Raw genomic sequence first — 72,089 nt, 5'->3', positions numbered from 1 at the left:
CTAGGGATATGTATTGCAGATGTTTTCTCCCAGTCTGTATGTGGCTTGCTTTCTCCTTCACAACATGAGTCATTGGGTAAATGAAAGTGACAGTCATCATGAGATTCCACCACACTTGAGGATGGCTAAAAGTAAAAAGACTGACTATAGCAAGTGTTGAAGATGTCAAGTCACTGAAACTCTCATCGAGTGCTGGTGAAAAATAGCTTGGATGCGTCTTTAATAATTACATAAGTCTACCCAGCCATTCCTGCCCTAGGAATCCATCCAAGGGAAATAAACCCGTAGGTCTATACACAGACTTGTACACACATGTTGATACCAACCTATTTATAGTATACAAAAACAGAAAACAACCCAAATGTCCATCTACTGGTGAACGGATACACAAAGTGTGGTATTTCCCCACAGTGGAATACTATATAACCATAAAAAAGGATGAATTATTATTTTTTTCTTTTTTAATTATTTTATTGAAATTATAAAGGGTTTTAACATTGTGTAATTTCGGGTGTTCATTATTATTTGTGAATTTCTGTATAGACTGCATCGTGCTCACTAACAGTAGTCTAACTTTTATCCATCACCATGCATATGTGCCCCTTTACTCACTCAACCCCCAGCCACCATCCCCTCTGGTAACCACTAATCTGTTCTCTTTATCCCTCTGTCAACCCCCAGCCACCATCCCCTCTGGTAACCACTAATCTGTTCTCTTTATCCCTGTGTATGTTTATCTTCTACATATGAGTGAAATAATGCATATTTGTCTTTGTCTGGCTTATTTCATTTAACATCTTACCCTCCAGGTCCATCCAGGTTGTTGCAAACAGGACGATCTTGTCTTTTGTTTCTGGCTGAGTTGTATTCCATTGTATATAATACATACCACATCTTCTTTATCCATTCATCTGTAGCAGGGCACTTGGGTTGCTTCCATGTCTTGGCTATTGTGAATAATGCCTCAGTGAACACAGGGGTGCATAAATCTCTTTGAATTGTTGATTTCAATTTCTTTCGATGAATACCCAGTAGTGGGATAGCTCAAAAGTATGGTATTTCTATTTTTAATTTTTTGAGAAATCTCCCATACTGTTTTCCCTGGTGGCTGCACCAGTTTGCATTCCCACCAGCAGTGTGTGAGGGTGCCCTTTTCTCCTTATCCTCTCCAACATTTGTTATTTTTTGTCTTGGGAATTATAGCCATTCTGATAGGTGTAAGGTGATCTCTCATTGTAGTTTTGATTTGAATATCCCTAATAATTAGTGATGTTATACATCTTTTCATGTGTCTGTTGGCCTTATCTATATCTTCTTTGGAAAAATGTCTGTTCATATCCTCTGCCCATTTTTAGATTGGATTGTCTATTTGTTTGTTGTTGGGTTGTATGAGTTGTTTATATATTTTGGAAATCAATCCCTTGTCAGATATGTGATTTGCAAATATTTTCTCCCAGTTGGTGGGTTTTCTTTTCATTTTTTTTTTTGTGAGGAAGATCAGCCCTGTGCTAACATCCGTGCTAATCCTCCTCTTTTTTTCTGAGGAAGATCGGCTCTGAGCTAACATCTATTGCCAATCCTCCTCCTTTTTTTTTCCCCCAAAGTCCTAGTTGATGGTTGTATGTCATAATTGCAGATCCTTCTAGTTGCTGTATGTGGGACGCAGCCTCAGCATGGCCGGACAAGGGGTGCATCTATGCGCGTCCAGGATCCGAACCTGGGCCGCCAGTAGCGGAGCGCACGCAATTAACCACTAAGCCATAGGGCTGGCCCTGTCTTTTCGTTTTGTTCATCGTTTCCTTTGCCTTGCAGAAGCCTTTTAGTCTCATGTAGTCCCATTTGTATATTTTTTCTTTTCTTGCCCTTGCCTGAGTAGACATGGTATTGGGAAGGGTGCTGCTAAGACCGATGTCAAAGACTGTACTGCGTATATTTTCTTCTAGGAGTTTTATGGTTTCAAGTGTTAGATTCAAGTCTTTTATCCATTTCGAGTTAATTTTTGTGTATGGTGGAAGATAATGATCTACTTTCATTCTTTTGCATGTGGCTGTCCAGTTTTCCCAACAGCATTTATTGAAGAGACTTTCCTTTCTCCATTGTATGATCTTGGCTCCTTTGTCAGAGATTAACTGACCACAGATGTGTGGTTTTCTTTCTGGGCTTTCAGTTCTGCTCCATTGATCTATGAGTCTGCTTTTGTGCCAGTACTATGCCATTTTGATTACTATAGCTATGTAATATATTTTCAAGTTAGGATTGTGATGCCTCCAGCTTTGTTCTTTCTTCTCAGGATTGCTTTGGCTGTTCGAGGTCTTTTGTTATTCCATGTATATTTTAGGATTCTGTGTTCTATTTCTATGAAGAAGGTCCTTGGGATTCTGATTGGGATTGCATTGAATCTGTAGATTACTTTAGGTAATATGGACATTTTAACTGTGTTTATTCTTCCAATCCATGTGCATGGAATATCTTCCCATTACTTCAGGTCATCATTGATTTCTTTCAATAATGTCTTCTAGTTTTCATTGTATAGGTCTTTAACCTCTTTGGTTAAATTTATCCCTAGACACTTTTTTCTTTTTGTTGCAATTGTAAATGGGATTGTATTCTTGAGTTCTCTTTCTGTTAGTTCATTATTAGAGTATAGAATTGCAACTGATTTGGTAAGTTGATTTTGTATGCTGCAACTTTGCTGTAGTTGTTGATTATTTCTCATAGTTTTCTGATGGATTCTTTAGGGTTTTCTGTAATTACAATCATGTCATCTGCAAACAGCAAGAGTTTCATTTCTTCCTTTCCAATTTGGATTCCTTTTATTTCTTTTTCCGGCCTAATTGCTCTGGCCAAAACCTCCAGTACTATGTTGAATGGGAGTGGCGATAATGGGCACCTTTGTCTTCTTCCTGTTCTCAGAGGAATGGCTTTAAGTTTTTCACCATTAAGTATGATGTTGGCTGTGGGTTTGTGATATATGGCCTTTATTGTGTTGAGGTACTTTCCTTCTATACCCATTTTATTGAGAGTTATTATCATAAATGTATGTTGGATCTTGTCAAATCCTTTCTCTGCATCTGTGGAGAGGATCATGTGACTTTTATTCCTCATTTTGTTAATGTGGTGTATCACATTGATTGATTTGCGGATGTTGAACCATCCCTGCATCCTTGGTATAATTTCCACTTGATCGTGGTATATGATCCTTTCAATACATTGCTGTGTTCGATTTGCTGATATTTAGTTGAGGATTTTTGCATCTGTGTTCGTCAGTGATATTGGCCTGTAATATTCCTTCTTTGTGCTATCCTTATCTGCTTTTGCTGTCAGGGTGATGTTGGCCTCATAGAATGAATTAGGAAGTGTTCCATCTTCTTCAACTGTTTGGAATAGTTTGAGAAGCAGGGGTATTAAATCTTGTTTGAATATTTGGTAGAATTCTCCAGAGAAGCCATCTGGTCCTCGACTTTTGTTTTTTGGGAGGTTTTTGATGAGCATTTTGATCTCTTTACTTGTGATTGGTCTGTTCATTTACTCTATTTCTTCTTGATTCAGTTTTGGGAGGTTGTAGGAATCTAAGAATTTATCTATTTCTTTTAGGTTATCCTATTTGGTGGCATGTAAGTTGTTCAGTGTATTCTCTTACTGTCCTTTGGATTTCTGTGGTATCTGTTGTAATTTCTCCTCTTTCATTTCTAATTTTATGTCTTTGAGCCTTCTCTCTTTTTTTCTTAGTAAGTCTGGCTAAGGGTCTGTCAATTTTGTTTCAGTCTTCTCAAATAACCAACTCTTTGTTTCATTGATCCTTTCTACTGTTTTTTTAGTCTTTATTTCATTTATTTCTGCTCTAATTTTTATTATTTCCCTCATTCTGCTGACTTTGGGCTTCATTTGTTCTTCATTTTCTGGTTCTATTAGGTGTAGTTTAAGGTTACTTATTTGGTATTTTTCTTGTTTGTTGAGGTGTGCTTGTATTGCTATGAATTTCCTTCTTAGAACTGCTTTTGCTGCATCCTGTAAGAGTTGTTTTGTTGTCTTTTGATTTTCATTTGTCTTCAGGTATTTTTGATTTCTCCTTTGATTTGTTCATTGATCCAATGGTTCTTCAGTCACGTGTTCTTTAGTCTCCACATATTTGTGACTTCCCCATCTTTTTTCTTGTAGTTGATTTCTAGTGTCATAGCATTGTGGTCAGAAAAGAAGCTTGATATGATTTCAATCTTAAATTTATTCAGGCTTGCCTTGTTTCACAACATATGGTCTATCTTTGAGAATGTTCCATGTGCACTTAAGAAGAACGTGTATTCTGCTGTTTTGGGAGGGTATGCCCTATATATATCAATTAAGTTCATCTAATCATATGTTTCATTTAATTCCACTATTTACTTGTTGTCTTTCTCTGCATGATCTATCCATGGATGTAAGTGGGTTGTTCAGGTCCCCTTTTATTATTGTGTTGCTGTTAATTTCTCCCTTTAGGTCTATTAATAGTTGCTTTATATTCTTTTGTGCTGCTGTGTTAGGTGCATATATCTTTATAAGTGTTATGTCCTCTGGGTGGAAAGTCCCCTTTATCATTGTATACTGCCCCTCTTTGTCTCTCATAGTCTTTTTTATCTTGAAGTCTTCTTTGTCTGGTATAAGTATGGCAACACCTAGTTTCTTTTATTTGCCATTTGCTTGGAGTATTGTCTCCCATCCCTTCATTCTGAGCCTGTTTGTTTTTAGAGCTGAGATGTGTTTCCTGGAGGCAGCATATTGTTGGGTCTTGTTTTCTAATCCACCCCAGCACTCTGTGTCTGTTGATTGGAGAATGCAATCAATTTACATTTAGAGTGATTATTGATACATGAGGGCTTAATCCCACCTAATCTATATTTCCATTGTTTCTCTTCCTTTGTGTTTCTGACTACCATTTCATTTTGGGGGTTTTCTGTGGAGGTTTCTCTCTCTTTTTTTTTTAATTGATGTTTTAATGGTTTCTAACATTGTGAAATATTGGGTTGTACATTTTTGTTTGTCCATCACCATATATATGACTCCCTTCACCCCTTGTGCCCACCCCCCACCCCCACTGCCCCTGGTAACCACAGTCCAGTTTTCTCTGTCCATGTGTTGGTTTATATTCCACATATGAGTGAGATCATACAGTGTTTGTCTTTCTCTTTCTGGCTTATTTCACTTAACATATTACGCTCCAGGCCCATCCATGTTGTTGCAAATGGGACGATTTTGTCTTTTTTTGTGGCTGAGTAGTATTCCATTGTATATATATACCACATTTTCTTAATCCAGTCGTCAGTCGAGGGACACTTAGGTTGCTTCCACTTCTTGGCTATGGTGAATAATGCTGCAGTGAACATAGGGGTGCATAAGCCTCTTTGGATTGTTGATTTCAGGTTCGTTGGATAGATTCCCAGTAGTGGGATGGCTGGATCATAGGGCATCTCTATTTTTAATTCTTTGAGGAATCTCCATACCATTTTCCATAGAGGCTGCACCAATTTGTATTCCCACCAGCTGTGTATGAGGGTTCCTGTTTCTCCACATCCTCTCCAACATTTGTTGTTTTTTGTCTTGGTGATTATAGCCATTCTAACAGGCGTGAGGTGGTATCTTAGTGTTGTTTTGATTTGCATTTCCCTGATGATTAGTGATGTTGAGCATCTTTTCATGTGCCTATTGGCCATCTGTATATCTTCCTTGGAGAAGTGTCTCTTCATTTCCTCTGCCCATTTTTTGATCGGGTTGTTTGTTTTTTTGTTGTTCAGTTGTGTGACTTCTTTATATATTGTGGAGATCAACCCCTTGTCAGATGTATGTTTTGCAAATATTCTCTCCCAGCTGCTTGGTTGTCTGTTCATGTTGATTTTGGTTTCATTTATCTTATGAAAGCTCTTTAATCTGATAAAGTCCCACTTGTTTATTTTTTCTTTAGTTTCCCTAGTCTGGGTAGGCATGTCATCCGAAAAGATTCCTTTAAAACCAATGTCAAATAGGGTGTTGCCTATATTTTCTTCTATGAGTTTTATAGTTTCAGGTCTCACCTTCAGGTCTTTGATCCATTTTGAGTTAATTTTTGTGAATGGCGATAGCACATGGTCCACTTTCATTCTTTTGCATGTGGCTGTCCAGTTTTCCCAACACCATTTATTGAAGAGACTTTCCTTTCTCCATTGCATGTTCTTAGCACCTTTGTGGAAAATTAGCTGTCCGTATATGTGTGGTTTTATTTCTGGGCTTTCAATTCTGTTCCATTGATCTGTGTGTCTGTTTTTGTACCAGTACCGTGCTGTTTTGATTACTATTGCTTTGTAGTATGTTTTGAAGTGAGGGATTGTGATGCCTCCTGCTTTGTTCTTTTTTCTTAGGATTTCTTTAGCTATTCGGGGTCTTTTGTTACCCCATATAAATTTTAGTATTCTTTTTTCTATTTCTGTGAAGAATGTCATTGGGATTCTGATTGGGATTGCATTGAATCTGTAGATTGCTTTAGGTAATATAGACATTTTAACTATGTTTATTCTTCCAATCCACGTGCATGGGATATCTTTCCATTTCTTTATGTCATCATGGATTTCTTTCAATAATGTCTTGTAGTTCTCATTGTATAGGTCCTTTACCTCCTTGGTAAGATTTATTCCTAGGTATTTTATTCTTTTTGATGCAATTGTAAGTGGTATTGTCTTTTTGAGCACTCTTTCTGTTAGTTCATTATTAGCATACAGAAATGCAACTGATTTTTGTAGATTGATTTTGTACCCTGCAACTTTGCTGTAGTTGTTGATTGTTTCTAATAGTTTTCCAACAGATTCTTTAGGGTTTTCTATATATACAATCATGTCATCTGCAAATAGTGAGAGTTTCACTTCTTTGTTACCCATTTGATTTCCTTTTATTCCTTTTTCTTGCCTAATTGCTCTGGCCAAAACCTCCAGTACTATGTTGAACAGGAGTGGTGAGAGTGGGCAGCTCTGCCTCGTTCTTGTTCTCAGAGAAATGGCTTTCAGTCTTTCCCCGTTGAGTATGATGTTGGCTGTGGGTTTGTCATATATGCCCTTTATTATGTTGAGGTATTTTCCTTCTATTCCCATTTTATTGAGAGTTTTTATGATAAATGGATGTTGTATCTTGTCAAATGCATTCTCTGCGTCTATTGTGATGATCATGTGGTTTTTATTCTTTGTTTTGTTGATGTGATGTATCCCATTGATTGATTTGCAGATGTTGAACCATCCCTGCGTCACTGGTATAAATCCCACTTGATCATGGTGTATGATCTTTTTAATGTATTGTTGTATTCAGTTTGCCAATATTTTGTTGAGGATTTTTGCATCAATGTTCATCAGCGATATTGGCCTGTAATTTTCTTTCTTTGTATTGTCTTTGTCTGGTTTTGGTATCAGGGTGATGTTGGCCTCGTAGAATGATTTAGGAAGTGTTCCATCTTCCTCTACTTTTTGGAATAGTTTGAGAAGGATGGGTATTAAATCTTCTTTGAATGTTTGGTAAACTTCACCGGAGCCATCTGGTCCTGGACTTTTATTTTTTGGGAGGTTTTTGATTACTATTTCAATCTCTTTACTTGTTATTGGTCTATTCAGATTCTCCATTTCTTCTTGGTTCAATTTTGGGAGGTTGTATAAGTCTCAGAATTTATCCATTTCTTCTTGATTGTCCAATTTGTTGGCATATAATTTCTCATAGTATTCTCTTATAATCCTCTGTATTTCTGTGGTATCTGTTGTAATTTCTCCTCTTTCATTTTTAATTTTATTTACTTGAGCCTTTTCTCTTTTTTTCTTAGTAAGCCTGGCTAAGGGTTTGTGGATTTTGTTTATCTTCTTGAAGAACCAACTCTTTGTTTCATTAATCCTTTCTACTGTTTTTTTGGCCTCAATATCATTTATTTCTGCTCTGATTTTTATTATTTCTCTCCTTCTGCTGGCTTTGGGCTTTGTTTGTTCTTCTTTTTCTAGTTCTGTTAGGTGTAATTTAAGGTTGCCTATTTGGGCTTTTTCTTGTTTGTTAAGGTGGGCTTGTATCACTATGAGTTTCCCTCTCAGGACCGCTTTTGCTGATTCCCATATAGTTTGATATGGCATATTATCATTTTCGTTTGTTTCCAAATAGTTTTTGATTTCTCCTTTAATTTCATCAATGATCCATTGGTTGTTCAGTAGCATGTTGTTTAATCTCCACATTTTTGTCACTTTCCCAGTTTTTTTTTCATGGTTCATTTCCAGTTTCATAGCCTTATGGTCTGAAAAGATGCTTGTTATGATTTCAATCTTCTTAAATTTGTTGAGGCTTGCTTTGTTTCCCAACATATCCAACCTAGAGACACTCTCTAGGTCTATCCTAGAGAGTGTTCCGTGCACGCTTGAGAAGAATGTGTAGTCAGCTGTTTTTGGATGGAGTGCTCTGTATATGTCTACTAGGTCCATCTCGTCTAGTTTTTCATTTAAGTCTACGATTTCTTTATTGACTTTTTGTCTGGATGATCTATCCATTGTTGTAAGTGGGGTGTTAAGATCCCCTACTATTATTGTGTTGTTGTTGATATCTCCTTTTAGGTTTGTTAATAGTTGCTTTATGTACATTGGTGCTCCTATGTTGGGTGCATATATATTTATAAGTGATATGTCTTCTTGATGGAGTGTCCCTTTTATCATTATATATTTCCCTTGTCTTTCTTAACCTGTTTTATCTTGAAGTCTACTTTGTCTGATATGAGTATGGCAACACCTGCTTTCTTTTGTTTGCCATTAGCTTGGAGTATTGTCTTCCATCCTTTCACTCTGAGCCTGTGCTTGTCTTTAGTGCTAAGATGTGTTTCCTGAAGGCAGCATATTGATGGGTCTTGCTTTTTAATCCATCCTGCTACTCTGTATCTTTTGATTGGAGAGTTCAATCCATTGACATTTAGGGTAATTATTGATATATGAGGGCTTAATGTTGCTGTTTTGTCACTTATTTTCTGGTTCTTTAGCATTTCCTTTGTTCCTTGTCCCATTTGTTTCGGACTGCCAATTCAGTTTGGTTGTTGTCTTATGACTCTTCTAGTTTTCTCTTTGTTTATCATATGTGGTTTTGTTATGATTATTTGTTTAGTGGTTACCTTGAGGTTTGGGCAAAAAATCTTGCATACGATATAGTCCATTATCTGATGGCCTCCTATTTCCTTATACTAAGTCAAATCAATCACTTTCCTCTTCCCCTTCTAAGTTGTTCTTGTTATACCTTATTCTATCTTGTGTTGTGGCTGTGTGTTTACAGTGATGAGGTTAAATTTATTTTTGGTGAGTTTCTTCTTTTGCTCTTTGAATTTAGTATTTAAGTGGTTGCTAACCTATTCCGGTAAAGATCTACTAATTTCTGAGTTTGTCTACCTACTTTTCTCCTTGCTCCAATCATTGTGTTCCCTTTCTCTTCTTTTTTTCAGGCCTGAGGGCCTTCTTGAGTATTTCTTGTAGTGGGGGTCTCATGGCCATGAACTCCTTTAGCTTTTGTTTGTCTGGGAGTGTTACTATTTCTCCATCATATTTGAAGGATATATTTGCTGGATAGAGTATTCTTGGCTGAAAGTTTTTGTCTTTCAGTATTTTGAATATATCATTCCAGTCTCTTCTAGCCTGTAAAGTTTCTGTTGAGAAATCCGCTGAGAGCCTGATGGGAGTTCCTTTGTACGTTATTTTTTGTTTTTGTCTAGCTGCCCTTAATATTGTTTCTTTGTCATTGACCCTGCCTAGCCTTACCACTAGGTGTCGTGGTGAAGGCCTTTGTCTGTTAATATATATAGGTGTCCTGTTGGCTTCGCTTACTGGTATTTCCTGCTCCTTCCCCAGATTTGGGAAATTCTCAGCTATTATTTCCTTGAATAGGCTCTCTGTTCCTCTTTCCCTCTCTTCTCCTTCAGGAATACCTATAATTCTTATGTTACATTTTCTAATAGAGTCAGATATTTCTCGGAGTCTTTCTTCATTTCTTTTTAGTCTTAGTTCTCTCTCCTCTTCCATCTGGAGTATATCTGTATTCCTAGCCTCTAAAGTGCTAATTCTTTCCTCCATATTGTCAGCTCTGTTCTTTAAAGATTCCAGATTCTCCTTTATCTCCTCCATTGTGTTCTTCATCTCCATCAGCACTGATTGGTTTTTCTTTATGATTTCAATCTCTTTTGTGAAGAAACTCCTAATCTCATTGAATTGTTTATCTGTGTTGTCTCGTATTTCCTTGAGTGTTTTTATGATAGCTATTTTGAAATCTCTGTCATTTAGATTATGGATTTCTGTGTCTTCGGGGTTGATTTCTGGGTGCTTGTCATTTTGTTTCTGGTCTGGTGATTTCATATATTTTTGCATTGTGGTTCCTGTGTTGGTTTTGTTTTTCCTCATCCTGGAATTCTCTGGTTGCAATTTCCACCTGCCGCCACTGTCTGGTGGTAAAGGGCTGTGTAGTCTAAGCCCCCTGCGCTCTGCCCCAGTTTTTCTGCTGCGATCCGCAGTTTTGTTTTTTGTTTTTTTTTTTTTTCCCGAAGCGATCCACGAGTCCGGTCATTTGATCAGGTCTGCTGCAGGTTGCTTGGTCTGGTCTGTCGTGGATCTCTTGGTCCGGTCTGCCGCGTATCACTAGGTCTGGTCTGGTCGGTTGAGCTGCAGGGTCTGGTTTGTGGGGAGGGGGGGCTCTCTCTTTTGCCCTCTGGGTCCCTGACGTGGGAGGCTTCTCGTTTGCCCCTCTTTATCCGCTCTCTGGGGTGCTCAGATGTTGATGGTAGCCCTGTGGCTCTCTGAGTCCTCTGTGCGGGAGTTTCCCACTGGCTGAGAGAGTCCGAAGAGCTACGGTTTCCCCGCCGAGGGCCGCCCCTCCCCCCTCTCTGGGAGCCGCGCAGACCGGGATCGCTGATCTGATGGGGAGGGAGAAGAGTTCTCCTTACCTCTCCCCACTTCCTCCGGGGGCCCAGCACGTTCCGCTCTCAGATGTGCAGTAGTGTGGATCTTTCTGCTCTAGCTTTTCACTGTCTGGGATTCCGTTGTTGGTCTGTGACTGTTCCTTTTGTTGTATCTTGTCGGGGAAGAGTTCACGGGAAAGCTCACTCTGCCATGATGCTGAAGGTGGTTTCTCTTTTTTTGTGATCTATGGCTCTGCTCTGATTTTTTTTTTGCTGGTTACTGTGAGGTTTGTATGAAGATCTCATAGATGATATAGTCCATCTTCTGATAGCCTCTTATCTCCATTAGCCTAAGCAGGTTCCATCCCTTTCCCCTTTCCTTCTGAGTTATTGTTGTCACAATAACTCATTTTAACTCAACACAATAATTCATTTTTGTGTTGTGCGTTTGTGACTAAGGTCAAGTGTTTATAGTTACTTTTGATGCTTTCCTTCCCTTCTTCTTTGAAGTTATAATTAAGTATTTGCTACCCTGTTGTGAAACAGAGCTGTAGCTTTCTGATTTTGTCTGTCTATTTATCTCTTTGCTCAAAGCTTTGTAGACATTTGCCTTCTTTTTGTTTCAGGTATGAGGGTGTTCTTGATCATTGCTTGTATTGGAGATCTAGTGGCGATGAACTCCCTCAGCCTTTGTTTATCTGGGAAAACTTTTATTTCTCCATTGTATCATAAGGATCATTTCACTGGATAGAGTATTCTTGGCTGAAAGTTTCTGTCTTTCAGTATTTTTAATATATCATTCCATTCATTCCTTGCCTGTAAAGTTTCTGCCAAGAAATATGCTGAAAGCCTGATAGGGGTTCCTTTCTAGGTTATTTTCTTCTGTCTTGCTTCCCTTGATATTTTTTCTTTGTCATTGGCTTTTGCCAATTTTAATGTTATATGCTTTGGAGAAGGTCTTTTAGCATTGATGTAATTAGGCGTTCTGTTGGCTTCATGTATTTGTAAGTCCGGTTGTTCCCCAGGTTTGGGAGGTTCTCAGCTGTTATTTCTTTGAACAAGCTCTCTGCTCCTTTCTCCCTCTGGAATATGTATAATTCTTTTATTGCTTTTATAATTGAGTCACATATTTCTCCAAGAATTCCTTCATTTTTTAAAAATCTGAATTCTCTCTCCTCGTCCACCTGAAGCATTTCTATATTTCTATCTTCTAAATCACGAATTCTTTCAGTCATAATATCAGCTCTATTTTTTAAGGATTCTAGATTCTTTTTTATCTCATTAATTATGTTCTTCATATTCAGAATTTCTGCCTTTTTTTTTAATAGTTTCAGTCTCTTTGATGAAGTATTCCTTTTCCTCATTAATTTTATTCCTGAGTTCATCGAACTGTCTGAACATCCTTGTAACTTTGTGAGTTTCTTTATGACAGTTTTTTGAATTCTCTGTCATTTAGATTGTAAATTTCTGTGATCAAGGTTGGTTTCTGGAGATTTGTCATTTCCTTCTGCTCTGAATTGTTACTGTAGTTTCTTATGGTGTTTGATGAACTAATTGTTTGCCTGCGTATTTGTGGTAGTACCAGGTCGCAGATTCCACCTGCTACCACTGTGGGGGAAGCATGAGCTGTCTTTCTGATCCCCCCCATATGCTGGAATTTGTGTTGGTACAGTGGGTGTTCTCACCCGCTGAGAAATCATTTACACTGGGCTCAGAGCTCCCGCTACATGGAGGCAAGTACCCAGTTGTGAGACCGCAGCACTACTATGGGTGTGTGTGCATCTGGGAGAGCATTTGCATGTGCGCGTGTATCTGCTGCTGCCTTTTCTCATGCTCATGGCAGCCTCTGTGCTTGGTGGGTGGGGCTTCTTCACGGGTCTGAGCATTGGCCGATCATTGGGACTGCCGTGGCACAGTGGGCTTTCCAACCATCCAGGAAAGCATTCATGTGCGGGTCCAGGGCTGCCGCCAACCCCTCCCAGAGTTGCACCAAGGTGCATTCCCACTTTTGGGGATGCAGCAGTACTATTGGCTCTCACGCCAACCTGGGAAGTGCTTGGGCGTGTGCACAGTGCTGCCAGGGAAGGGTTGGGGATAGGAATGAATTCATAGTACGTGCAATGACAAGCATAAATCTCAAAATAATAATGCTGAGTGAAAGAAGACAGTAAAAAATGAGTAGTATATGATCCCATTTATAAAAATTCATGGAAAATACAGGAAAATCTATAGGGACATATACCAGAACACTGGTTGCCTGGGAATCAGAATGTGTTTGCAAACGGCAGGGAAGGAGGAATTAAAATGAGCATGAGGAAATTTGGGGAGGATGGGCATTTCTTTTCTTGATTGTGGTGATGGTTCAATAAGTTATAATCAAAATATATCAAATTGTTCACTTTAAATGTATGTAGTTTACTGTATGTTGTTAATGCCTCAATTAAGCTAGAACATGTAGGGGAAAGAGAGGGAGAGAGAGCCGAAAGAGGGAAAAGGGAAGGAAAAGAAGGACTGAGGGTGAAAATTAAGTGGACAAAAGGAAGAGGGAGACACAGGAGGCATCGGGTCTCTGTGGCTTTGGCATCTTCTTCCCCTGGAGTCTCCCATACTGGGCAGCTGACTGGACCATTCTGATGCGCTCTCCTCACCTCACAAGTCACTTCTCTGCCGGCGGAAGAAGGAGGGCAACTATGAGGTGCAGTGTCAATGCCTGGGCTATTACCTGCCTCCTGGCGACCTACGGAAGCTGCGATGACTAGATCTGACTAGATCTGAGGTCCCTTTTTCATAGCTGGGGTCCAGAGAAGCTTGGCTGGAACAGAACGAAACCACATTGGACAGACACAGGCTCCAAGCCTTTCTAGACTTGGGCCCTGACTGGCTCACAGGGGACTAAGCTGAAAGGTTTCAACTTCCTTAAGTCCTGAAAGTGACTGTAACTTCTGTCCTGTGGTGTCACACCAGTTCATCCCTCAGGGACACCAGAATTGGTGAAACCAGCACAGACATTGCCATCATGTAAAATCGAATCCCCACTTCATTGCAAGGTTTTCCTTCTTAGGAAACTTTGGAACATCCCTCCCCTTGACTCTGTGCAGCCATCACACCCCTCTCGGTTCCTCCATATTCCTCCCCCACTGAAGCACTGGCAGTCTCACGTTCCCCTTTTCTGCTTCATTCTCTGAAGCTCAGATTCACCAGGACTTCCAGATAATCTCCCTCGATGTCTCCTCTCCCCATTCATGGGTCCTCCATGACGGGAAACAGGCCAAGATGAGAGGAGTGGGTGAGACATGACTCTGCAGTCACCTTGGGCCTTGGGAGCTGAGATGACTAGGTGTCTGGAGACCCTGAATCCCAGAGTAACACCAAGGCTCTGGGAATAGAGTATCTGCTCTGGATGTAAAAGTGAATAAAACTCGGGGCGGGGGGAATCTGAGGGAAAAGAAAGAGTCTTTTTTCATCTTTCTCTGTACAGAGTCCAACTAGCCTCACAGCAGAGGCTCCCCAACAAGCAGCCCAGAGCATCCCAGGCATGAGGCAGGCTGTGCTGTTCTGCAGTGGGTCTGTGGGAACAGATTACATTATCTGTACACACTGTGCAGACGACCACAGCTGAAGACACCCAAGGGCTGAGAATTAAAGTCACAGTCATGACACTCTCTCAGACTTCTTGTGTGTGAGCTTCACATTCTCAATCTTAAGCTGTGATTCTCTGAGAATGCACACTCTGAAGATGCTAATGATTAATAATATTAATATATTATTATTATACATTGCATACATCATACATTATACACTGTACATTATAATGATAAATTAATGTATAATTATTATTATACATTAATATATTATGATATATTACATTATTATAATAATATGATAATGATTAATAATAGTTATCATTATTGACTTTAATTTCTGCTAAGCAACATGACTGGCAAGCTCTGCGTGTATTATCTCAGTTACAGTCACCATTTTTAGGGTTTTATTCCCATTTTAAGCTAAAGATATGGAGGCTCAGAAATATTAAGTAACTTGACAAAGAAGGAAAAAAATTACTCCAAAGCTAAATTAAACACCTATTCAAACTATGTGTCAAAGAAAGAAAGACGTTATCAGACCTACAAACAGACTCAAAGTTGACCTCCCACAGGCCTGCAGTGAAAGAACCAGTAAAGAATGTGCATCAGGAAGAAGAAATGTGAACCCAGGAAAACAAAACAGGAGTCATGAGGAAAGGAAAAAACAATCTGTCTAATTTAGTATTAGTTTTAAAACAAGACATTAAAAACACATTCGAACCAAAATTCCAGATGATTACCACATGGAAGAATAGAGGAGAGAAGATTTAGCTAAAAAATAACTCATTTTTTAGGGAAGATATAAATACTTAGATACTCTATTATTGTTTAACACATTGCTCTCAGAAACTGATAAATCTGTGGGACAAAAGTAAGTAATGATAAAGAGGATTTGAAGAGTGCAACATACTCAACCAGGCAAATAGACAAATCCCAACACACTGGCTGATTTTGAGACTTGTGATGCTGAAAACGGTCATTCTCCTGACAGCATGATACGGCAATGAGACATCAATTTTCATGAATCAAATTTCCAACGCATACAAATCTAAAAGAAGGGAAAATCCAGTATTTCATTATATGCAACTGTGATTCAACATGCAACAAATACCAGAAAAATAGAGACCCAGAAGTAGGTGTCTTTTTTGAGAAGACAGATATAACAACTCTTTAGTGAAATATTATGTTGGAATCTATTGGAATATTACACAAAAAGGACAATCCATTTGGACTAGGTAGGTTTTCTCTGTGACTGTGAGGGCAGAACTCTAAAGAATCCCCTGACTGTGATACCGCTCTGTTGATCTTAAAATACAAATGCATAACACTCAGGAAAGGAAAATGAGAGAACAAAATGAGAAGGAAAGATCTCCTTTCTCTCCTCACCTGAAACCCAATCTCTCACCTCAGAAAGATCACTGTCTGTATCTTCTCTGTCATGCAAAGGAATCAAAGAAAAGAAAACTATTGGTATATATTAAAGTTTCAAGAGCTCAAAGGAAGAAGACATCAGGACCCCTGCAGAGGCATTAATGTAGTGTGAGCTCCATGTCATCTGCCCCGTCTTGTCTTTTCTTCATCGTGTTTGTCGGCCTTCTTGGCCCCTCACTCTCCCTGCCTCGCTAGCGAGCCTGTCTGCATCAGTGCTACTGCCAGTCTCTCTCTTGCCGTCTTCACTTTCCCTTCCTGTTTCCTGATATCCTCCTCAGTCACCAGAAGTTGTTTGCAAAGGAGCTGTGGGATGTACAGACCAGCTCCTGGGATCGTCTCTGCTGAATCTGAAGACAAGGCAGGGATGGGCATGGGACTGGAGTTCAGACCACCTGCGAGCACACCTGGCAGGGATGCACCTGTGCAACTAGGTGCAAGATTCAGCAGGGCTTTGGCAAGGTCCAAAGGGCTTAACAGGTTTCCTTTACTCTGCTGGCCTGGAGACCTTGCAGTCTCTTCTGCCAGCAGAGTTGTTGGGGCTGCTCCAAGGTTTCCTTCCATTGATGGCATCTGATGTCATTGCCAGGATAGGATGTGATTCTAGTAACTGGCCTCTTGAATATGTAACTGGACGTCCTCAAAGGGATGGAGATGCTCAAACCAGGCTTTGGGTTGGATTGGTTTCCACAATCATGTTGCTTCCTCTGTGATGATTTGACCATCATACTTCTTTTCCTCTTACCCTATAAAAATAAATTGTGAATGTGAATCAGAGTGATAAAATGAAGCCTGCCTTCCCAGGACAATTATGTCAGATGCCTTGTGCTTCTACCCTCCCACCCTCCCTGTGGGGATTAATCTGACCTGTGTCCTGTGACATCATCAAAGAGATTTGGGTCAAGAACAGAGAGCTCGAGGTCAAAACTCAGGACTACGGCAGGTCATTTCTTCTCCCCCGTGTTCTTAGACACTTATGAGTATGACTTTATTCTCTTTTTGTCCTTGTCACTCTCAACAACAAAATCCCTGGTGCTCCCTGTCAGGACACACGGTCCCCAGTCTTTTTCTAAATCCCAAATCGTACCATTCTTCTGTACTATATGATTATTCATTTGATTAACCCATTGACCAGTTGGTGTTCATAGCTCCATTAGAGCTTAAATCAGTAGTGAAATTATCATCCACCCCACTCCTAGTGACTCTTATTTCACAACTGTGAACATTAAATCTCAGTACAGAGAATGTAGGTCTAAAAAAACTCAACTTATAAATGGAGATTGTACTGTAAGTGGGAAATACACACTGGATTTATGAAACACAGGAAAAAAATGTAAACTTTCTCATTATTAAGTTTTGTATAGACTGCACCCACATTGATGATCTCTTGGTTATACTGGGTTAAATATACTATTAAAATTAGTTTCACCTGTTTGCTTTCATTTTTTAAAATGTGGCTACTAGAAAAAAATTAAATTCTATAATATAGAATGCTTAATGTTACTATTGGACAGTGCTGAGGAAGCCATCAGTGAAAATAAAGTCCAGAGAAAGTGGTTAGGGAAATTTTTTCCCTAGAAAAGGAGTCTACACTGGCCCACACTGCAAGATGCAATAAAAACTGTCACACACACACACACACACACACACACACACACTGACAGAATGAAACAAACCTCTTCCTAGCGTTCCACCACTTCTCACATGGCATGAGGTTGCACTCCTACTTAGTCCTAAGTGGACTAATCTCAAGAAAGAAGGCAAAAGTCAAAGTAATTTACCAGTTAGGAAGATCTAAAACCAGAGATTAAAGCTCAAGATATGTGGTGAATTTCCTGTCGTGGCTTCTGTTATTAATCCAATATGTTAGGGAGACTTTTCCAAGGAGGGTTGTTTTAAAACTCACTTTTTCTTTACTATGTAAAAATAGACAGGCTATGTAAAGAATAATTACTCTAGCCAATCAATGAAAAGGAGATGATAGAACACGAATACCCTTATTATAAGTCACTACTGGATTAGAGAGACAGGGAACAGCTGACATTGGGTTAATTTGGCCTAAATTAGGCTGATTCTGATTTCATGACCGTCATATTGATTGTATTATGCTAGAACCTATGAAACTTCCCAGCCCCCCTACTATTTAACCACCAAGGCCCACCACCCTGACCAGTCCTTGCTGACACATCCCCTGCCTCCATCCCTTCTGACAACACCTGGAGGTTTTTCCCCGAATCCCACTATGTCCCTGCGCTCTTCTACCTGCCTCAGGGCCAGGGAATCATTTTCTCCAAGCCTCAGGCTCTGCGTGTGCCCAGCTCTGGGGATGTCACTTCTCCCTCGAGTGAAGACAAGGATCAGAGCGCAGACCCTGTGAGCTGAAGCACTTCGACAAAGACTGGGGTTGCTGACAGAAAAGAACCTTTAGTGGGCATGGTTACCAGGGTCCAAGAAGCCCCAGTGATTCCTCCAGGGAATGTGATGCAGGACAGAGCAGGAAGGTCTGTGGGTGGTTCGGCTGGGGAATGCCTGTAGGGTGACATAGGTGACATTGGTAATGCATTCGCCAATGTTGTTCACTCATTTATTCATCGTATGTCATGGAGTGCTTTCTACATACATCCAGGCAACAGTCTCACCCTCTGGGGCTCACAGGCAGTGTCAGAAGAATTTCTAAATTTTATTTCTAATATATAGGTACAGCACTGGCAATACACTAGGTGTTCCAAGCATTTTTCAAACATGAACTCCTTTAATACTCTCCATAAACCTACAAAGTAGGTATGCTGATCATTATTGCCAACTGAGTGATGAAGAAACTGAGGGACCAATCAGGTAAATAACTCGGTCAGTACAAATATCTAGGAAGGGATTGAGCTGGAATTTGGATGTGAGGAGTTAGCTCCATAGTCTGTGCTCTTAACCATGACATTTACTCTCTAAAGACTTCACATCATGAAAAAATTTGATCAGTTACCCATTTTCTTGGTGTATTGAGTAGCCACACTATTTTATCTGTGTCTAAAAAATAGAATACCTGCGTAGAAACTACTGCACATACACACTCAAATTACATCTACCAATGTCCCCAGTCCCTGAAAATTAATACAGAGAACATTTCAGAATGTTTCTTGCCCAAGTTGGGAGGACTCTGAGGAAATCTTAGTGTTACTGTAAGAAGCTGAGGACAGGCTGGGAGTGGGTCTCAGTGGAAAGGTGTCCTCAGGAATCACCATTGAATGACAACATTGATGGGAGAGTCTCAGCAGTGACTGAATTCAGGATCTGGTGGTATTTTAACCTGGTGCTTATGTTCTGGCTGTGGGTTTATGGTGATGCAGCACAGGGAGAGGGGATGGTTCACTGTGTTCTTGGGGAAACCAGACCCATGAAAGAGAGGGAATGTTGGTTTCCTTAAACAATGGACTCGTGGTGGGAAAAATTCGGCCTGGAAGAGACAGTCGTGTTCCTGGTATAAACAGAAGGAGTTGCCTCTGCTTCAGCCAGAGCAGACAGCCCTTCCTCATGCACTCATTTTATCTCAATGGGAGGAAGGAAGAGGAAAAAAATTCAATGGGGTGTGGCTGCCTCTCAAATTTTAACAAGTTTATAACAATTCACTTTGGGTAACTGGGAAAGAATCTGCTCTCCATCCCTCTCTACCCTGCTCTGTGCACTGGTAGGTTGTCCTGTATGGATTGTATTATCAGCCCACTCTTGTGCTCTTTCTTCCAAATGAGTTTGAAAATGGTAGCTGTGGAAGGAGAGAAGAGGGCTAGAGAAGAGAGAGATGAAGAAACTCCCCCTTCCCTGCAGAGACTGCACATTTGGGCAGTGGTTCAATTCTTCTGTCACAGGCTAAGCCCCTTTCCAGGTTCCTGTAACTGCTCCATCCCCTTGGATCAAAGGGTATCTCCTTTAATCCAAGGAATGATAAGCGATCCCTCATATTGCTACTCCCAGGGTGTCCCACCATCCTCTGTTGGTTTCTCTTAGCCCTGCTGTGATGTTGTGATTTATAATAAAAAATATATATTTGGTCTTCATCCTGTTTCTGGCACAAAGATCCTAAGACCCTTGGAATTTCCTGAGCAATAGGAGCCATGGGAGCATCTTTTGTTGTATTTGGTCTCTCCTCCTCAGTTCCTGAGCCATAAAGGTGAAAAGGGTGACCTGCTATTCATAACAAGCCCCATTCCAGCATAAGTGGGTTTATGCTAATGAGGTGACTTTTGGAGAGCACCTAAGGGGGCTGGTTGCCAGTGGAGCCAGCCAAGAGATTAGAGATTTGGAATTTTCAGTCCCACCCCCTGATATCCAGGGAGGGGAGAGGGGATGGAGATTGAGTTCAATCACCAATGGCAAATAATTTAATCAATCCAATCAATCAATGCTTATGCAAGGAAGCCTCTAGAAAAATACAAAAAGGTGGGTTCGGAGAGCTTCCAGGTTGGTGAAGACCTGGAAATTTGGGAAGTGGCACACCTGGAGAGGGCATGGAAGCTCCAAGCCCCATCTCCATACCTTGCCCTATGCATCTCTTCCATCTGGCTATTCCTGAGTTACATCCTTTCATAATAAACCAGTAATCTAGTAAGTAAAATGTTTCTCTGAGTTCCATGAGCCACCCTAGCAAATCAATGGGACTTGAGGAGGGGGTCATGGGAACCTCCAATCTATAGCCGGTCAGTCAGAAGCACAAGTGACAATCTAGGCTTTCGACTGGTTTCTGAAGTAGGAAGGGAGGCAGTCTTGTGGGACTGAGCCATTAACCTATGGGATCTGACGCTGTCTCTGGGTAGATAGTGTCACAATTGAGATGCATTGTAGAACACACAGATGGTGTCAGAGAATTGCTTGAATGTGTGGGGAAACCCCCCCACCTCATGCTGTGGCATTGGATTCAGAACTTGTTCTACCTGCTCACACTTATATAAATAGTATCTTCATTAAACCCTCTTCGTTTAATCCGTTTGACTGGGCAGCCGCTTCTCGACAAGTTGCCAACTAACATACACCCTGGCACTATATGGGCTCTACACATTCTAACCAGAAGCCAAATCTTTCTTATTCACTGTCACAGAAGAGGAAGCCACATCTCAAGAAAAGAAGGAAACGTCACCCTTTGCCAATATAGGAGCTTGAAGCACAAAACACAAAAGCCACTTCCTCCTTTGCCTATCGTTTGAACACAATTATTTCTCAGCAAACTTCCCACGCCTTGAAGCAGTGATATTTGGTTAGAAGGATTGGCTGGAAATAAGGTGAAGGTGTTCTGCCCTGCAAAGAACAGGACACAAGTATCAAGTAGAGCCCAGTATTTCTGCCCCATCAGAACGGCAGCCTAGACTTGATGCCAAAGTGGTCCTGGTTAGTTGCTCATACAAACGTTCTTTCTCACCCGGCTCGCTGGAAATCAACTGAATCTTGCCCTTAGAATATACTGTCACTTTTGTTTCAAACAAACCTCTCATGCCAAGTGTGCTTGGTACCTGAGATGCCTTAAAACATGGCCCCACAGGGTGATGGTTGCACAACATTTTGTGTGTTCTAAAAGCCACTGGATATTAATTTAAAATGGCTAAAATGGTGAATTTTATGTTATGTGACTTTTATTAAAAAATAAATAAATTACTGGTCCCATACGGGTTTAAACAGGGAACCTAGTTAATCAGTTTGGGTTTTGGCAAAATCATATCCGTTACCCAGGGATTTTGATGAACATTATTTTTCATAAAATCCAGACAACATTGGCTTTTTTTTTTTTTTATCTCTGTGGTGATCATGCAAAATGCTGGTGGGGAGAGCACGACATGATGTAATTCATACAAAAAGTATGGATGTTAATTGTGCAAATGTCCTAACTGAAGCTTTCTAAATTTTCTTTTTATTCTATGTGGAAATAAAATCACAGGATAGGCTGAAGATGTTTAGGAACTGCATGTAATGCTATTGAGAAAATATCAGAATGGACAAGGATAAGAAATTGTAATTGATAAGATTTGGTGAACCACATCTTGGAGCTGTGGTCTTCATTCAAGGGACAGACAGCTCATGGTGACTCACAGGGAAGGAGCTAAGAGAATAAATACTCTGACCTCTCTCTCCTCCATTTTTCTGATATCCTGTTGGTGTTTCCCACTGGCCAAAACCAACTGAAAGGCAGAGGTCAAGAAAGTCCATTGTCATACTCCAAAGGTGTCAGCATTCCAGCATCCAACTGGATGGATTTGGAGGGGTCAGTGGAAGACATCCAGCTCACTTTCATATCTATTTACTTGTTTATTGGGTCTCCCCCCCACCATTAGAATGTAAGTTCCATGAAAGGAAAGACGATGTATGTCTTGTTTAGTATCACAGCCGCAGTTTCTAGACAATAGATACTTCATAAATATTCACAGGATGAATAAATGACATCGGGACGATTCCTTAACATCTCCAAGCCTCCTGGGTTTCTCCTCTGTTTGTCACAGGGTGTTTGGGCTGGACAAGAGGTAGAATTTAGATGCTTCTGGCAAACGATTGAGATACACCCTTATAACGCCTCCAAAACACCTACCTGCATGAGTCGATATGCATGGAGGTTTTGAGAAGATTCCACTGGAAGGAAAAGAGAGAGAAGACAGAAGGGTGGAGAATGTCCATGTGTCCAGCAGACCTAAGTGGCTATTTGGTGGCCCCTTAAGTGAAGGGATAGAATGAGAGATGGTGCCATGGTGTTTATGAGTCAGAAGTGATTCCATGCCCAAGGGCAGCTGCTTTCAAGCTCGGGAGACAATGGCAGCCCCAAGCTGGGGAGAGAACCTGCTTCTTCTGGCACAGGTCAGGATGACTTTCGGCACTCTGTGGGCTTGACCTGGCCACAAGCAAATATCGCTGTGCTGAGCTGGGCAGAAACTTGGGGAAGGCATATGAGGGACTTTGACAAGGATGTCAGAGAAGAGGAAGATGGGGAGCAGAGACCAGATGCTACTTCAGCAAAACCCACAAACTCCCAAAGAGGGATTTTTATGAGAAATAGGGAAGAGGAAGGAAGACAGTCTGAGATCCCATGGTCAAAAGCTAGCCAGGCAAATTGAGCCAGCCCATATCTGTAGCACTGGCAGACGCAGCTTGAGAGTTTCAAAATGCACATAAAGTGGATACTTTTATTAAAGCTGGGAATTACCCATGAAGTAGGGTCACAGAAGTGGGACGTAACAAAGATTAAATATCGATAATAAAGCGATGTAATGTTCAGGGAGTAATGGCAAGTACTATTGGGTGTTGTACATTATAGGATTTCAAATAGAAGGTATGCCCCCTCCCAAGATAAGAATTAGAAATGTCACTTTCTGACACTTTTCATATTTTTTAAAGATGGAAGTACTTTATTAGAGGTATATTTGGAAATATAAAAACCATTGCATTCTAGACTCAATAAAGCCAAATAGTAACAGTAAATAATCTTTAAGATCTTTAGTAAGAGGAAGGTTTTACTGGAAGGCCTAAGATGTTTGCAGCATCACTTGAAACAAGTTGTTTTAATGCAGTTCGAAATCTCGTTACAATGAGCTTCAAGCAAGTATCTGAATTATTGATACAACTGACTTTTTCATATTTGGTGGTCACAAGGATGGGGCGAAATAGTCAATATTGTTGGTGGCTCTCCCTAGTCCCCTTTTTGGGCCAGCTGTCCCCTTCTCCAGAAAATTGGCCTCAGCCAAAGGGGAGTTGTTATACATCTTCCCACCACCATGGGGGCAGCACGCAGCCAATAATTAACTGACACAGGGACAAAACAGGCTGCTCCCTGTGCCTCAAAATGGGACCAACGCTGAGGTACAATTCATGCTCCAGAGCTCACAGTGAGGTCAGGCTGCAAGTAGGTTCCAGCTGAGACCACAGCCTTGCTCCGCTCCTTCTTCTTCCCGTACTTTCTCTCTTCTCAGAGCACTCCCTCAATAAATCATGGGCACCAAAATCCCTGTCTCAGGCTCTGCTTTTAGGGAAGCTGACCTAAGTTGGTTATTGTCGTTTTAGAAATAGCAGTGTTCATAATGGAATTAGCACAGACTTATTGTTATTGGAAACTTAAACAAAAGGGTCTTGGGCCGGCCCTGTGGCTTAGTGGTTAAGTGCTCGTGCTCCGCTGCTGGCGGCCAGGGTTCGGATCCCAGGCGCGCACCACTTTCTCCAGCCATACTGAGGCCACGCCCCACATACAGCAACTAGAAGGATGTGCAGCTATGACATACAACTATCTATTGGTGCTGTGGGGGAAAAATAAATAAATAGATAAAATTAAGGTATATTAAGAAAAAAGGGTCTTTGGGTGACTCTGCAAGAGCATGACATTATCTGTAAAATCAAGGGGTGTCCTTCAGGGGGCAGAATAGAGAACAGTGTCCTGTTGCTGTGTGGTAGATTGACACACTCTTTCCTTGATGCATTCATTAAGTAAACATTATTGATCCGTGAACCTAATCTTCTGTTGGGTCATAAGCGTGTAGAGATAAATGACAAGGAACTCATAGGATAGCGGGGCACAAAAACACATGAGCATCTGATTATAATCCAACATGCTGAGTATCACAAATAAAAGATTGATAACTTTAGGCACAACAGAACAGAAATGTTAAGGCAGGGAGGCAACCAGATGACTTAGAACTGAGGATGGAAAGATTTTCTATGAGTAGAGCTTAAGTAAACTTCAAATTACTATATTTCTAATGATTTACTTTTGGACAGTTTGTGAAAGTTTGATAGATTTGTGCAGTTACTAATGTTTTTCTTCAACCAGACATTAAGGAAGACATATAAGCTTCCTCTCATTGATAACCTACCACTAATTTTAAAAGCATTTAACTAGAAGAGTGCTTAAAATTTAGCTCAAAGATGTTCATTACGGTATAGTTTATAGTACTAAAAAGTTGAAAATGATGCAAAAACAGGCTAAATACATTATGACACATGTATACCGTGCAGCTCTCGAGAAAAAACTGAAGTTCTAAGAGGTTCGATGAGTTGAAAAGATGTTCACAATATGACAAGTGGGAAAAATAAAGGTTTTAAAATAACATGGGCATACTTGTTCTGTGTCACCCTGAGGATAACTTTCTGTGTAGCCATGAGATATCTGGCACTATGTTATGGTTTTCTCTTTCCATGTAGACGGGTGTGAGTAATACAGCATTATTAATACTCAAGTGTTTTTAAGCAAGGGGTGCCAAGGATGTTGTCCCACTTCCTGAAAAACCAGTATGAATCTGCCCCCCAAAAATCATGACCAGGGCCCGCCCCAGTGGCCTAGTGGTTAAGTTTGGCGTGCTCTGTTTCGGTGGCCTTGGTTTGGTTCCCAGGTGCAGACCTACACCACTCGTCTGTCAGTGGTCATGCTGTGGTGGCAGCTCACATACAAAACAAGGAAGATTGGCAGCAGTTGCTAGCTCGGAGAATCTTCCTCAGTAAAGCAAAAGATCACGATCAGGGCCAGCACTGGGGGGAGGGGAGGGAAGCACTCGTCTCAGGCACAAAATTTAAGTGTGCATCAAAAAAAATCAAGATAAATACCATGTAAATGCAATTTTTAAAAATATCAAAATCAATGCAAGAAAAATCCATGATAAGCAAAATATCCAAATCCAAGATCTGACAGTGCTATGCTGGGGTCATAATGGAACCTGATACAAAAGGAAAAATGTGAGCCCCTACATATACTTTTTCAATGTACTTTTAATGGTTAATTTTTTTCTAGAAATTGATTTTGAAAAATTATTGATGAGTTTTCTTCCATTAAAATCAAGAAAGTCAAATTTTAATAAATTCTGGTTTGGGGAAAAATAAAATATTTAAATTTAAAATAATATTTTATGTTCTAATATCCTTGCTTTTCAATTTTTTAATTTTTTTTCAATGATCTTTAATGGTTTAGTAAGGAAAAGTACATTTTAGGTGGTCAATAAATAGTTCTTGAATGAATGGATCTGTCTTTTTTTGGACACCATAAATTATTTGGATTATAAGAGGACAGAGTTATTTCACTTTATATTTATGGGATTTGAGAACCATGCAGTTTTTATTCTAAGTGTCTTTTCTGTCTCTAGGGGAGGCATATGAGGCCATGGGGGTAAAGGAACGTACCAAGCATAGCTTGATGTTTATATTAAGAAAGATCCTTATTTTGGAGGTTACAGCTTTCACTTACCTTAGAAACATAGAGTTCCTTAACACGATTGTATTTTAAACCAACATGTAACACTGTAATAGAGATAGACAATGCCTTGTGCAAGTCTTCTGTCAGAAAGAACTTTATTCAAGCATTATAGATTTATAGACCTTGATAGCTAAGAGGAAATATAGATGCAAATCCTCCTCTTTGTATATTCCAAATTGTTGCAATCAAATGCAAAATGTTGACAATCCATTGGCTGCTGTATCAGTTAGCAATTGCCACAAATAACACTTCATAACAAACCACTCCTGAAACTCAGTGCCCTAAAATAATGATACCTGATTGTTGCTCCTGAGTTGATGGGTTGGGTGGGCAGGTCTGCTGATCTTGACTTGGCTCACTGATGTGACTGCAGTCAGCTACAAGTTGGTTAGGTGGCTGATTAAGGACAGCCTCAGCTGGTGTAAAGGGATGACTTAACTCTCCTGCATATGTTTCTCACATTGCTCCAGCAGGATAGACTGGGCACGTTCTTATGGCGGAGGCAGGGGTGCAAGAGCGAGCAAGAAAAATCATGCAAAGGGCAAGAAGGGATGCACACCCAATTTTGAAACCTCTGAGTCATGCTTGCTAACATTCCGTTGGCCAAATAAACTTTCAAGGCCAAGCCAGAGTCAGAGAAGGAAGGGTTACAAAGTTACAGGGAAGGGATGTGGAGGCATGGAAACCATTCTTGAAGGCATTGATGCAATTAACCTACCACAATTGGCAATGGGTAAAAATCATGCCTTCAATATCCCTTAGAATTGTCACCTCTATATTGAACCCTCTGGACAAGCCAAACATTGAAGACCAACCTATCATAAATGAACTCTTGTTTGTAAACAGATGTCAGCCCCTCTCCCAAATTGTGGCTGCCACAAATAACAAAGACTGAGCCTCCATCAATCAAGTTTAATGTTGTGATCAAATTGTTCAACACAAGATCATTACCGAGCAAACTGAATCCTAAATGATAAGTTGACTCAAAGTAAATAGTCTTTTCTCTGTATCCCCAAACTAAGAATTCCTAGGGTCAAAGAAAGAGAAGGAGAAGGACTAGTGGCCTGGAAGAGGAGCTCTCTGGTCAAGAGTTCAAAGCCCAGCTCAGCCCGCTACAGCTGTGTAATGATGGGAAAGTTACTTAACCTCTCTGAGCCTCAGTTTGCTCATCTTCAAAATGGAGAGTAACCATTCATTCACGCTTTCATTCAAAATATTTATGAAGAATCCACTGACTATACTTCCCTGCACTTAGGGAGCTCAGAATCTAATTGGAGACACTCAAGAAGAAAAGAAATTATAATACAGAGCTAGAAAGCATGAAGCCTCAGAGGACACGCAGAGGTGACATCTAATCCTACTTGAAGAGATCTAAAGAGTGCTTCCTGGTGGAAGTGATGACTAAGCTGAGACTCAAAGAGAGGGCAAAAATTAGCCCAATTTTGAGGAAAGGTGTCCTAGGAAGAGAGAATGGCAGATGCAAAGTCCTAAAGCCAAGAATATGTTTTCCTTTCTAGTTTTAAAAACAAGCTCTGGCATAAGCATGGAAAACAGAAGAATATTCTAAAGCATTCACTCACGCACAACACAAATCCCCCGGGGATCTCATTAAACCACAGGTTCTGGTTCAGCAGAACTGGAGTGGGGCCTGAGATCCTGTTTTTCTAACAAAGGGATGCTGATGCTTCTGGTCCACGGACCACACTTTGAGGAGGCAGGCTGGAGAGTGGCCATGGAAGGGAGGACATGTACATTTAAAATTTTCCTTCTTCTCTCCTTGGCACTCAACACTTTATGGGAGACGAAGAGCAAGGCAGGATGATGATAACTTTGTGAGCAGTGCGAATCCTAGCCAAGTCACAAAACAGTTCCTGGAAGGAAAGGAGACGTTGGTTCCCGGAAAGTTTCCAGGAAACCAAAATATTTCCAAAGGCTTTGTCATCAAGTCCTTCAACTCTCTGTGAAACGCTGGAATTCTGCTCCATCGACCGCTCCTGCTTACCAACATAACTCTTTTAAGTGTTTGTGCCAAAGTAGCCTATCCGTCAGTGAGCTTTGTTTATCCCCTGGGGCTCTTGTTACAGTTTTACTGGCCATTTCTTTAAAGGCAGGAGGAGTCTTTGTTAAAGGGTAAGCCAGTCGGTCAGAAGACAAGCCATTTCCTGAAGCCGTTTCCATACTCTGTGACAGGTGCTGGAGAGGCAGGCTTGCAGCCACACGCCAAAGAACTTAGGAGAAAACAAAACGGTAGCCAGATGTTCTTGGTCATGCCATTGCACTAGGATCTGTTATTTCCTCAAAACTCTGGAAATTCAAAGGGCTGCAGAACATAGAAGATAAAATCTTAATCTGGAACAGAAAGTCTTGTTTCTCACCAGCGCATGGAACGTGGGAAGAACGCCCCACCCATCAGTGCTCTGAATCACCCAGAGAGTCCTGGGGCTGGTGAGATCTGCAATTCCACATTAAGCCATGAAGAGAAGATTTCAGCGTCAGCTCCTGCCGGCACCTGCTGTCCTCAAATGTTGCTTCATAGCGTATTTGAAAGCAAGAAAGAGCTTTAACCCTGTGAGAGAGAAGTCAGAACTGGAATCAGTACCAAGATTAGTACAAACATGATCCCAGGGGTCATATCTATAGGGGCATGGGTCTTATAAATACAGAGAGAGAGAAATATAGCAACACAGACTAGAAGGATAAACCTTAAAATGTTAACAGTGATTATCTCTAGCATGGCAGGCACTGCAGGCAAACTCAAAAGCCATTCTTAACCTCTTCACCACTGATAGCTCTCGTTCTAGAAGCTAGAAAGCCAAATACTTGTTTTGTCAAATTCTTTTGTAACTAGGAGTGGTCATGTGATGCAGTTCTGACCAAATAGGTGAAAGGGAAATCTGCTGAGGGGTTTCTGGGAAAAGCTTCTGTTTCCTGTTAAAGGGAGAGGCATAAAAGGAGAGGCTGCTGTTTCTGCCCCATCCCTCTTCTTTCTGCCTTGAACATGGTCGTGATGTCTGGAGCTATGGCACCCACCTTGCAACCATAAAAAACATTTTGATGAAAAGCCAACATGCTGCTAGTGGATTGGAAAACCGGGAAGAGCCTAAATCCTTTACAATACCACTGAGCAATAGTACCAATACCAGCAACACCTAACTCTGGGCTTCTATTCTTGCAAAAAAAATAATTCCCTATTTAATTAAGCCACTGGATCTTAGTTAATTGAGTTTGGAATATGTCAGTGAAAAAATAAGACAGTCTAGTGTGAGATGGAAGACCATAAATAAATAAGGAAGTTATAGCATGTTAGGAAGTGGCAAGCGCTATGAAAAGAAAATCAGGATTAGGGGCAGGAGAAGCATGAATGTCAGGGTAGGAGAAAAGGAGGCAGTACGAAATCGAGTTGCCAGAGGAAATACTATTGATAACAAATGATTGGAACAAAGATTTGAAGGAGGTGAGGGAGTTGGCCATGTGGGTATCAGGACAAGAACATTCAAGGCAGAGTGAGCATCCAGGTCAAGCTTCCTAAAGAGGAAGTGAGCTTGGCGTGTCTGAAGAATCCTGAGCAGGCCAGCATGAGTGGAGCAGAGGGAAGTGAGATTAACAGAAGATGAGGTCAAGGAGGAAAAGAGGGTCAGATCGTACAGGGCCTTGTGGGCCATCAGGAGGACTTTGGCTTTTACTGAGTAAGGTGGGAGCCATAGAGGGTTGTAGGCAGAGAAGGGATGTGACCTGACTCAGGAGTTCACAGGTGCCCTCTGGCTGCTGCAAGGAGAATAGACCAAAGGTGGGGCAGGGAAAAGGCAAGAGGGGAAGCAGAAAGACCCTTTATGAGGCTATTTCCATAATCCTGGCTACAGACAATAGGACTTGGAACAGAATAGAAGCAACAAAGGAACAGACAGGCGATCAGATTCTGGATACATTCTGAGGAAGGGTCAACAGGATTTGCTGATGGATCAGAGATGGAGGGTAAGAAGAAAGGCAGAGTCAAGGATAACTCCATGGCCTTGTGCTGAGCAATAGAAGGATAGGGAACCCTCCATGGATATGAGAGGTGGGGGATCAGAAGCTCAGATTGGAACAGGTTACATTTGTGACATCTGTTAGACATCTCAGTGGGGGCACTTGGTAGGTGGTTGGTTATATGAGTGTAGAATTCAGGAGAAGGAGCTGGACTGCACATTGTTTAATATTTTGGGGTCATTGCTAATGTTGTTTATGGCTGTGAGACTGGATGAGATCTATGGTGTAGAGAAAAATGAGTACTTCTATGGAAAATGATGTATTGTCAGAGCACACATCTCCAGGTTGTCCAATTCTGATCTATGTGGGAGATATTTTACAATTCTGTAAATTTTAAATAACTGACAGAGATGCAAAATAATTCCATGGAAAAAACAGTTTTGCGTCCATTTGCACATTCATTTCAATATTCCTGAAATTATATATATGTATTATAATTCATAGGTATTATAATGCATATATATGTAATACATATATAACATATAGGTATATGAAATTTTATATGTATTTTATAATATTAATAATTATACGTATAATTATATAATATATAATTAAACATTATATTATATATATTATGTATATATAATTATCAATGAGGGAGCCAGGCAGATGTTATAACTGGGTCAAAAGAGAACAGCAAAGAACAGACATATACATGTATTATGTAATATATATTATGTATTATGTATACATTGTATATATTATATGTGTATTATGTATTATGTATACATGATATACATTGGATAAATTGCATATATATTATACAATATATAATATATATCATGTATACACTATGCATATTATATGTATATTATGTATTATGTATACGTTGTATACATTATATGTGTTTTATGTATTATGTATACATTATGTGTATGATGTATTATGTATACGTTGTATACATTGTATATATTATATATTATATACATATATGTCTGTTCTTTGTGTTCTCTTTTGAGCCAGTTATAACATCTGCCTGGTTCTTTCACTGATTGATGAGTGGAATAAAATCCTTAATGTATGCTCATTTTATATCTGTATGAGTCACGATTTTATCTTTTTTTCTTGCTTGAGGAAAATTCACCCTGAGCTAACATCTGTTGCCAGTCTTCCTCTATTTTGTATGTGGGGCACTGCAGCAGCATGGTCCCTGACGAGTGGTGTGGGTCTGCACCTGGGAGCCGACCCTGGGCCACCAAAGCGGAGCACACCAAACTTAACCACTAGGCCATGGGGCCAGCCCCCCTGAGTTTATCTTTTTTAGATCACACAGCTCCTAAGAGGCAGAGCTGGGATTTAAACCTAGGCAGCCTGGCTCCTGAACCTCCACTCTTAAACCCCACCCTCCATCAAATGAGCTAATGTACATGGACGCACTTAACTCACAGTAGACACTCAACACATGGTGGTGTTGGGATTGCTAAGAAGCAAGTATTCTGTTTGACCAGAACCTTCATAAAACACACAGTCTCTCACCGTTTTGGAAGTGAAGGCAAAGGATGTCAGTATGACCCCTGATGTCTGGGACTGGGATCCGGGTGTGGTCTTCCTGGTAATCCATCTTCTGTAATCTTCCCGTACCTGGAGATGGAGACACATCACGGGGAGATGAATCACTCCCAGATGCAGGGAAGTATGCTGGCACAGGCATGTCCCCTGGAAGGAGGGGCATCAGGGACAGCGAGGGCAGCAGCTACATACCCGGTGGTTGAGCAGACAGTGAATGAGGAAGATGAAGGCCCCCTGCAGGCTGTTGATGATGGTGAACAGGTAGGCTATGATACCAGCCAAGGGTCCAATCCGGAAAATGCCCAACACCCGGGAGCTCCCCAAGATGAAGAGCTGGGCAAATGCCTTGAATGTCAATAACCTGGAGGAGAAGGTTTGCAGAGGATAAGGTTCTGGGAGGTGGCTGTTGTCCTCATGGGACACACTCCCAGGAATGGTCTGAGGCTGCCACCATGTGACCCACCACCTAGATGGAAATAAACGTGGGGTGGAGCCTCCAAGCCTAGGTGTAGGGAAATCGAATCCTATAGGCATTTAAAAGGCTATTGGCCTACAGATACACATCGGCACAAAGATGTGTGAACACATGTATTTAATGCAATATTTTCATTAGTAATGAAAGGCGAGAAGGACCCATGTGTCCAAGATTTTAGAACACGTTAAATGAACAATGAAGCCATACAATGAAATACCATGAAGCCTTCTTTTTTTTACTGAGGTAAAACTCACATAACATAAAGTTCACCATTTTAACCATTTAAAGTACGATTCGGTGGTATTTAGCACATTCACAGTGTTGTACAAACATCACCACTATCCAGTTCCCAGACACATTTATCACCCCAAAAAGAAACCCCGTACCTATTAAGCAGTCATCCCCCATTTCCTTCTCCCCCAATTAGAAACAACTCAAATGTCCATCAACAGATGACTGGATAAACAAAACGTGGTCCATCCATATAGCAGAATATTACTCAGCCATGAAAAGGAGTGAAGCACTGACACACGCTACAACATGGATGAACCTTGAAAACATGATGCTCAATGAGAGAAGCCAGTCACAAAAGTCCACATGGCATATGATTCCATTTATATGAAATGTCCAGAATGAGCAAATCCATAGAGACAGAAATCAGATTATACAACTGTTTTTTAAAATGAGATGAGAGTGACAATATACTATAGTGGGTAAGGCTCTGGGTCAGACTGCCTGTGTTTAAATTCTGATCCATTCACTAACTTTGCGGCCTTAGTAGGTTACTTAACATCACTGTGCCTCAGTTTCCTCACTTTGAGATAAGGATGACAACACAATGCCTACCCTATAAGCTTGTTCTACCAATTAATGAGATAGCATTAGACCTAAAGGTGCTTAGAACAATGTCTGGCACAAAATAAACATTTTTGTTAGTTGTTTTTAACCTTAAGTACTGATATGAAATAAGCTACCTATTATGTGGAAAAAAACCAAGCGCAGAATGATATGTACAGTATCCTGTCATTTATGTAATAGAAGATGGATGTGAAAGTATAGAATATTCTGGAAGGAAGCTCAATTCAGGTGATAATGGTTGCTTGAGGTGGGAGAGATCTGGGGACCTGAGGAGTCAGGGAAGAGAGAAGGAATTAGTTTTCAGGTGTTTCCTTTTTTAATGCTTAATTATTCTTGCCATGGCATACATTAACTTTATTCTAACTTTTTGCACTAATTTTTAAAAAGTAATTTTTAGAAAAAAATATTTAAGATGGATGAAGGATTGGACTCTGACGGGAAAACAAACAAGGGACCATCATTAGGTTACCGACAATAAAACCTAGACAATGTCTGGTTTGGGTGGGTTCTTAAAATGAACATTAGTTGAATGGTGAAATTAAGAAACACAGATGCTCTATAAGAATACGAAAAAGTCCCACCTCTGTATGATAGAATAATATATATGAAGGTAAAATAACGAGATAGTGTATTTCATCTATTAAATCAGCAAAACAACAAAAATGATAAACCCCAATGCTGGCAAGGCTGGAGGTAAACAAGCACTCTTGTGAATGGAAATAACTTTTCTGGAAAACGATTTGCAATATACACTAAAAGTGTTACAATCCAACCTACCCTTTGAGTCAGGCAATTTCATGCCTAGTGTTATGATTAAATAACCACAGATGTGGAAGAAAATTTACCTACAAGGATGTTCAAGACAATACTGTTTATAATAGCAAAAACAAAAACAAGTCAGAAATAACTTAAATGTCCATAAATGAGGGATGATTTAAGTAAACTGTGCTGGCTCCTTACGCTGAACAGTTATAGAAAAAAAGGATAGTTGACAAATTTCTAATCAAACAAGAAAAATTTTATGACGTGTTATTAGAAGAGTATTATTTAATTTTCAAATATTTGGGGGATTTTCCAGACTTTTTTTCTGTTATTGATTTCTAATTTAGTTCCCCTGTCAGAGAACATGCTTTGCATAATTTGAATCTTTTAAAAGCTTATCTGATTTGTTGTATGTCCCAGGATATGGTCTTGGTAAATGTTTCATTTTGACTTTAAAAAGATATATGTGCTGCTGGTATTGGGTGGAGTGTTCTATAAATGTTATCACGTTTGTTGATAGGATATGAAAGACTTGAACAATATTTACTGATTTTCTGTCTCCTTGTTCTGTCAATTATTGGTAGGGGTGTGGAAATCTCCTGTTATAATTTTTTGGATTTGTCTGTTTCTTCTTTTAGTTCCATTGTTTTTTGCTCCTTGCATTTTGAAGCTCTTTTATTAGGTACATAAATGCTTAGGATTGTTACGTCTTCTTGACGAATGTACTCCTTTATCATTATAAAGTGGTCCTCTTTATCCCTGGTAATATTCTTTGCTCTGAAGTCTACTTTGTCCCATATTAATGTAGCCAGATCTTTTGACTAGTGCTAGCATGGTCTATTTCCATCCTTTTACTTTTAGCCTGTTTGTGTCTTTATATTTAAAGTGTTTGTTTTCGTAGGCAACATACACTTGGGTCTTGCTTTTTTATAGTTTGATGATCTCTGCCCTTTTTTTTTTATTGTGGCAAAATATACGCAACATAAAAATTGCCATTTTAACCATTATAAGGTTTAGAATTCAGTGACATTAAGTACATTTACAATATTGTGAAACCATTGTGACTCTTCATTTCTGTAACTTTTTCATCATCCTAAACAGAAACTCTATACCCATTACACAATAATTCCCCGTTCTCCCTTCTCCCCTACCTTCTGTCTTATGAATTTGCCTATTCTAGGTACCTAAGATGAGTGGAATCATATAGTATTTGGCATTTTGTGTCTGGCTTATTTCACTTAGCATGTTTTCTAGTTTCATCCATGTTTAGCATATGTCAGAGTTTCATTCATCTTTAAGGTTGACTAATATCCCATTGTATGTGTTTATCACATTTTGTTTGGACACTTGGGTTATTTTTACCTTTTGACTATTGTGAATAATGCTGCTGTGATCATTGGTGGACAAGTATCTGTATGCCACATCAATGCTTTGGGTGTATACCTGTGAGTGATTCCTGCTTTCATTTCTTTGGGTATATACCTATGAGTGGAATTGCTACCTCATATGGTAATTCCATGTTTACCTTTTTGAGGAACTGCCACACTGTTTTCACAATCTCTGCCTTGTAATTGGGGCATTTAGAACATTTACGTTGAATGTGATTATTGATATGGTTAGATTTAAACCTGTCATCTTACTGTTTGTTTTCTGTCTCATCTGTTTTTTGTTTCCCTTCTCCATTTCTTCTTCTTTTGGTTTAAGTATTTTTTATGATCTCGTTTTATCTCTTTTTTTAGCCCTTTAACAATTAATTCATTCAACCATCAATTTCTTCACTTTGTGTCCTTGGCTCATACAGTCCTCCATTCGTTAGCTTTCTGATCTTGGGAAAATGACTTAAACTCTCCTAAACTCGAAAGAACTGGAGCTTCTTGCATTACACCGCACTGCTCCCTACCATCTCTATCCTCTGGTCATTTCTGTATGAGAGCTGAAATAAGGCAGAGTGTCACCTTGTTTGACCTCAACTGGAACGTGTGTGTTGATAGACTGAAATTTTTCACTGCTCTGCTCATGTTTGCGAATGACCATGAGAATGCTGCAAATACTGATTTGGGATTCCAAAAAAATTTTAGTGAGTAGGTGAATTCACAAATATGGAACTTGTAAATAATGAAGATCAGCTATATATGTACCACATAGGGTGGTTGTGTGGGTTAAATCAATTAATACAAGTTAAGTTCTTCAAACAGTGCCTTAACACAGACTCATTTGATGTTTCAGAAATTTATTTGGTAAGTTAGTTTTTAGTAGTTTGTATGTCCAGGTATAAGTGAGGATATTTTTATGTCTAATTTTTGGTGACATTGCGTAGTGTAGAATTGTGCTCTTTTCATGTGGTGAAATCCAGGTTTCCTACCCTGCTTTTTTCCTGTCACTCGTCTACTTCATTTAGTCCTTTTTTTTTTTGCAAACATGCAGGCATGGCTTTAAGGGCAGGAAGGATTAATGATGAACAAAAGCGATGTTGCTCCCTGACCCTACATTCTGCTTTCTTCACTATGATGGTTTTTTTTGGAGCTGGCTGCTACATTTTTTAGGCAGCTTTATTGAGATATGATTCACATACCATACAATTCACCCATTTAAAGTTTATAATTCAGTGGTTTTTTTTAATATATTCACAGATGTGTGTAACCATCACCACAGTAAATTTTAGAATATTTTCATCACCTCAAAAAGAAGCCTGAACCCTTCAGCTACCATCCCTTTATCCCCTGACCCTGTTTACCCCATCCCTAAGCAACCACTAAGCTACTTTTTTGTCTCTATAGATTTCCCTATTCTGACTTTCCTATGAATAGAATCATATAGTATATGGGTTTTTTTTGGCTGGCTTCTTTCACTTAGCATTATATTTTCAAGGTACATTTATGTTGTAGCATATGTCAGTATCTCATTCTTCTTTATGACCAAATAATGTTTCATTGTGTGGATATACCACATGTTGTTTATCTGTTTGTGTGTCAATGGACATTTGGGTTGTTTCCACCTTTTGACTATTATGAGTGATGCTGTTACATTCATGTACAAGTTTCTGTGTGGACACGTTTCCATTTGTTGGATATATACCTAGGAGTAGAATTGCTGGGTTACATGGTAGCTCTATGTTTAATTATTTGAGAAACTGCCAGACTATTTTCCAAAGTGGCTGCAACATTTTACATTCCTGTAGCAGTGTTTGAGGGTTCCAGTTTCTCCACATTCTCACTAACACTTGTTATCTAACTTGTTAATTTTAGCCATTCTAGTGGGTATGAAGTGGTATCTTATTGTGGTTTTGATTTGCGTTTCCCTTATGACTAATGATACTGAGCAACTTTTCATGTGCTTATTGGCCATTTGTATATCTTCTTTGGAGAAATATCTGTTCAGATTCTTTGCCTATTTTTAAATTGGGTTGTCTTTTTATTACTGAATTGTAAGAAGTTTTTTGGGGGGAGGAGGTGGGGAAGATCAGCCCTGAGCTAACTTCTGTTGCCAATCCTTCTCTTCTTGCTGAGGAAGATTGGCCCTGGGCTAACATCCGTGCCCGTCTTCCTCTACTTTATATGGACGCAGCCACAGCATGACTTGATACGCGGTACTTTGGTCTGTGCCTGGGATCAGAACCCATGAACCCTGGGCCGCCAAAGTGGAGCGCGCGAACTTAGCCACTACACCACCGGGCTGGCCCCAAGAGCTTTTTAATATATGTTCCGAATACAAGGTCCTTATTAGATATATGATTTGCAGATATTTTTTCCCATTCTAGATTGTCTTTCCACTTTCTTGATAGTGTCTTTTGAAGCATAAAAGTTCTTAATTTTGATGATGAAGTTTAACTTATTTATTCATTTATTTAGTTGCTTCTGCTTTTGGTGTCAGATCTAAGAGTCCATTGCCAAATACAAGGTCATGAAGATTTATGCCTGTGTGTTCTTCTAAGTGTTTTATAGTTTTAACTCTTAAATTGAAGTGTATGATCCATTTTGAGTAAACTTTTGCTTATGGGATAAGGTTAGGGTCTAACTTCATTCTTTTGCATATAGCTATTCAATTGTCACAGCACCATTGGCACCCTTGTGAAAAATCAGTTGACCATAGGTGTATAGGTTTATTTCTGGTCTTTCAGTTCTGTTCCATTGATCTGTATGTTTGTCCTTGTACCAGTACCACACTGTCTTGACAACTGTTGCTTTGTAGTAACTTTTGCAATTGGGAAGTATGAGTCTTACACTATTTATTCTTCTTTTTCAGAATTGTTTTGTTAGTTGTAGCTTGTTGCCTTAGAATTCCGTATGAATTTAGAATCAACTTCAGAGCATGAGTTTTGGATTTCTTTGGTTAATTTATTCCTGGTTTTGGATACTATTGTGAATGGAATTGTTTTCTTAATTTTACTTTTGGGTTTTTCAATGCAAATGTATAGAAATTCAATTGGGTTTTGTATATTGATCTTGTATCCTGCAACCTTGCTGAACTCATTTATTACTTCTAATAGATTTTGGTAGACTCCTTAGGATTTTCTATATACAGGATCACTTCATGCAAATAGAGATAGTTTTACCTCCTCCTTTCCGATATAGATGCCTTTTCTTTCTTTTTCTTGCCTAATTGCCCTGGTTAGAACCTCTGCTACAATTTAGAATAGTAATGGCAAGAGTGGAAATCTTTGTCTTGTTCCTAATCTTAAAGGGAAACCATCCAGTATGTCACCATTAAGTATAATGTTAACTGGAGATTTTTTGTAGGTGCCCTTTATATTGAGGAACTTCCCTTCTGTTCCTAGATTATTGAGTTTTTTTTTAAATCATGAAAGCGTGTTGGATTTTGTCAAATGCTTTTTCCTACATCTGCTGAGATGGTCTTGTGATTTTTTGTTTTTCATTCTATTTGTATGATGTATTACATTAATTATTTTTGGATGTTAAACCAACTTTGCATCCCTAGGATAAATCCCACTTGGTCATGGTGTATAATTCTTTTTATATATTGCTAGATTCAGTTTGCTAGTATTTTGTTGAGGACTTTTACATCCATGTTCGTAAGAGATATTAGTCTGTAGTTTTGTTTTCTTTCTTCTTTTTTTTTTTTTTTTGGTGAGGAAGATTAGCCCTGAGCTAACATCCGTTGCCAATCTTCCTCTCCTTGCGGAGGAAGATTGGCCCTGGGGTAACATCCGTGCCCATCTTCCTCTATTTATTTTTTTTCATATGGGACACCACCATAGCATGGCTTGACAAGCGGTACATCGGTCCATACCCAGGATCCAAACCTGTGAACCCTGGGCCGCCACAGTGGAGCGTGCAAACTTAATCTCTACGCCACCAGGCTGGCCCCTGTAGTTTTGCTTTCTTGCGACATCTTTGTCTGATTTTGGTATCGGGGTAATATTAGTCCCATAAAATGTGTTGGAAAGTGTTTCTTCCTCTTTTTTTTTTTTTTGGAAGAATTGGTGTTAATTCTTCCTTGAGTGTTTGGTAGATTTCAGCGGTGAAACCATTTAGGCCTGGGCTTTTCTTTGTGCATAGTTTGTGGATTACTGATTCAATCTCTTCACTTATTATAGGTTTATTCAGATTATCTTGAGTCATTTTTGTAGTTTGTGTTTTCCTAGTAATTTGTGTATTTCATCTAAGTTATCTAATTTGTGTACTATTATTCATAGTATTTGTTTATAATCCTTTTTGTTTCTGTAAGGTTGGTAATCTTGTCCTCTCTTTTTCTTTTTTTTCTTCCAGTTTTGTCTTTTTTTTTATTGATGTTTTAATAGTTTTTAACATTGTGAAATTTTGGGTTGTACGTTTTTGTTTGTCCATCACCATATATATGTCTCCCTTCACCCTTTGTGCCCACCCCCCACCCCCATTGCCCCTGGTAACCACAATACAGTTTTCTCTGTCCATGTGTTGGTTTATATTCTACATATGAGTGAGATCATACAGTGTTTGTCTTTCTCTTTCTGGCTTACTTCATTTAACATAATACCCTCCAGGCCCATCCATGTTGTTGCAAATGGGACGATTTTGTCTTTTTTTATGGCTGAGTAGTATTCCATTGTATATATATACCACATTTTCTTGATCCAGTCATCAGTCGAGGGACACTTAGGTTGCTTCCACTTCTTGGCTATGGTGAATAATGCTGCAATGAACATAGGGGTGCATAAGGCCGTTGGGATTGTTGATTTCAGGTTCGTTGGATAGATTCCCAGTAGTGGGATAGCTGGATCATAGGGCATCTCTATTTTTAATGCTTTGAGGAATCTCCATACCGTTTTCCATAGAGGCTGCACCAGTTGGCATTCCCACCAGCTGTGTATGAGGGGTCCTGTTTCTCCACATCCTCTCCAGTGTTTGTTGTTTTTTGGCTTGGTGATTATAGCCATCCTAACGGGCGTGAGGTGATATCTTAGTGTTGTTTTCTCTCTTTTGTTTTTGATTCAAGTAATTTGAATCTTCTCTCTTTTTCTTGGTCAGACTGGACAGAGGTTTGTCAATTGTGTTGATCTCTTCAAAGAACCAGCATTTTCTGATTTCCCTTTAGATTTCTTCTTCGACTCATTGGTTATTCATGAATGTGTTGTTTAATTCCCACATATTTATGAATTTGCCAAATTTATTCCTACTATTGATTTCTAATTTTATTTTATTATGGTTGGAGAACATACTTTGTATTATTTTTATGCTTTTAAATTTATTGGGGTTTGTTCTATAGCCCAACATTTGATCTGTTCTGGAGAATGTTCCCTATGTACTTGAGAATGTATCTTCTGTTGTTGGATGGAGTGCTCTGTAGAAGTCTGTTAGATCTGGTCGGTTTGTAGTGTTGTTCAAGTCGTCTATTTCCGTGTTGATCTTCTGTCTAATTGTTCTATACATTATTGAAAGTGGGGTATTGAAGTCTCCAACTATTGTTGAATTGTCTGTTTTCATTTCTATTAAAAGGTTCATGTATTTCAATGCTCCGTTAATAGATGCATATATGTTTTTAATTGTTATGTGTTGAACTATTGACCATTTCATCATTATAAAATGTCACTCTCTCTAGTATTCTTGTTTTAAAGTCTATTTTGTCTGATGTTAGTGCAGCCACTCCAGCTTTCTTGTGGTTGCTGTTTGCATGATATTCTTCCCCATCCATTTACTTTCAGTGTTTTTGTCTCTGTGAATCTCGTGTGTCTCCTGTAGACAACATATAGTTGGATCGTGTTTTTTTTAAATCCAATCTAACAATCTTTCCCTTTTGATTGTTCAATCTATTCACATTTAATGTTACTGATAGAGTTGGATTTACATCTGCCATTTTAGTTTTTGTTTTCTATATGTATTTTCTAATGTAGCATTTTAATTTCATTAGTGATCTGTTTTTTAGTTTTTTTTTTTGAATTTTTTTAAGTAATTGCTCTAGGGTTTACTATATACGTCTTATCAGCTTTAGATTTGTACTAGCTTAATTTCGGTAATATGTAGAACCTTTACTGCTATGTAGCTTGATTCCCATTTTCCCTTTTTTTACATTGCTTTGTTATAATTATCATTTTACCATCTGCAGTCATTTCCTTAGCTCATTGCAACTTTGCTTCCATCCACCTCCTTTTGGGCTGTTACTAGGAAATATATTACACTTATATTAAATTGTGCGTTTGAAGCCGTGATACGTTGTGTGATATTATTTTATACAATTGGTTTTTAAATCAGTTAAGAATAGAAAGGATAAAAAATATGTATAATTACCTTTACTGGGGTCACTTGTTTTCAGCCTGAAGAACTTTCTTTAGTATTTCTTGTAAATCAGGTCTACTAGCAATGAATTCTCTCAATTTTTGTTTATCTGGCAAAGTCTTTATTTTTTCTTCATTTTTGAACAGTACCTTTCCTGAATATAGAATTCTTAGTTAACAGTTTTTTCCTTCAGCACTTTATATGTGCTATCCCACTGCCTTCTGGCCTCCATTGTTTTGTCCCAAACTAGCGTGGGACAAAAGGAGAATTTACTGGCTCATAGAATTAAAGAATAGGTTTACCAACCAAACTGCAGGAAGAGGGATTTAGCTGTACTCAAAAACCACTGGAACCAGGGACTTAAATCTGCTTCTCTCATTGCGGACTGGCAGCAAGTCCCATTCTCTTTCAGCTTTCAGCTATCTGGGAGGGACTGCCTTGCCTTCCTATGGTTCTCAGTTCAAAAATGCTGGGCAAGGACTCTCAATGGCCCAATGTGCCCAGCTGTTCAATCACCTACCTTGTGTGTGGTCTTACAAGAACACAGCACCTCCTAGGGGAACCAAATACTTGATGAGGAGGGCCTGTTTCCAGAAGTGAGGGACTTCACAATAGACATAATACTCCGGAATAGTTCTGGCTGTCCTTAAGTAAAACATGGGCTAACCATTTCTCTTAATTTCCACACCAGCAGTTTAAACAGTTTAAAGAAGTTTAAAGTGGCATCAGACCACAGAGGAAGGGGCAGTAAATATTTGCACACCAGGTAGCACGGAGAAATACTTTCATAAAGGCCTGTTGAGGTGAGCCTTGAAGACTGAGCGTGATTTGTCAAGCCAAGAGGGGATTCCATGGAGAAACACTTCCAAGCTTCAACAAATGGACATAAATCTCTCTTCTTCCAGATCTCTTTGTATATGCTTAAAAAAAGGATTTGAAGCCATCAGAAAATAAAGGATAAAAGCATCCTGTTAGTGTAAGGTCAGAGCATTAAATGATCTTTACTTGGACTGAAACACAGCAGTATGAATAAGCAAGTAACTTAACCCCTTTACAGCTCGGCTTTCTCATCTGTTACATGAAGATGATAATATGTAACACTCTCAGAAGGTTCACGTGACAATTAAATGAGATAATCCCTTAGCCAAAGCTTTAGTACGTGGTAAGCGCTCAAATAAATGCTGGAGAGTGATATCAGCAATTATTTTATACTCATAAATGTAGCTGGAAAGTTGAATTAGATGCTAAATGCTGGCTAGATCCCATTTTATAACTAAAGGGAGTTACGCAAACCAAACCAGCCATCATTCGTGTAAAATACCTAAAAATATTCCTTTTCATGGTCCAAGTACGTACTGTGGCACAAAACCGGGAGAAACCAGGACATAGAAATAATGAGTGTGTTCAGATGCTTTGATTCTACTCTGAATTGAGATGGGTGAGAAAAAGGAGGTGATCAAACCGGCAAGGAAGACCTACCTCCCCGGGCGCCTGTGGAGCACGGGGATCCCGCCCCAGTGGAAGCCGAGGGCTGGGGAAGCAAGACGCCGGCGCAGCCCGGGATTCCCCGCGACTCACATGAGGTCGACCTGGGCTTCAGGGCTGGCACCACTGAAAGCTAACGCCGCAAGCGAGGCCAGCCGCAGCCCCCACCACCCGGTCAGCCGTAGAACCCGGAATCCGACAACCAGCCCGGCCCGGAGCCTCCTTCCCGGCTTCCCCTGCGGCGGCGGCGCCGTGACATCACTTCCGTCGACGGCGCGCACGTGGGAGGAAGTCCCGGTGCCGCGGCTGCCGCTCCCGCCTGTCTGTCTGGTTACGTTTGTCGGGGCCGCGCCGCTGCTATGGGAGGCCCGGCTTTCTCTCGCTGGCTCAGCCGCAAGTCCCCGTCCATCATTGTCGACTGCGTGGAAGAGAAGGTGAGGAGGCGCCTGGCGGCAAGCCCGGAGCCCCAGCGCGTCTCGGCCGCGGCCCTCGGGACCCGCCGCCTGTCCCCGGGGTGCCGCGCCGGGGCCCGCGCTGCTCTGTGGGCCCCGCGGGCGGCCGCGGCCCGACACGCGGTTGGTCGCCGACACTCGTTGTCGGGGCCCTGGGAGAGCGGCCTCGGCGGGGCGAGGGCCGAGCGGGGTCTGTGCTCGCTGGAGGGCGGCTCCTCCCTGCCCGCTGTTTCCGGCCCGGAAGGCCCCGCCCGCGGCTGTTTCCTCTCGGCGCAGCGCGTTTCGGGTTTCAGAACAGGCTCGAAGGTGTTGGGCTGCGCACGCCTGGTCCGCTGAGTTAGCTGGAGAGCGAGGCGCACGTGTTGAGCCCAGCCTCTCACAGCCTTGTAAAGTCACCCCCCGCGGCGAGCTTTTTGTTGTTTACTGCCCGTGCTCGAAAGGTTTTCTCCTGGTGTGAAAGGACTTTTGTTGCTGTTTTAGATTCTACGGTGAAAGCAGCATCTGAGAAACGTCTAGGACGAGATAGAAGTCTCATAAGTGCCCCCTTCTCTAGGTGCCCCGACTGCTGGACAGAAGGCTTGTTGAAATTTTCAGAGTTCCTGGATGCACTTAAATACTTTGTTGTTTGTTTGTTAATGTGTATGTCGACTTCTGGCCATTATTGAGTTTTCTCTTTATCGTTCCCGTGATCCCGTCCGAGTTCGATTTTGTGCTTGGAATTTCTGGATTGGGAAGGTTCAGCGGCGCTTCATGCCCCTCGCCCCTTCGTTTCTGAAGGAAGTGCCCGTCAGTCACAGTGAACTGCATTCTTTTGCTGAGGTTGGTGAGATCTTGATTTTTACTTAGCTCCTATCCAGGAGGAACCGAAAGCCTTGTTTTGACGGCAGTTTCAGTATTCCTTGTGTTTTTCCCAAAGAGAAAGTGTTAAACTGAATGCTGGTTTCCTTTGTTTTTAAAACTTCCATCAAACTTGACTTCCATCTCATCCCATTTCTACTCTGTAGAGATAACCATTTTTAACTGTTTTGGTTCTGTCTCTAGATATCATGATTATGCCTGATTTATTGGTTTTGGATCTATCTATTGAATTCTAGCTATGATGGAAGAGGATTGCGTCACTCATGCGGCATCCCCTGCCCCATTCCTAATAGTAAATCACTGTCTTTATTTCTTCTCTTGGTAAGCTTTATAACTTTGAGTAATGTGTCTTTTTTATTACGTCTTCTATTTAAAGTATCCCTTGACTTCTCACTTTCTAAGGTTAGGTATTAGCTTTTCTACCTCTGCTGCTCTTACTCTTCACCCCAAGCTTGCCAGCTGTCCTTTTGCCTTGTTGGCATCCCAAATTAAATTGTCAGGGCTTTGGCTATATATGGGATTGTTTTAAAAGCTGAAAAATCAAATAGTATTGTAAATTCTTGTCACTTTCCAGATTCAAGTTATGCTGTGATACTGTTTCTTTTCTTGTGCTACTTTTGTCTTTTTCTTGGTGTTCTGTTTCTCTTTTCCTCTTTATACGGTTCCACATCCAAACTCGCTGTTTATTAGGTATTCTATCAAGTCCTCTTTCTTCTTGGAGACTCCTTCTTGAGGTCTTTATTTCTGTTGCTGTCACACCTGGTTCTTTAAGGCTTGCTGGAAAGCTGCTTCCTGAGATTTTTAAAAATTCCTTTCTTCAGTTGAGGGTACTATTTTCTGATCATCTTTCTTGGCCCAAATCCTTCCTTGGTTTTTATTCTCAATTGAATTCTTAAGAAATGCTGTGCGGGCTGTGAGTTTTCTGAATCTGTTCTACCCTTGTACACATGAGTGGTCATTAGCTAGGCATCAAGTTTGAGCTTGCAAATTAGTTTCCCTCAAATCTTTGAAAGTGCTGTTCTTTTGACTTACGTCATCCAGTATTTTTGATGAGTTTTTTTTTTTTTTGTGAGGAAGACCGGCCCTGAGCTAACATCTGCCAATCCTCCCCTTTTTGCTAAGGAAGACTGGCCCTGGGCTAACATGCGTGCCCATCTTCCTCCACTTTATATGGGACGCTGCCACAGCATGGCTTGCCAAGCGGTGCGTCGGTGCCCGCCCGGGGTCCAAACTGGCGAACCCCGGGCCACCGCAGCGGAGTGCTAGCACTTAACTGGTTGCACCACCGGGCCGGCCCTTTGATGAGAAGTTGAATGTTAATGTGATTTATTTATTTAACCGATACTTATGTAGTATTGAACACATACCAGGCACTGTTCTAGGCACTTTATAGATTAATTTATTAAATTCTCATAACAACCACATGACTACTACTACTTACTATTATTACTATTACATATGAGAAAACTGAAGCACAGTGGGGTTAAGTAATGTACTCAGGGTGACTTGGCTGAATACATGGCAGAGCCATTGTCAAAATCAGGAAGGCCATGCTCTTAATTTTTATGTTCTGCTTTCGTTCTTTTGTAGTTGATCTATTTTTTTTTCTGAACTTTTTCAAGATCTTTATCCTTGGTAGTCTAAGTGTTCATGATTATGTACTTAGCTATAGAATTTTTTTAAATTTCAGTTTATTTTGATCGGTGCTTGGCTGACTCTGAGGCTGAGAACTTGTGTTCTTCAGTTCTAAGGAATGCTCCTTGATTGTTTCTTGACCTCCTTTTACACTGCCCTCTCTGAACTCTGGATCCTGGTCCTCCTAGAGTGATTTCTTTTTCTTTTGTCTCTCTGTTCTCCCCCCTCTCCTCCTCCTCTTGCAGCTTTATTGAGGTATTATTGACCTACAACAAACTGCACATATTTAAAGTGTACAGTTTAATACATTTTGAGATATGTGTACATCCATGAAATCATCACCATAATCAAGATAATGAGCGTCACCTCTAAAACATGCCTTCTGGCCCTTTGTTATTCCTCCCTACAACTGTGTGCTGCCTGTCGTTAGTCAACCACTGATTTATTTCTGACTCTGTAGATAAGTTTTCATTTTCTACAATTTTATGTACATGGAATTATATAATATGTACTCTTTGTTTTACCTGGCTCAGTTACTTTCATTCAGAATAATTATTTTGAAATTCACCCATGTTCTTCCATATATCAATAGTTCATTTCTTGTTATTTTTGAGTAGTATTCTGTGTTGTGCGTGTATCACATTTTGTTTGTTCCTTCACCTGATGGAGGAACATTTGGATTGTTTCCAGTTTTGGGCTATTAAACAAAAAAACTTCTGTGAACATTGGTGTACAAGTCTTTGTGTGGACATGTGCTTTCATTTCTTTAGAGAAAATACTCAGGAGTGAAATGGTTGAATTGTGTGGTAGGTGTGTGATTATTTAAAAACTTGCCAAGCTGTTTTCCAAAGTGGTTGTACGATTTTACATTGCCGCCAGCATGTGTGCAGGTTCTAGTTGCTCCACTCCCTCTCCAGCACTTAGTCTGGTTAGTCTTTTTTAGTTTTAGCTGTTCTAGTCTAGTGTTATCTCATTGTCGTTTTAATTTTCATTTGCCTGATGACAGATGGTGTTGACCATCTTTTCAGGTGCTTATTTGCGTGCTGTATATCTTCTCAAGCAAGGTGTCTATTCAGATCTTTTGCTCATTTTTAAGTTGGGTTGTTTGTCTTATTGAATTGTAGAGTTTCTTACGTGTTGATATATCTTTTGCAGGTATTTTCTCCTACTCTGTGGCTTACCTTTTTACGTCTTACCAGTGCAAAGAACAGAAGTTTTTAATTTTAATGAAGTCTGTTTTATATATTTTTTTTTATATTTCCGCTCTTTGTATTGTATTTAACAATCTTTGCCAAAGCCAAGGTCAATAAGATTCTCTCTTGTGTTTTCTTAGAGATGTTTTATAGTTTTAATTCATCCCATGGTTTCTGTTTTTAGTTTTTTAATATGATGAATTACATTGATTTTGAAATGTTAAACTCGCCTTGCATTCCTTGGGTAAATCCCACTTGGTCATGCTATATTATTTTTATATACTGTTGGATTCATTTTGCTAAAGATTTCTTCATTTACATTTTTACATTTATGTTCAAAAAGGATATTTGTCTGTAGTGTTCTTGAAATGTCTTTGTCTAGTTTTAGTTTTTGGGTAACCTTGGCCTCAGATTGAGCTGCGTGGTATATACCCTCCCCAGTTTTCTGGAAGGGTGTGTCTAGAATTGGTGTTATTTCTTGCTTAAATATTTGGTAGAATTCACCAGTGAAGCTTTCTGGGCCTGAAGTTTTGGGGGAAGGTTTTTGTCTACAAATTCAATTTCTTTAGTAGATATAGAGCCATTCAGATTGTCTGTTTCTTTTGGAATCAGCTGTTGTAATTTTTAACTTTCACAGGTTTTGTCCATTTCATCTGAGTAGTCAAATGTGTTGACAAAAGTTGTTCATAGTATTCCTTATTATCCTTTTACTATTGATAGCAAATGTGGTGATGTCACCTCTCTTATTTCTGATACTAATTTTGTCTTTTCTCTTTTGTTCCATTAATAGTCTGGCTAGACTGATCTCAAAGAACTAGCTTTTGGTTTCATTGATTTTTTTCTCTGTTGTTTTTCTGTTTTCTTTTTCATCAACTTCTGCTCTTATTTGTTTCTTACGCTCACTTTGTGTTTAGCTTGCGTTTCTTGTCCTTATTTCTTAAGGTGGAAACTTAGGTCATTGCTTTGGTACATTGCATTTTCTCTAATAAAGGTGTTGAGTGCCATAAACAGCCTTCTAGATACTGTTTCAACTCTATGCCACAAATAATGACATGTTGTGTTTTCATTTTCATTCAGTAACAAATATTTCCTGATATCCTCTTTGACTTCTTCTTTGGCCCATTGCTTATTTAGAAGAGTATTATTTAATTTTCAATTATTTGGGGGATTTTCCAGACTTTTTTTCTGTTATTGATTTCTAATTTAGTTCCCCTGTCAGAGAACATGCTTTGCATAATTTGAATCTTTTAAAAGCTTATCTGATTTGTTGTATGGCCCAGGATATGGTCTTGGTAAATGTTTCATTTTGACTTTAAAAGGATCTATGTGCTGCTGTTATTGGGTGGAGTGTTCTATAAATGTTATCACGTTTGTTGATAGGATATGAAAGACTTGAACAACATTTACTGATTTTCTGTCTCCTTGTTCTGTCAATTATTGGTAGGGGTGTGGAAATCTCCCATTATAATTTTTTGGATTTGTCTGTTTCTTCTTTTAGTTCCATTGTTTTTTGCTCCTTGCATTTTGAAGCTCTTTTATTAGGTACATAAATGCTTAGGATTGTTATGTCTTCTTGATGAATGGACTCCTTTATCGTTATAAAGCGGTCCTCTTTATCCCTGGTAATATTCTTTGCTCTGCAGTCTACTTTGTCCAATATTAATGTAGCCAGATCTTTTGACTAGTGCTAGCATGGTCTATTCCCATCCTTTTACTTTTAGCCTGTTTGTGTCTTTATATTTGAAGTGTTTGTTTTTGTAGACAACATACACTTGGGTCTTGCTTTTTTATAGTTTGATGATCTCTGCCCTTTTTTTTTATTGTGGCAAAATATACGCAACATAAAAATTGCCATTTTAACCTTTATAAGGTTTAGAATTCAGTGACATTAAGTACATTTACAATATTGTGAAACCATTGTGACTCTTCATTTCTGTAACTTTTTCATCATCCTAAACAGAAGCTCTATACCCATTACACAATAATTCCCCGTTCTCCCTTCTCCCCTACCTTCTGTCTTATGAATTTGCCTATTCTAGGTACCTAAGATGAGTGGAATGATATAGTATTTGGCATTTTGTGTCTGGCTTATTTCACTTAGCATATTTTCTAGTTTCATCCATGTTTAGCATATATCAGAGTTTCATTCCTCTTTAAGGTTGACTAATATCCCATGTGTATGTGTTTATCACATTTTGTTTGGACACGGGTTATTTTTACCTTTTGACTGTTGTGAATAATGCTGCTGTGATCATTGGTGGACAAGTATCTGTATGCCACATCAATGCTTTGGGTGTATACCTGTGAGTGATTCCTGCTTTAATTTCTTTGGGTATATACCTATGAGTGGAGTTGCTACATCATATGGTAATTCCATGTTTACCTTTTTGAGGAACTGCCACACTGTTTTCACAATCTCTGCCTTGTAATTGGGGCATTTAGAACATTTACGTTGAATGTGATTATTGATATGGTTAGATTTAAATCTGTCATCTTACTGTTTGTTTTCTGTCTCATCTGTTTTTTGTTTCCCTTCTCCATTTCTTCTTCTTTTGGTTTAAGTATTTTTTATGATCTCGTTTTATCTCTTTTTTTAGCCTTTTAACTATTAATTCATTTAACCATCAATTTCTTCACTTTGTGTCCTTGGCTCATACAGTCCTCCATTCGTTAGCTTTCTGATCTTGGGAAAATGACTTAAACTCTCCTAAACTCGAAAGAACTGGAGCTTCTTGCATTACACCGCACTGCTCCCTACCATCTCTATCCTCTGGTCATTTCTGTATGAGAGCTGAAATAAGGCAGAGTGTCACCTTGTTTGACCTCAACTGGAACGTGTGTGTTGATAGACTGAAATTTTTCACTGCTCTGCTCATGTTTGCGAATGACCATGAGAATGCTGCAAATACTGATTTGGGATTCCAAAAAAATTTTAGTGAGTAGGTGAATTCACAAATATGAAACTTGTAAATAATGAAGATCAGCTATGTATGTACCACCTAGGGTGGTTGTGTGGGTTAAATCAATTAATACAAGTTAAGTTCTTCAAACAATGCCTTAACACAGACTCATTTGATGTTTCAGAAATTTATTTGGTAAATTAGTTTTTAGTAGTTTGTATGTGCAGGTATAAGTGAGGATATTTTTATGTCTAATTTTTGGTGACATTGCATAGTGTAGAATTGTGCTCTTTTCATGTGGTGAAATCCAGGTTTCCTACCCTGCTTTTTTCCTGTCACTCCACTCGTCTACTTCATTTAGTCCTTTTTTTTTTTTTTTTTTGCAAACAGGCAGGCATGGCTTTAAGGGCAGGAAGGATTAATAATGAACAAAAGCGATGTTGCTCCCTGACCCTACATTCTGCTTTCTTCACTATGATGTTTTTTTTTGGAGCGGGCTACTACATTTTTGAGGCAGCTTTATTGAGATGTGATTCCATACCATACAATTCCCCCATTTAAAGTTTATAATTCAGTGGGTTTTTTAAATATATTCGCAGATGTGTGTAACCATCACCACAGTAAATTTTAGAATATTTTCATCACCTCAAAAAGAAGCCTGAACCCTTCAGCTACCATCCCTTTATCCCCTACCCTGTTTACCCCATCCCTAAGCAACCACTAAGCTACTTTTTGTCTGTATAGATTTCCCTATTCTGACTTTCCTATGAATAGAATCATATAGTATAGGGTTTTTTTTGGCTGGCTTCTTTCACTTAGCATTATATTTTCAAGGTACATTTATGTTGTAATATATAATACAAAATATACCATTTTAACTATTTTTAAGTGTGTAATTGAACAGCATTAAATATATTCAGGTTGCTTCATTTTTAAAATAAAGAGAGGACTATTTTTGATTAGATTTTTTACCTACTTTCTCTGTTCCCTCTCATAGAAATGTGTCTTTGAAAACTCTTTAAAGACACATTCAAAAGCATGCATGTGCTCATTCTTTCTACTCTCCACTTTTTCTAACATAGCTTGTAAGTATACGAGGCTTAAGTCTCATAGGTAATAATGTCTATGGCACATGATTTGTTTGTACAAGTAATGTTTCAAATGGTTATTCTTAAAAGGAACTACAAATCAAATATATTAAACTTGTTGATACTTTAAACTCATTGATACTTTTAAGTTACTCCTAGTTTCTGCATATTTTGGGTTCACTTGATTATATCCAGTCTCTAAAGAGGTTTCTATCTGTTTTAAGAATATGGTACCTCTTTAAAAGACATAGTGAGTGAAAAGAGCAGGTAAGAAATATACTGTATGCTCACAGAGAAGGGTCTAGAGGCATACACATCAAAATACTGGTTGGCTATCCGTCAGAGATTGGCAAACTCCAGCCCTGTAGATTTGGCCTGTGAGCTAAGAATGGTTTTTACTTTTTTTTTTATTTTTTACTTTTAAAGGAAGATTAGCCGTGAACTAACATCTGTGCCAGTCTTCCTCTATGTTATATGTGGGTTGCCGCCACAGCACGGCTGACTAGTGGTGTAGGTCTACGCCTAGGATCCGAACCTGCGAACCCTGGCCGCTAAAGCGGAGCATGCCAAACTTAAGCACTATGCAGGGGGCCGGCCCTGGTTTTTATATTTTTAAAAGGTTGTAAAAATGAAATAAAACATGAAAGAATATGCAATTGAGACCCTGTGTGTCCCGCACAGGCTAAAATATATATATTTACTATCTGGCCCTTTGCAAAAAACATTTGCCGATCCCTGGTCTAGGTATGATTGGGATTATGGGTAATTTTTATTTTTAAAATGGTTTGGTGAGTTCTTTTTTTATTTAGTACTTGTAATATTAAAATGGATCTTGCTTTAAAAAAAGCTATAATGTTCGTTTGGCTGGAAACAAATTACAGGGTTTAGAGTAGACTTGTTTAATCTTTAGTCCTTTTGTTGCAGCATGATGAACTTGCAGATAGTCTTCCTTGTGCAGAAGGAGAGTTTATCTTCCTTCGTCTTGATGTTCTTCGTGAGGTATGTAGCAATAATCATTGGAATCAGCCCTCTAAAGCAGAGTGCCATTTCATAGCTTTAATGGCAGCATTCCTTTTTGGTTGTAGTATTTGGAAAGAGAGCTCACCATGGCCAGCCTACCGCTCACATTTGATGTCGAGAGGAGCACTGATGACTGGGTCTTCATGTGCTTCTTTGTGGGAAATGACTTCCTTCCTCACCTGCCATTGTTAGAGATTCGGTATGTGTGTTTGTGTGGGTTTTTAAACTACTGTTGTAGCCTTCTTGCTTACAGTGCGTACTGGTCCTAATACATAATGTTTGTTTCCTGGTGGCACGGAAGGTGCAATTGACCATTTGGTTAACATATACAAAAATGTGGTTCACAAAACTGGGGTGAGTTCATTCTTGAATAATTTCAAAACAGAAGTATTTGCTTTTATAAGAAGATCATTTTACATGTATTTTATCACTTACAGGGTTACCTTACAGAAAGTGGTTATGTCAATCTGCAAAGAGTACAGATGATCATGTTAGCAGTTGGTGAAGTTGAGGATAGCATTTTTAAAAAGAGAAAGGATGATGAGGTAAAGTGTTTCTATTGCAGTAGCTAAATTGCTCCTGTCTCTAATATGCTGTGATGATCCTATGATTGTACTTTTAACCTCTTTGAATGCATTGTTATATTATTATAGTGTATCAAACGCCAATGTAATCATGAGTGGCCAGTGCTTTGATTATTTTATAAAGGCTGTGATGCTTGCTGTGTGGAACTGTGTATTGCACGCTGTGTGAATTGCACTGTAGTTTTTTTCTCTCTTCATAATCCTGATTAAGATAAAAATCCAAACACGTGTCTGATCAACGGGATGTGAAATGAGGGTTCCAAGACTGGGAGAATGCTGGGAATGAACTAGTGGATGCCATGTTTTATAGGAAATGTTGATGCTGTGGAAGTCAGGTGAAGACCTAGAAACTCTGTACTCTGGTAGTGGAGTGTAGGGGCCTCTGGGTTAGATAGCATCAGTCTAGGCAGAGGGTTGCAGCTCTGAGTAAGCAATTAAACATAAAAGAAAGAAATAAAATAATAAAGCACTTGGAAATTGATGACATATGATGGAGTGAGTGCTTAGGTGAGAAGTCCAGTCTGGCTTGGACAGTTGGGAGTGTGGTTGGGCCGTTCATGAGACAGCAAGCAGTGGGGGTAGAGCAGGTTGGGGTGAGGACAAGGTAGAAATTGAGGTTCATTTTGGAGATACAGAGTTGGAGGTGTCACAGGACACCTGAGAGGAGAAAAGTCCGTGAAGCAGTTAGATGGATATGTGTAAAGCTCAGGGCAGAAGTCTTTTGGAAGGAGATTTGAGAACATTAGCAGAATACTTCACGTCATGAGTGTGAAGTTGAAATCCCTGGAGCTTTGTATGGAGTTCAAGTGCCTCCAACAGAAACCTTAAGAAGCATAGATGTTAAGGAGAAAGGGGAGTCAGTTCTAGAGAGGTGGGAGGAAATCCCTGAAGAGATGAGAAGCCACTGGTGCTGCCGGAGGCGTCAGAGTGAGATAGGCCCCTAATCCATGGCCAGGGGTTCAGAGGTCCTGAAGAGTTAGTGGGGTGGAGGGGCAGTAGCCTGGAGGCAGAGTAGGTTGCAGGGTGATTGTGCAAGAGTGGCAAGGGAGGCAAGCAGTGGGTAAAATGAGCAGATAGTAGCTTTTTAGAAAGAGAGTGAAGGAAATCCTTTTAGAAACTGATTTTATAAAAAGTCATATGGCTATTTTGAGCAAATAGCAACATAATAATATTGCTACATTGCTTCATTATCTCCTAACAGATTAAAACATGTCATTGCATCTGACAAGATTTTATATTTTCTTCAGCTTTGTATGCTATAGCTAGTGATCTCTTTTTTAGAACCTTGGGTACCATTTTATATACCAGTGTGAGTAGACTGTAAGTGTTCTTTTTAAAGCCTTTGGTACTTGGTAATGTTCTGTGATAGCAAGAATTTTTCACATGTAAAATTTAAATAGCATAACTGACTTTGTCTAGGATATCAAATGTCTATCAGGACTAGGATATCAAATGTCTATCAGGACAGCCATTTTTAACTAAGCCTTCAACAATTATGGTGGCTCCACCTGACCTGCTGCCATTTATGCTTAAGAAAAAACTACACATACGGTGTAGTACTTGGTGTAAAAGCCTCACGTTAGAACAGTCCTTTTATGTGGTTTTAGGTTACTCTGTACTATTAAGTATTGGTGATATTTGCCATTAGAGTGGGATGTATGGGATTTGATAGATACCAGAGTGCTTCAGATTTGAGTACTAAAGTTTCCAGCTGGCCTGGCAGAGAGGGCATTTTAAAGCTTTGGATCGTTTTTGGTATCCCTGACATCATATGATGTTTGTCAGCATAGTTGGACATCGGTGAAATTTATGAACCCTCAGAAATTCAATATAATAGTATCTAGGTATGTGTATTTTCCCAGGAAGTGTGTCTCCGGCTTTTGACAGACTTCCAAAGAAGTTCACAGCACACAAAAATTAAAGATCAGTAAAGTCCCACCAGGTGTACCTATTTTGCTTATGTGTAACTACCACCCTTAGAAATAGGTATTTAACTGACCAGCAGAATACATGGTAAAAGAGGAATACATCAATATTTATTATTAAAGTTGAGCAGTTAGGTCAGAAATATGATGCTTTTTATGTTATGAGCTTTGATGTTTGCCTTTTGTCTTGCAAATCTTCTTCATTTATTCAGCATATATTTATTAAGTGTTTACCGTGTGCCAAATAGTATTCTGAGTGTTACTGATACAACAAAAAACAAAAGAAAAAAGCAGACAAAAATTCCTGACCTCACGGAGCTGATATTCTTCCGCGAGAGATGGACAATAAACACAAAAACTAAGTAAAGTGTGTAATGTGTTAGAGAGTGATAAGTGCTGTGAAGAAAAAAGCAGATGAGGAAATATCTGGGAAGGTGGACGTGAGGGCATTGCAGTTCTAGAAAAGATGACTAGAGAAGGCCTCACTGACAGATGACTTTGAAGGATATGAGGGAGTAATCATGCAGGTGTTTGCAGGAAGAGCATTTCAGACAGAAGGAATAGCCAGTGCAAAGGCTCTAGGGCAGGAGCTTACCCAGGATGTTCAGGGAACAGCAAGGAGCCAGTGTGGCAGGCACAGAGGAAGCAAAGGGGAAGTAGTAGGGGTAGGAGAGGAGGTCAGAAAGATGGTGGAGGGCCAGATCTGGTAGGACCCTATAGGTCATTATAAGAACTTGAGCTTTCACTCTGCATCAGTGGAGGGTTTTGAGTATAAAAGTGACAAGATCTGACACATATTATAAAAGGATCACTCTAGCTGCCCTGTTGAGACTAACTGTATGGAGGCAAAGATAGAAACAGTGAGCCCAATTAGACTCTTTTGCGATAATCCAAGGGAGCCAACATGGTGGCAGTGGAGATTGATAAGAGGTAATTGGATTCTGAACATGTTTTGAAGGTAAAACTAGTGGATTTGGCTGGTGAATTAAATGCTAGGGGTGAGAGAAGGAAAGCTATTAAGAATGACTCCAAAGCATTTTGTCTGAGCAATTGAAAAATGGTCTGAGCTACTGTGATAAAGAAGACTGGGAGGCACAAAGCTAGGGGTGGGGATGCCATTTGGGGCATGTGAAGTTTGTACACCCAAGTGGAGATGTTGAGTGGGGAGAGGTCCTGACTGGGGAGTCATCAGCACGTAGATGGTGTTTAAAGCCGTGAGACTGGATGATTACTCCCATGAGAGTGAGAGGTCCAAGTACTGGGTGAAGAGGAACGCCAGTATTAAGGTGTTGGGAAGTTGAGGAGTGAGGGCATTCAGCAAGAGTGAAAGAGGAGAACCGGGTGAGTGTAGTGTCCTGGAAGCCAAGTGAAGAGCACGGATCAAGAAGGAAGAGTCACGGTCAGATACGGACTGAAAACTGTGTAATGGATCTCACAGTCTGTGGGTCATTGGTGACCTAGATAAGTTTAAAGATGGGGCAAAAGCTTGATTAAAGAAATTGGTGGTGTTGCTGTCTTAGGAGGTTTTAAGGTCGTCAGCCACCATGTATCCAGCATTCAGCCCCTCTCCTGGCACAAAGCACAAATTTCAGATCTCAATAGGGTGTTATATTGCAGGTGGCAGTACTGACTTGGAAGTGATGAAAGTGCAGCTGCTGATAGAATGACGGTCAGTACAGGACCTGCTGGCCCCTGTTTCAGTCCACAGCAGCAGCCCTGGCCACTGTAGCTGTCGTTTCAGTGCCTTGATGCTCACAGAAACTTGGGCGTGGGAGGAATGCTTTCTGGGGTAAAGGAGGCCTTTGAGTGGCCCAAAGTAAGTGGGGAGTTACTTATTTGTATCTTCTCCGTATTGGTGGGCTACTTGCTCCAGGGTAAAACAGAGGGTCTTTGTTATGACTCTTGCATTCTTTCCTGAAATGATATCAAAAAATATCTGAAAAAAATTAAGAGGCATAATTAAATTGTATCTAAACTCAATTTAGAATGATCTCTGTCTATCTAAAGTTCTGATAAGCAACATTTTGAACATATAGTCCATTGCCTAGTTTAATTAGTTACGTTTCTGGGGTCTTCCTTTAAAACTTTGTCTCCCAAATCATTCCTGGTAATGTTTAACTCTTACATTTTTGTGTAATTATTTGACAGAATATGTGGATTTTATACTTTTAGGACAGTTTTAGAAGACGACAGAAAGAAAAGAGAAAGAGAATGAAGGTGAGTTTTAATTAATTTCATCAGATTGGCAATAACATACATTTACAATTTGGGAGGAAGATAGCTTTTTATTCCTTATCCAGTAGTTTGTTAGGGACGTAATGTCTACCCAGCTGCCTCTTACCTGGAGAAAGAATGCTGGTGTCAGTTTTAAAGAAGTCCTTTCTAAGCTCTAGAGTCTGAGGGGATACACTTGATGGGCCAGAGGGGCCGGGTAGCACTTAGCTATTTGAATTTTTTCCGGTAATTGGGTATTGTTTTTGTAATAAAAATAGTTAGCTCTTTGTATCTTCTTGAAAGTTACTACACTCTGTCTATATCCTTGTCAGGTTACTCTTCCTAGAACACAACACTGGAAACTTTGTTGTTTCTCTGCTCAGAAATTACCAGTGACTCCTTAGTTCCCGCAGAATCCAGTTCTGTCTTAGTCTGGCGTGCAGAGCATACTATGATCTGGTCAAGTTCTCACCCTGCTTTTCCCCAGTTGTCTTCTAAATATACCAAGTCCCTCCTGACTCAGAGCATTGCCTTTGTTTGGTCCCTCTAAGTGGGTTTCTGACTTCACGGCTCCCTCCCATCTTACGTTTTCCACGAGGCCTCCCTATTGCTTCTGCTTGTAATCCAGGTTGAGCAGTCCTTCCTTTTAACTCTAGTGCTTCTCGCTTGTGATATTTGTTTTCTTAGTTAATTGCATAACACTTTATAGTCACTTAACTTCTTAAGTTTTTGTTTTTCTTGTCTTCCTTACTGGATTTTAAACAAATGGAGTTTGGGGACTACCTTTTATTATTATGTTTTATTAGAATCGAGCAATTTCAGGAACCTATAAGGGAGAAAAGTAGAGTTATTTATTGTTGCAGGTGGGTTCAAAACCACTTAGATAGGGAAGGGCATGTTTGATGTCTACCTTATGTATTATTATTTTCTTTCAGTCAGTGTCTATTTAAAAAATATCTTTTATCAGTCAGCCATGACTGTCACCTACTGTAGCTATAATCATAGCTCTAACTAATTGGAAACAAAGAGTTAAATTCCATCAAGGTGAAGGATAAATAGAAGTTGTATTTCCTAAGTATAAATCAAACTCTTGGCTTATTTTTTTACCTTAATAGTTATCTTTATTTGCCTAAAATTGTGTCTTGAATGCGTTTTGAAATTGTAAGTGAACATAAGGGAATAACCTAATGAGATTTGAATAGCTTCTATGTATCAGAAAAGTGTATTATATGTACTTTTATAGCAGAGTTATTAAATATTACAGACTATTGTTTACAGGGTAAGTTACCATCAAATCAAACTGTAGACAACCCTGTAATGTTAACGGAAATCCATTTCGTCTTTAAAGAGCTTACAGCAGGGACTCTTTTCCATTGCCTTCATTTCTTCCTGTCATCTAACTGTGTTGTGATTTAATTTTAATTTCTACATTCATTTCCATTTATGTTAGATCAACCAGCTTTCACTGCTGGTGGAATATTAACCCCTCATGCCTTGGGTTCAAGAAATTCACCAGGTTCTCAAGTAGCCAGTAATCCGAGACAAGCAGCCTATGAAATGAGGATGCAGAATAATTCTGTAAGTAACTTATTTTTATGTAGCATTGAAGAGTGGTGACTTTCAGATGCCTCTTACAGTTGTGTGTGAATTTTATCACTTCGCCTGGAGTTGTTTTGTTTTATAGTTTTTCTCAATTTCTTTTGCCTTGAGATATTTTTAACTCTGTTAAATCCTTATTAACATGAAAATATCTAAATGATGTGAAAGAAAAGAACATACATGTAAATGTGGATAGCTAAGTGGCTGCAGTGTTTCTCTAATGCAGTCGGGCCACAGTGCTTCCTGCTTCCCCAAAGGTACTGGGTAGTGATGGTGCTAGAAGCATGACAGGACCTCCAAATGTCTCATAGCTAGAGCAAGAGAAGAGGGTGGTTTTGCTGCCGTATTTCCCCTTTCCTCCCAGGGATCAGTTATGGGCATTTTGCAGAATAGTATTCCTCAGTTTGTCAAATACAAGTACTCCTCACTGCCTAAACTCTCACTCTCCAACTCAGACGTGGAATATATCTGAATACATATTTTAAGGTAGCTCTCATTATCCACATTTTTTTTAGAGCTCTTTTTTTGTTGCTGGGAAAGATTTGCCCTGAGCTAACATCTGTTGCCAGTCTTCCTCTTTTTTTCCCCCTCCTCAAAGCCCTAGTACGTAGTTGTATATTCTTGTTATAAGTCCTTCTAGTTCTATGTGAGCCGCCACCTCAGCATGGCTACTGTCAGACAAGTGGTGTGGTTCTGCGTCCAGGAACCGCACCTGGGCTGCCAAAGTGGAGCGCGCCAAACTTTTTTGTGAGGGAGATCAGCCCTGAGCTAACATCCGTGCTAATCCTCCTCTTTTTGCTGAGGAAGACCGGCTCTGAGCTAACATCTATTGCCAATCCTCCTCCTCTTCTTTTTTTCCCCCAAAGCCCTGGTAGATAGTTGTATGTCATAGTTGCACATCCTTCTAGTGGCTATATGTGGGACGTGGCCTCAGCACGGCCGGACAAGCGGTGCGTCAGTGCACGCCTGGGATCCGAACCCGGGCCGCTAGTAGCGGAGCACACGCACTTAACCGCTAAGCCACGGGGCCAGCCCTGAGCGCGCCGACCTTTAACCACTAGGCCATCAGGGCTGGCTCGGTTGCTCCCTATTTATAAACTCAGGAACTGAATGGATTTGCCTCATGGTATTCCTCCTTATTTGAACGTTGTAATCCAGACTGCAGAAGCAAATCGTCTCAGCCAGCAAGGCTATGCTCTGTTCAGTAGCTTCCTGTAATGGCAGCAGACCATGAGCTCAGAGCACCCGGCAGGGCAGCAGCAGGGGTAAGGGAACAGACCGTGAACTAATGTACACAGACAAAAGGTAATCAAAGCTATTGCTTATTTCAGGCTAGTAGGCACGAGAGAAAGAGTGTTGTAGAGGGAGGAAAGATGTTATATAAGGTACAGTATCCTATGTAAACTTTTGCTATGATATATCCAAGGGTATTACGTAAGTTGGGATATTTAAATTTCATTATTCTAATAGTTATCCTATTGATGCTCAAATCCTTTATCACAAGGCAACCCTATATGTGAAATTTTTGCCATATCATGAGACTGGTTGAATTTATATTCCCATAAATTCACACTTAGAAGTTTTAGGACCTTAGATTAGGAATTTGGAAAGAGATTTTGCATCTTCTGAGAGAAGCGGCTGGGGTTTCTGTTGTGTTTTTGTTCTGTTTTTCCTTTCTTGTCTTATTCCTTACACCATTAACAGAGTGGGATATGGAGAGTCAGTGAAAGGTTTTGCAGTGAGATGCTTGTGTAGAATGGAAAAAGCTGATGTCCATCATTTAAGATTATAGTGACTACCGTCCTCACAGAATGAACTGAGAGTGACTAGTATTGCTAACACCACGTTGATGATAAAATGCTTTTTTCTTAATCTCAGGGAGGCAGGTAGGTTTAAACTTTGCCAGCTATGATTGCTTTGAGAAAGATTCCAATATTCAGGCTCCACAGGATTAGACTATATTGATTAATAATGTCTGCCATGGGAATAGGAATGGGGAGATTGGTGATGAGGTTGCTTATTTGATCCTGTCTTAATTCTCCTTGACACAGTTATTTCTACTGGAATCTTTGCATAGAGGAGTTTTCATCTAGAATGTGTTGAATTTAAGGAAATCATGAAGCCAAATGACCAGTTTATTTAAAGGAAGGCTTTACAGTTATGGATTTTTGCTGTGTTATTTTTTCTGAGCTGTTTGGGTGTGCTGGGCTCCAGTGCTTGACTGGTATCTACTGATGGTCAACGTGGTTAGTGTTTTATTAGATAGCTTCTGTTTCCTCATAAATATGTTTTTAAATTTTGCATTCTGAAGTGTAGTTTCATTATATTTGCGACCATTCTCAGTTTAATAAACTTTGATTGCAAAAACAGCTTTTTAAAAAGAAATTTGAATGAATTGGTATGACTCTGGTATGTTTAGGAAAGAATATTTCTGAATACTTTTGTTAGTAGAGATAGAGCAGAAAAGAGCAGCAGATCTTTAGCATTAAAGAGCAAACAACTTCTTTTCTTCTTTTCTTCCCTTGAAGGTATATTATTTTTGTTGTCTAAAGATAATTTATATCTTGTTTGTGAATTTGGGAAAGATTGCTTTGTTTACAACTTCTCTGTACTTAGATGATTGACAGGAATATCACTCTCCTAATTTAATCCAAATGGATTAGTGTTGTTTAAAAACTAATAGGGATGACTTCCTGAATGGTTAACCGCCATGCGCCAGGCAGGCAGCTTTGATGGTTTACAGATATTGTTTCATTTACTCCTTGCTATAACCTGTAAAGAGATAGAACAGTATCATCCCTGTTTGAAGTTGAGGCTGACAGAGGTTAAATAAATTGCCCAAGGCCATACAGCTGTTAAAGGTTGCACTTGGTATTTCAGACTCAGATGTGTCTGACTGAAAATACCCATCTCATTTTCCAAGTACAACTGTGCCTTCCTGGATTTATTTTTATTCTTTGTGGTTTGTTTTTTTTTTTTTTGGTTTTTTTTGGTGAGGAAGATTGGCCCTAAGCTATCATCTGTTGCCAATCTTCCTCTTTTTGCTTGAGGAAGATTTGCCCTAAGCTAACATCTGTGCCCGTCTTCCTCTATTTTGTATATAGGTGGCTGCCAACGAATGTTTTAGGTCTGTGCCTGGGAACTGAACCCGGGCCGCTGAAGCAGAGGGCCCCAAACTTAACCACTAGGCCACAGGGCTGGCTCCTGTTTTCCTTTTTCTTTTCCTTTCTTTTTTTTGATAGTATTAGCCATACAGTATCATGAATAAAATTGATATTGTACATCTATTAAAGGAAAGTGTTGTGAGCTCTATGTGAAATATAGTTTTGCTTTGTTGTAACTTTTCTTGGCCTTTGGTGTGAACTACCTTCATGCTGAGGTTTTAGTTACAGTATCATTAAAATAGGCTCCTGAGTTCTCGATTTAAAAATAATTTACTTGAAATATATAATATACTGCGAATAACAGAAGAAAAACTTTACCATGAAAACATTTTCTGCCACTTAGGTTTTTGGTCATTTAACATTAAAGTTGCAGAACATTTTAATTTTTGTGTGTGTGTGTGTGTGTGTGAGAAAGATTGGCTCTGAGCTAACGTCTGTTGTCAATCTTTGTCTTTTTGCTGAGGAAGTTTGGCCCTAAGCTAACATCCATGCCCATCCTCCTCTATTTTGTATGTAGGATGCCACCACAGCATGACTTGCTGAGTGATGTGTAGCTGTGCGCCCGGGATCTGAACCTGTGAACCCCGGGCCGCTGAAGCGGAGTGTGTGAACTTAACCACTATGCCACCAAGCTGCCCATAATTTTTTAGTTAAATATTAAAATACTTTAGGGTGCTACTATGTTCATTGAGTTAGGTACAAAGGGAAGATAATGGTAAATTTAAAGTGGTATCCAAGTCTTTGAAATACTAATAAAAGCTGCATTTTTCTAAGATGACTAATAGATTTTATTTGTACAATGAATTTTAAAACAACATGTATAAAATAGTTTAACAGATATCTGGCGGAGTCTCATTAAACTGTTGCTTTCTAGAATGGTTGTACTAGGTTGAACCACTTACATCTAACTTTATTCTCACCAGTATTGAGTATTTTATGTATTAATTTATATACATATATATATATTTTTCCCCTTACAGCTTTGTTAGTTAATTGGTGGAAAGTGATCACAAATTCATAACACGAGGGAACCACCAAAGAAAAACAATGTTCAAGTCCTATAATTAAAAAAAAAAAATCTATGAAATTAAGTTTTTCTTATCTCTTCTGAAGCAGTTTTTACCCTAATGTTCAAATTCTTTTGAGTTTAAGCATAGGAGGCTTGGTACTATATTATTCTTTTTTGGAGAGGTGGAGTAGGCCAAGATCAGTCTTTATACTTTCTAAATATATTTACCATATCTATTTAATAGCTTTAAAAAAAATGTATTACTGTGAAGCATGGTGGTAACAGTAGTTGGATGTAACTTCTTACGTGAAATGAATAATTAAATCCTTCCTCTGTAATGTCATAATTGTCTACAGAGTCCTTCAGTATCTCCTAATACGAGTTTCACTTCTGATGGCCCGTCTCCGATAGGAGGAATTAAGCGAAAAGCAGAAGACAGTGACAGTGAACCTGAACCAGAGGATAACGTCAGGTGAAGCTATTTTTTGGTAGCACTTTGTTAGCAAATTGCTGAAATAGATGCCGTCTAATGAATGCTATTTAGCTTAGAGCAGCAGTGCCTTCAGATGCTTGCCTGTGATCTTTTTATCCACCAGTAATTAATGTGGAGGGTTAGGATAGTCAGTAAATTCCAGTGAGATGTGTAAGCTATAGCTGTTAAACCTAAGTATCTAGATTAGTATGCATGCTGGTTTTCGTCCTCCAAGCCACTTTTCCCTCTGAGATGAGGCACTAGATCGGCTAGACATGAGGTGTTCAGCTCTATGTGATCTGAATGTTACTGTTATGAGATTAAATTTTCAAGCTGCTTAACCCAGAAAGTTCAGTTACATTTGGTTACTTGATATAGTTTGTTTTAATCATCTCAATTGAAAAGTTTCTTCTTTAAAATGAAATATGCAAAAGGCTTTCGGTTAAGAGATAAATGTATTTTTAAAAACCACGAACTTGCATATGCACAACTATATTTCATGACAGAGAAGTTTCCCATTAGCTATATACTTAAAATTTATAGTCTGAAAATTGGAGTCTTTAATTTATACAGAAGTTTGAGATCATTATATAATAAGATTAACAGCTTCTTGTGTGATTAAATCTGGATTTGAACCCTGGGCTCAAGTGCAAAGGGCCAACAACCTCAATAATTGTAACTCATTTAGAATTTTGCAAAATGATTTATTTCAAAGTTAAACAGTAGTGGTTCACAGCTCATGCTTCTTTTATAGGATGTGGATGATGTGTTTGTATTTATGATTAGAAACTTCAGAAGTGTGATGTCTGGTTCTGTATTTTCCCAACATCTTTTGATGTCAGATTCAGAGATCTGTGGTGACTTGTGATTGAGCATTTACCTGATCTGAGTTTTTATCCTCTGCTTCTGCAACTCTTGGAGTATATTTTTTTGTTTTACCATGTAGCCATCATGATCAATATCAGCTTAATAGTTAACTTGATTTTTTTAGTACATTATTGTTTAATTTTGGTGCTGAAGATAATCAAAGTAGAATTGCTTCTATCAAGAAATGCTTGGAGTTCTTAGCATTTATTTCATTAATAGTTTCTGTAAAATAGTGATATTCAACATTATGGATAGAAGATATTTCTCCTAATTGATGTTCTGTAAATCTTTTGCATGGGGGCAAAGTTAAAATTGGTATGGTGTAGGGGCCGGCACGGTGGCACAGCAGTTAAGTGTATGCACTCCGCTTCGGCGGCCTGGGGTTCGCAGATTCAACCGCTTGTCAACCCATGCTGTGGCGGCATCCCCTATAAAGTAAAGGAAGATGGGCATGGATGTTAGCCTAGGGCCAATCTTCCACAGCAGAAAGGGGGAGGATTGGCATTGGATGTTAGCTCAGGGCTGATCGTCCTCAAAAAAAAAAGTAAATTAAAAAAATTGATATGGTATATTCTGAAACATGACTGCAATTAATTAGTAAGATCTGGCACATGGTAGAAAAGAGCCCTTAATGGAGAATCATCCTGATGTTCTTGATCGTTCTTGATTTTTTTTTAGTATTCTTTGGCATCTTTAAATCTTTCAGAGATTGAGAAATGAGTACTTAAAAAAATAAAAAATACTTTGAGTGAAAATGTGGTTTTTCACATTGTATTTTCAGTGATTAATGAAAATTTAGTGAATTGATGACCTCCTTCTAAGTTTTACCAGAACGTGTGTGTGTGTGTGTGTCCGTGTCCTTCACTTATGCCAACAATGCTTTGCTGAATGAGGGAGAAGGCCCAAGGATAGGGAGAGTAGGTATATACATAATTTCTGCCTGGCTTCTAGATTATTCTTTTTTAAAAAAGTAATTTAGTTGACTTTCTTTGTGTAATTTAGATATACTTTAACAAACTGAGGAACTTGAACTGTATAAAATATCGTCAGTATTTGCCTCTTAAAACGTAGTTGTAGAATTGTTCTACAATCAAAAAAACATGTAAAACAGTATGAAAATCTGAGCAAACAAGTGTTGTGTATCTACTTTAATAAATGATTATTCTCTTTTTTTTTTACTGTAGTTTTGTAATGATCTTTCTAGAATCAGTGTTTGAGTTTTTAACGTTTAACTATCTTTAAGTTGATAATAAATCCTGTGAAAGTGGACTTTTTAGAAATAATTAAATGAAGCTATGTTAATATTACTGTTTAACTCATTTACATTTTACCTGGATATTAAGTATAAATTGATTTGGATGATAAATTGGTGGCTAGTTACTGAAAGTGTATTAATTCAACATGAACTGGCTTTGCCTGATTTTTAGGCTTTGGGAAGCTGGTTGGAAGTAGCGGTACTACAAGAACAAATTTGATGTTGATGCAGCTGATGACAAATTCCGTCTTAAAGTTGTACAGTCTTATGTTGAAGGGCTCTGCTGGGTTCTTTGATATTATTACCAGGTACAAAATGAATATTTTCCTCTAAATCTCTAGTTAATCATTTTAAGAAAATAGTTATTTCTATAATAGTGTGTGTTGTTGAGCTATAGTCTGAAATTGAACCCAGACTCATATTTTCAAGCTTCCTATAAGGAAATTCATTACTTTAAATAAGATTTGTTTGTAAAGCCTTTGAAGCTCCTTAGGTGTTAATATATAAACGAAGCTAATTTTTGTTATGCTAAAGAATTTCAGCATTAAATACTGTGGTTGAGAGTACTTGGTCTTTAAAATTATTAAAGTTTATTGTTTTGTTTAATTGGAATAAAAAATAACAGAGTAACTAATACACAGTCGCTAAATGACTGAACAAAGGACAAAAGCCTGGAAAATAACTGGTAAGAATTTGAAAGGAATTTGAATGATCCCATTTCCTCCATATAGTGTAGTGATGTTACATGAAGTGCATTCTCATTGGAGTAATCTGTATCTGACTTAAAGCTTTTGATAAATGAGATGTCAGATTGGTGAGAGATTAGGCGGACATATAGGGGATTGTAGCACTGATAATACCTGGTTTCGTGCTTGGGGAGTGAAGCAAATTTGATGTGACTTGGGAATAGGTGAAGTTTGTTGGAAAGCAGAAAGTAATTTAATACACTAAGTGTCAATTGTAAAATATTCTCATTTCGTGTTTTACTCCGACCCTCAACATTTTTCTCCCCAAAGCTCCCAGTACCTAGTTGTATATCCTAGTTGTAAATCCTTCTGGTTCTTCTGTGTGGGACACCGCCTCAGCATGGCTTGATGAGCGATGAGTAGGTCCGAGCCCAGGATTCAAACCGGCGAACCCTGGGCCGCTGAAGTGGAACGTGTGAACTTGACTGCTGTGCCACTGGGCTGGCTCTGACCCTCAGGATTTTAATTCACTAGACGCAGAGTCAAAACTCATTTCAGGAAGGCTTCTCTTTTCTTTGAGTATAACTTACTGTTTTTTCTTTTTGATTGGTTTACTTAAATATTTTTAAAGTAAAGAGAAAGTTGTCACATGAAAATATAATAGGGAATTGTAAAATGAAACTTTGGGCTCTTTTACTCTCAGTCACTCTTCTAGTGATGTCCCTTACCCACCTGTACACTCAGTGAGTGTCAGCTGCAGTTGTTCTTCATTTTATGTGATGATAGCAGCTCTCGAGTTGGAAAGAAATGTCACCAAACACATTTTAAGGATAAAAATCTTCACCAAATTGTGTTTGTTAATATAAAGTTTGGTATTAACTACTGATTATTAAAGATGCTTTGCAGTATTTTTTAAATCAAGGAGCCGTTGATACGAAGTAAAAGTTTAGATTCAATCCCAACATCTTTTAGGACTCATGGAAAAAACTTAATATATGGAATGTATACCAAAAGTCATATGTTTTGTCAGTAGAATATTATAGGTTGATAGTTTAATTTTTTTGTCTTTACCGTGTCCATCATTAACATAGATTTGTTTTTGTTGTTGTTGTTTGTTTGTTTTTACTGATTTTAGGGCTGTGCTTCCTGGAAGTGGTATTATCCATTTCATTATGCACCATTTGCTTCAGACTTTGAAGGTATTGCAGACATGCCTTCTGATTTTGAGAAGGGTACTAAACCGGTAAGCTTGAGTATTTAGAGCCATAACATTTGTAGAATTTTGGCTTAGATAAAAATTGTGTCTTATCTTAAAATTTTTTTCTTTCTTGCAGTTTAAACCACTGGAACAACTTATGGGAGTTTTTCCAGCTGCAAGTGGTAACTTCCTACCTCCATCGTGGCGGAAGCTCATGAGTGATCCTGTGAGTGTCTTAGTTTTTGAGTGTGTTGATAACTGGATTTTTGTCGTACATTTTGCTAGCACTAGTCACAATTGCTTTTGCATCTTATAGTTACAATAGTGAAGTCCAGAAACAAAGTAAAAGTATTTGGATTCTTCTGTATATTTTTTACTACTTTTTTTTTTCCTGCTTTCCTTGGCCATCAGTACCCTACCCAGTAAATAAAATTGATATGTGTTTGGGAGAAATTCTTATAACAGTCATTTTGTTCTCAGCATACCTGTGAGTCATTATTTTTATTGGTTCCAGCCATGTGTGCTGGGTACCAGAGCATGAAGGCTGGTTTACCTGCAGTCACCGCTGCGTGTGTTTTGTGTCCTAGCTAGAAAGAGTGACACCCAGCTGAGAAGTAGGAATTATTAGAGTTAATAAACTCTTCAGTGTCTTGGGCCCACAGTCGTCAGTTCTAAAATTCTTTTATAATAAGGCCTTTTTATTTTCATCTTTTAAAATAAAATTGTTAATTTTGTTTTTACTAGGCCCGGGATTAGTGACCTGATATCTTAATAACATTTTTTAAAAGGAATGAAACTTCATTTTCTTATCAGGCCTGATAACTTGAATGAAAGTTGTATCAAATTCTTTGTAACAGAAATATGTGACTTTTGTTTTGAATCTTTGCTTTTCTCCCTGATACAAGATTCTAGCATAATTGACTTCTACCCTGAAGATTTTGCTATTGATTTAAATGGGAAGAAATATGCCTGGCAAGGTAAAATTTAGACATTATTCCTTTTTTTTTTTTTTTCTAAGGTGAAATTTTATTTATTTATTTATTTATTTATTTTATTGATGTTTTAATTCTTTCTAACATTGTGAAATTTTGGGTTGTACATTTTTGTTTGTCCATCACCATACTCCCTTCACCCCTTGTGCCCACCCCCCACCCCCCACCTCCCACCCCCACTGCCCCTGGTAACCACAGTCCAGTTTTCTCTGTCCATGTGTTGGTTTATATTCCACATATGAGTGAGATCATACAGTATTTGTCTTTCTCTTTCTGGCTTATTTCGCTTAACATAATATGCTGCAGGCCCATCCATGTTGTTGCAAATGGGACTATTTTGTCTTTTTTTATGGCTGAGTAGTATTCCATTGTATATATATACCACATTTTCTTAATCCAATCGTCAGTCGAGGGACACTTAAGTTGCTTCCACTTCTTGGCTATGGTGAATAATGCTGCAATGAACATAGGGGTGCATAAGCCTCTTTGGATTGTTGATTTCAGATGCGTTGGATAGATTCCCAGTAGTGGGATGGCTGGATCATAGGGCATCTCTATTTTTAATTCTTTGAGGAATCTCCATACCGTTTTCCAAAGAGGCTGCACCAATTTGCATTCCCACCAGCTGTGTATGAGGGTTCCTGTTTCTCCACATCCTCTCCAACATTTGTTGTTTTTTGTCTTGGTGATTATAGCCATTCTAACAGGCGTGAGGTGATATCTTAGTGTTGTTTTGATTTGCATTTCCCTGATGATTAGTGATGTTGAGCATCTTTTCATGTGCCTATTGACCATCTGTATATCTTCCTTGGAGAAGTGTCTGTTCATTTCCTCTGCCCATTTTTTGATCGGGTTGTCTGTTTTTTTGTTGTTCAATTGTGTGAGTTCTTTATATATTATGGAGATCAACCCCTTGTCAGATGTATGTTTTGCAAATATTCTCTCCCAGCTGGTTGGTTGTCTGTTCATCTTGATTCTGGTTTCATTTGTCTTATAAAAGCTCTTTAATCTGATAAAGTCCCACTTGTTTATTTTTTCTTTAGTTTCCCTAGTCTGGGTAGGCATGTCATCCGAAAAGATTCCTTTAAAACCAATGTCAAATAGTGTGTTGCCTATATTTTCTTCTATGAGTTTTATAGTTTCAGGTCTCATCTTCAGGTCTTTGATCCATTTTGAGTTAATTTTTGTGAATGGCGATAGCACGTGGTCCACTTTCATTCTTTTGCATGTGGTTGTCCAGTTTTCCCAACACCATTTATTGAAGAGACTTTCCTTTCTCCATTGCATGTTCTTAGCACCTTTGTCGAAAATTAGCTGTCCGTATACGTGTGGTTTTATTTCTGGGCTTTCAATTCTGTTCCATTGATCTGTGTGTCTGTTTTTGTACCAGTACCATGCTGTTTTGATTACTATTGCTTTGTAGTATGTTTTGAAGTCAGGGATTGTGATGCCTCCTGCTTTGTTCTTTTTCTTTAGGATTTCTTTAGCTATTCGGGGTCTTTTGTTGCCCCATATAAATTTTAGTATTCTTTTTTCTATTTCTGTGAAGAATGTCATTGGGATTCTGATTGGGATTGCATTGAATCTGTAGATTACTTTAGGTAATATAGACATTTTAACTATGTTTATTCTTCCAATCCACATGCATGGGATATCTTTCCATTTCTTTATGTCATCATGGATTTCTTTCAATAATGTCTTGTAGTTCTCATTGTATAGGTCCTTCACCTCCTTGGTAAGATTTATTCCTAGGTATTTTATTCTTTTTGATGCAATTGTAAATGGTATTATCTTTTTGAGCTCTCTTTCTGTTAGTTCATTATTAGCATATAGAAATGCAACTGATTTTTGTAGATTGATTTTGTACCCTGCAACTTTGCTGTAGTTGTTGATTGTTTCTAATAGTTTTCCAACAGATTCTTTAGGGTTTTCTATATATACAATCATGTCATCTGCAAATAGTGAGAGTTTCACTTCTTCGTTGCCTATTTGGATTCCTTTTATTCCTTTTTCTTGCCTAATTGCTCTGGCCAAAACCTCCAGTACTATGTTGAACAGGAGTGGTGAGAGTGGGCAGCCCTGCCTCGTTCCTGTTCCCAGAGGGAAGGCTTTCAGTCTTTCCCCGTTGAGTATGATGTTGGCTGTGGGTTTGTCATATATGGCCTTTATTATGTTGAGGTACTTTCCTTCTATTCCCATTTTATTGAGAGTTTTTATCATAAATGGATGTTGTATCTTGTCAAATGCCTTCTCTGCGTTTATTGAGATGATCATGTGGTTTTTATTTTTTGTTTTGTTGATGTGATGTATCACGTTGATTGATTTGCGGATGTTGAACCATCCCTGCGTCCCTGGTATAAATCCCACTTGATCATGGTGTATGATCTTTTTAATGTATTGTTGTATTTGGTTTGCCAATATTTTGTTGAGGATTTTTGCATCAATGTTCATCAGCGATATTGGCCTGTAATTTTCTTTCTTTGTATTGTCTTTGTCTGGTTTCGGTATCAGGGTGATGTTGGCCTCGTAGAATGATTTAGGAAGCGTTCCATCTTCCTCTTTTTTTGGAATAGTTTGAGAAGGATGGGTATTAAATCTTCTTTGAATGTTTGGTAAAATTCACTGGAGAAGCCATCTGGTCCTGGACTTTTATTTTTTGGGAGGTTTTTGATTACTATTTCAATCTCTTTACTTGTTATTGGTCTATTCAGATTCTCCATTTCTTCTTGGTTCAATTTTGGGAGGTTGTATAAGGCTAAGAATTTATCCATTTCTTCTAGATTGTCCAATTTGTTGGCATATAATTTCTCATAGTATTCTCTTATAATCCTCTGTATTTCCATGGTATCCGTTGTAATTTCTCCTCTTTCATTTCTAATTTTATTTACTTGAGCCTTTTCTCTTTTTTTCTTAGTAAGCCTGGCTAAGGGTTTGTCGATTTTGTTTATCTTCTCAAAGAACCAACTCTTTGTTTCATTAATCCTTTCTACTGTTTTTTTGGTCTCAATTTCATTCATTTCTGCTCTAATTTTTATTATTTCTCTCCTTCTGCTGGCTTTGGGCTTTGTTTGTTCTTCTTTTTCTAGTTCTGTTAGGTGTAATTTAAGGTTGCCTATTTGGGCTTTTTCTTGTTTGTTCAGGTGGGCTTGTATCGCTATGAGTTTCCCTCTCAGGACCGCTTTTGCTGCATCCCATATGGTTTGATATGGCATGTTATCATTTTCATTTGTTTCCAGATAGTTTTTGATTTCTCCTTTAATTTCATCAATGATCCATTGGTTGTTCAGTAGCATATTGTTTAATCTCCACATTTTTGTCACTGTCCCAGTTTTTTTTTTATGGTTCATTTCCAGTTTCATAGCCTTATGGTCTGAAAAGATGCTTGTTATGATTTCAATCTTCTTAAATTTATTGAGGCTTGCTTTGTTTCCCAACATATGGTCTATCCTAGAGAACGTTCCATGCGCGCTTGAGAAGAATGTGTAGTCAGCTGTTTTTGGATGGAGTGCTCTGTATATGTCTACTAGGTCCATCTCTCCAGTTTGTCATTTAAGTCTACTATTTCTTTATTGACTTTTTGTCTGGATGATCTATCCATTGCTGTAAGTGGGGTCTTAAGATCCCCTACTATTATTGTGTTGTTGTTGATGTCTCCTTTTAGGTTTGTTAATAGTTGCTTTATGTACATTGGTGCTCCTATGTTGGGTGCATATATGTTTATAAGTGATATGTCTTCTTGATGGAGTGTCCCTTTTATCATTATATATTTCCCTTCTTTGTCTTTCTTAACCTGTTTTATCTTGAAGTCTACTTTGTCTGATATGAGTGTGGCAACACCTGCTTTCTTTTGTTTGCCGTTAGCTTGGAGTATTGTCTTCCATCCTTTCACTCTGAGCCTGTGCTTGTCTTTAGTGCTAAGATGTGTTTCCTGAAGGCAGCATATTGTTGGGTCTTGCTTTTTAATCCATCCTGCCACTCTGTATCTTTTGATTGGAGAGTTCAATCCATTTACATTTAGGGTAATTATTGATATATGAGGGTTTAATGTTGCTGTTTTGTCACTTA

At 39.0% G+C, this 72,089-nt stretch overlaps 2 long non-coding RNA genes across 2 annotated transcripts; one reads left to right on the top strand and one right to left on the bottom strand.

Moving 5' to 3' along the window:
• Nucleotides 1–28,386: 28,386 nt before the first annotated feature.
• LOC131401975 (uncharacterized) lies at nucleotides 28,387–41,623 on the bottom strand. The gene is made up of 3 exons (XR_009218161.1): nucleotides 41,441–41,623; nucleotides 31,592–31,696; nucleotides 28,387–28,655 (listed from the first exon to the last, which is right to left on the bottom strand). It is a non-coding gene; the product is annotated as an uncharacterized LOC131401975 (long non-coding RNA).
• A 10,722-nt stretch (nucleotides 41,624–52,345) lies between these two features.
• Nucleotides 52,346–57,132, top strand: LOC131402034 (uncharacterized). Its single transcript, XR_009218209.1, has 3 exons — nucleotides 52,346–52,413; nucleotides 52,497–52,604; nucleotides 56,741–57,132. It is a non-coding gene; the product is annotated as an uncharacterized LOC131402034 (long non-coding RNA).
• The last annotated feature ends 14,957 nt before the right edge of the window (nucleotides 57,133–72,089 follow it).

This window comes from Diceros bicornis (genome assembly GCF_020826845.1).
Source record: "Diceros bicornis minor isolate mBicDic1 chromosome 3 unlocalized genomic scaffold, mDicBic1.mat.cur SUPER_3_unloc_1, whole genome shotgun sequence".
In the NCBI taxonomy this organism is placed as follows: domain Eukaryota; kingdom Metazoa; phylum Chordata; class Mammalia; order Perissodactyla; family Rhinocerotidae; genus Diceros; species Diceros bicornis.
This window is presented reverse-complemented; position numbering and strand designations above follow the sequence as displayed.